The following is a 72,089-nucleotide window of genomic DNA, read 5'->3' as shown; positions in this document are numbered from 1 at the left end:
TTTTCCACTATTACTTTGCTGATAAGATGGGTGTATTTTTTAAAGTCTTGGTTTTTAAAACAATATAAATGCCTCCAAATTGACGATATAAGTGAGCAAAAGTATTACAGTTACTAGAGGAACCAGTTCAAGCGTTTTATATAGTATGATAATAACGCAACTTAAGTTTAGAAATGGTGCTAGGCATGAGATGACACTCCTCACCTGCCCTGAGCGTCTTTGTTTGTATAGCCTCACGTTTCATATTTATAACAGGTGTATACTAAAAGTACAGAGATGTAAACTACATGAAAATAGATGAAAATTCTGGAATATGGAAATGTACATTTTACCTGGGTGCAAAGCAAAAACATATATGGCATTTTTCTTAATTTAATTATTTTCCTAATACAAACATTTAACATTTGGTCTTCTTGATGATCTGATAATATTATCAAAGCCTCCATGTGCAGTAGCAAGATCTCTGTATGGCTTTTGTGAGATTATCTTAATGAGGTGGTGTCAGGATGCCTGGGTCTTTTTTCCACGTTCAAAAACAATGCATTTCTGACCATCAAGCTTGTATATGAAAGAACACCTGCTTTTAATGTAGGAAGGCTGCCTTCCAATAGCAATGCCGGGTTCTGCATGAAGTGTCTATTAAAAAGACATTTTTACAAAGGGATCACAGATTTTAGTTTAGTTATCAAGAGGTACTACTTGTAAGGCTTGGAAGTAGAGTCCTTTTTAGGAAAGGTGGCCACTAAATCATTTAAATCCTTCAGAAGAGTTAATTGGGGCAACAAAGGGACCTTATATTATCCCATTTTCCAAGTCCATCCTTGTCGTGGTTGTCACTATCATGGTGATCTTTGTTGTCAACACCATTATTACTTTCAGCAATGTCACCATCCTGAGACCTTATATATCCTGATTAAAAATGATCCCCATGTGCACAGCCAAATCTATTAGGACCAAAATATCCAGACTGGCTGTTTCTTGTGAGGTTATTTTGGCCTCACATACAGATGCTTGGTCCAATGTTTTGAGTATCCACCATGTGGCTTGGTTCTGAAGATGAATCCCAGCCAATGTGAAGCACTGAATGTTCTGGCCGCACCATATTTACATAGACTCAGCCATTGTCTTAATTTTACAGCTTTACTCGCTGGCTCATAGTTATTGAAGATGATAAATAAAAATGAGAAGTGACCAAAAATTTGTCCATTTCTATTCAAGTGTGTCATCAATATGGCCATACAAATGACAAGGTCCGGTGAACACAAGCCACACTGGTGACTGGGCTGCCTTAGTGAATCAGTTGGAATGACTACATCCAATTCAAATGGGGGCACAGGGCTGAGGGCTAGACTCTTGCCAAATCATGCTACTCCCAGCTCTCTAATTTTGTTGCATTTTTATTTGAACTTCCTTTTCAACATTCAACTCTAATTACTCAGTGCAGTCCTCCTGGAAATGCTTTCTCTCTGTCCCTTTATGAGTAAAACAATGAAACCCTTTGATCTTTCCTTCCTTTCCTGCTTTTTACTCAACACTTCAGGACTCCTGTATCAACAGTCAAGTTTAGGAGAAGATTCTCCTCTTATTTGAATAAAGGATTCATGAGAAATGGATGATGGACCTGGTAACAAAAGAGAGAAAATGCAATTGGGTGCCTGAAGGAAGAAGTGAATCTCTGCCCTCATCTATCACTACTGATTAGCTGCAGTGTGAGAGAGGGAGAGACAGAGACAGAGAGAGATTGGAAATAACAAATGGATTCAGGAGAGAGGCTGGGCTTTGCTGCCTGGTTTTTCTAGCTCATCATTTATCTCAGTTGTGGCTGATAGGTGGCTCTGTCTCTCCCTCCTCCGTCCCGCCCACCAGAGAATCTGTAACCATGGCAGGTGGTCCCTTGTCTATAGTGCTTTCAGTGGCAATGGTATATTCAGCCCTTGCACAGAATGTCTGAGAGTAGGTGTCTTACTGTCTGATGTGTCTATTCCAGTTTACCTTAAGAATGTGTGTTTACATGATTCCTGTGCATGTTTTCAGGCTGTGGCCTTGCCATTCCCTCCTTGGGGCAAGTGTTGACAATATGCCCATCATGTTCATAGTGCCAACACAACTGATAGGCAGGCATTACATAAACCATTTACAGGAGGTGGGTAGGGCTTGGGAGGGTCCATAAAAATGTTGAAACCATCCGAGTGTGAAATGGAAAGATGAAGAAAGTGTTTTCCCAAAGCCATTTATATCTGTCATCTGTTCTGGGTCTCACTCTTATGTCTCCTGTTCAGTCCCTTCCTCCCATCTTCACCGCTGAGGTTAGATATTTCTCTGAGAAAACATACCTGTAGAGTGTACACTTGTTATGAGAGAAGCATCTTTGTATAAAACAAAAGCTTCTGTAGCCAAGTGTTCTATTGACATTGTCCGTTCTCCAGTGAACAAACATTTTAATAGCACAGCATTCAGGCACATACATGTGAGTGGTTACCAAATCCTATTGGTTTAGCTTTGGAAATGTATGAGAGGGAGAGCATGCTACCATTTGAATTGGGTTATATCTGCTATGAAGGAACTTCCTGTCACTTTGTAACACTTAAAATGATGCAGAAATTATCATTTAAACTTAAAGGGATGAAGTCAATCTGTAAAGACACTATCCCTTGTCCTCACCCTGATCCTTGGTCCATTTCCATTTTTTCTCTAACTTAAAGACTGTAAATACTTTAATCTTGTGGATGGATAAGAATTCTCAGCCTGGGGATGCTGTTTGTATGTTTTGCATTTGTCTTTGCTCCCAGGCAATTTTTCCATCGGTGAGGTTCAGTTATTTTTCCATAGGTGAGTGGAAGTAAGGGGTAGTACTTAAGCTGTATGGTTGCTATTAGACAATGACTAAGAGGATTTATACATATTTTTCTGTTGAGCCTTACAATGTTTATAAATTGGACATTATTAGATTTGTCTTACACATGTGGAAAGTGACCCTGGACATGGACTGAAGAAATAGGAAATGGCTCTTTACCATCCTAGCTCTCCGAAGGATTCTATTGTTATACAGCAAAGCCTTTGTTGGCTGCCATCCCCTTTAGTTCATCAAGCATTGTGTCATTAATGCTTTAGTTACCCCTTTGAAAGATACTCAAGGGCTGATGGCTTTTGGATTCAATGTCTTTGGATTCAGAAACTTTAGATTTAACTCTCAGCCTCTCCCCAGATCAGATAGTTAAAAGATAAGGCTATAAAATAATGAGATTAAGGCTTACACAAGTAAACTAGAACATATACATAGAAATGACTCTTAAAGATTTCCAGGTCATTATTCTAATAATGCTATTATTGCTCATTGTATGGAAGTCTTTTGAGGAGAAGGGAAGGAATTTTATTAAAACTACATAGGGAATTGATTCTGATCATTTTACAATCACCATTTATTCTTGACTCAAATGGCGTCACCCTGATTGGGCACTCATGGCTTATTTGAGGCTTAATTTAAGATTATATTTTTCTTAACATAAGAACATTCTGGGTATGGAAGTCAGAGAATTCTGGGATTTATATCCTGGCTTGACTAGTTATCAGTTGGGTATTCTTGGATCAGTTGGTTAATATTTCTGATTCTCAATTTTCTTAGCTATAAAATGGAAATAGTGATATCTGTCTTACAGGATGCTTTGCAAACTAAAATGATATAATGAATATTTGTTATATACTTATCATAATGCCTGACATGTAATAGAGGTTAAACAAAAATGCCAATTTCTTCACTTAAAAAAGACATTTATAATCACTAAATTAAAAAAAAAAGTATACTACGTTCTTAAATCAATATCAAAAGAGAAATGTGAAATTGTCAAGTGATTTTTGAAGTAGGATATAACACATGCATAGTATCAATGGGGCTGATTTGATTAAAGACGTATCTACTTAGCCAAGAATTCAGTTCTATTATTTATTGCTATTTAGACTCAAAGTATATGTTGGTTGGGCAATAAAGAAGAGTGGTTCACTAGTTTAATGGTATGTAGGTATATCTGTAGTAGGATTGCCTGGAAAATTTGAAAACATGTATGCAAAGAACAGGAGGATGAAAAGAAAATCATATTTATTATTTTGTATATGTTAATGATTTTATAGACAATGTGTCTATTTTTGTAATTTAAAAAAATTTTATTTTAATTACAGTGTAGTTAAAAATATAGTGTTATGGGGCGCCTGGGTGGCTTGGTCGGTTAAGCGTCCAACTTCGGCTCAGGTCATGATTTCACAGTCCGTGAGTTCGAGCCCCACGTCGGGCTCTGTGCTGACAGCTCAGAGCCTGGAGCCTGTTTCAGATTCTGTCTCTCCCTCTCTCTCTGCTCCTCCCCTGTTCATGCTCTCTCTCTGTCTCAAAAATAAAAAATGAACATTAAAAAAAAATTAAAAAAAAATAGATAGTGTTACAATGTGTCTATTTTTAGATAGAAAACACTTGAAGACGAGGACCATCTCTTTCTCTGGGTACTGCCCAGTGTGGAACTCACTACCGGGTGTTTGAATTCAACTTCGATTCTGGCCATTTAGCTGAAACCATGTTTGCCTGTGGTTTGATGCCTAGCTATTTTAGTCCTGTCGACAACCTTCCTGGATTAATGGACAAGTAATTAATTACTCTATATTCTGCTTATGTATGGTCAATTGAAGTGATTGGGATAAATCCATCCTGTACCTACATATTCCTTAGAGGAGTGACCTCAGTTTAAGAAAACCCAATATATGACATTTTAAATTTACAAGTAAATCAGGGGCCAATATTTATATTCTAAAAAGACACATCATCATGTATATGTCCATATGATAGTGAGAAATGTTTATATTATTAAGCTGTATTATCATCATAACAACCATTCTTGCACATATTTGTGGCTCTAACTTCTAATCCTCACACTATATTAATATATATGTGTGTGTGTGTGTTTACACACATATGTACACATACATACTCACTTCCTATGTTTCTCATAGGAACTTTGTTTCTGTGATTGGAGGGTTCAAAATAAATTACAATAAGCTGGCAGAGAGATGCTTTTCACATGTGTAGTCTAGTAAAGAGGAGGTCTGTCCCTCTGGGTGTAGTTGTTCTGCCTGAGACCGTGCCAGACATGGGTTTTTTTGTGTGCATGCAGACCTGGGCCTTGAGGACTCCTTACTCTACTGGGCCTACTTACTTGGGGCCATCATGGAGTTTTCCTGAGGTATCCTAACTAGAGACATAGGCAAATTAAATCCTTAAATCTGGGTCAATCCAGGAACCAAGAGAAGGCAATAACTAACTAAGATTGTGATGGCTGTGTGTATATCAGGACCTGTTTCTTCTTACTTTTTCAAAATGTGGCCACTAGATAGTTTTAAATTACTTATGTGGCTCACACCTTGGCCTGTATTATATTTCCTTTGGTCACTGCTCTTCCAGAGGAAGACAGAATCAAATACTGCATCTGCTGTTTCTTGGTGAGTTTGGTCAAAACTTTTTAACAATTCTGAGCTTTCGTTTTCCACACATACCAAAAAAAAAATCATAAAATCATGTTTTACAAGACATTGTGAGAATAGATTGAAATAGAAAAGATGAACCCAATATTTTTCTGAAGAAAAGCCAGCATTCAATAATGTTCGTTCTTCTCACATCCACACTGTGTGTGTGTGTGTGTGTGTGTGTGTGTGTGTGTGTGTTGTAGTTTTCAAGGATAATCAGAATGCTATTTGTTTGTTTAAAAAACAAAAGCAAACTGTTTCTGTAAAGCCCTCCTTTTAAACTCAGCTCTGTCAGTTAAAAGTTACATAATTTTGAGTAATTTATATACTATTTAAGGGTTAATAACACCTACCTCCCATGTTTGTTTTATGAATTAGAAATGATCTTTGTAAAACACCAAGCACATTGCCTAATGCAACATTAGCACTTAAAAAACTGCATATACTGTCATCATTTATGTTATCATAATCATCATCATCACCAGTATCATCATCACTGAACAGAACAGCTGGAAATCTCTGTTATTCTATATATAGCCTACTGGTTGTTGTTTTGTTTTTTGTTTTTTGTTTTTTTCTTTTTTGCAGCCTCGCCTACAGGGAAGCAAGTTTATTTCACCACAACCCTAATTAGGCTATGTGTTAACTAGATGATACCTTTGAGAGGTAAAAAAGACGAGAGTGTGGGCTAACAATCACATGGTGGGCATTTAAGTCCAAGTTGCTTCATGGGACTGTGTATTTTTTTTCTCCAAAACTTTTAGCAAAACTAATGTGCAATCCTTCTATGTTGGTGTGATATTACTCTAAATTACTCTTGTTTCTTTCTTCCTCTCTCTTCTTAGATTTCCATGGCCGTATCTCCACACTTCTTTTTTCTCAACCTGTTACCTTCCCCCTCTCTTTCAAGTTTTGTACTCAGCAAATGGAGCAAGTACATTTGCCTCTAGTCCTCTAGTTAATTGAGATATCGTGTTTTAAGGCCATGCGTGTGTGTGTTGTGTGTGTGTTTCCTTTATGACTTGCTATTATTTTTCCCTGACTCTGACTTGGCAACTATATTTATTTGGAAAGAAAAAAAAAGAAAGTGGTATAATTTGCTTTTCTAATTTTCAGAGAGAGCTCTCCTGGTTACATGGGGTCGGAGTTGCACTGTCTTGTGCCAGAAAGCTGAGGCTGCACACAGAGCTCTGTGCTAGGCAAGGAAATACTTCATTAGAGTTGTATTCCACGAAGGCACTTTTGCTTCTTAACGCCTGTGATTTTAATTAAAACCTGGAAAGTAAAGAATTCTCTGGTCGTATTAATGCTTTCATTTCCATTAGGACGGTGGAGTTTATAAACACTATCCGGGTTTATAAATTAGTTCTCATGTGAATAATAAGTGCACAGTGTCGCATAGAAAGCAAAACTCTGCCGATCCATCTGTTCCTCTCCCACTTTTTTCTTCCATTTTTGTTTTCTTTTTCAGCAACTCTGGTAAGAGTTGATCCTTGATTTCTTTCATCTCTAAATCTTGATTACCTCTGTCTTTTAACTATGTTTCATTTAGCATTTAAGTATGCTAAAACCAGATTTTATTCTGGGTTGGTAGAGGGGACATTAGTAGTTCGTTTGGGTGTAAATCTAAAATAAAAATTAGTAAAAGTCTTCTTAAATTGATATGGGAAACAAGATTCTCTACTTCTTTAAGTTCAGATTTTGTAGAACATTTAATATTTCCATAATAAAAAAAATGAGCATACACAGTCATACACCTAGGGATATGCACATATCTGTCTTTCTGAAGCAACAAGGTCATCACACACATGGACTCGTTTATATACAGTGTTTTATTAATGTATTCTCATTTTTCTTCATGTATATCAAAAGGCGTAACCAGATACACACAGACTCATAGCCAAGATTGTGACACGGTACATAGTATTATAAGAAATGTCTGTGGGCAGAAGCAAATAATAAACTATTGATCTCAGCGAAAACTTTCAATTAGACAAAATGATCTATGGTACCAAATCAGTCAGGAACTGGACTTAAGTGTCTCTCCAATCAGTTTTGGATGCAGGGCAATATAAATGATAAATAAAGGTAGATGTGTTTAAGGAAGCAAGTGTTCTATGTGGAGGAATGACCCCCCAGAACTACCTTCTGTTGATTACAGACTTAGATGGCTTCCAGTCCATAAACACTTCAGGAATATTGCTCCTTCCAGAGCTTGTAAGAGTTGATTTTAAGGTTGTAGATACTTTCAGTAGGCACTTTTTGAGAATTCAGCCTCAGGTGGGCTATGCAACTTTCTGTTTTAGAGAATTTTCAACCACTGTCTGTGTCTATCTCCCTTTGAAGTAACGGGATAACACCAAGAAGTGACCGTTTTGTAGGTGTCAGGACATCTGAGTGTCCATAGGGAGTGTCTGTGTCACCTGTGGGGGCAGAGCTCTCATCTCTGGATAGGCTATTGTGTGTCCAGCCCATTTCTTTTCTTTTTTTTTTTTTTTTTTTTGCAGGGAGGTAAAGTCCAGGCTCATTTTGTCTGTGTCTCACCAATGTGGGAGTATCTGATGTGGGAGGGCTGTTGGCAGTCCCTGCCTATGCCTGGCACAAACAGACAGACAGAATGGAATACTGCTAATAGGCACATCTTTGGTGAAATGTGCCAAAAATGAACATGTTTCCTCATAACAAAATATGCATAGCACAACAAACATATGTATGGCAGTGTGATTGTAATACTCTATAAATTATCATAATTAAAAAGTACCAAATTATAATTGTGTATGTGTGTATGTATATATGTATGTGTATATATGTATATGTATGTATATGTATGTATATATGTGTATATACATATATACATATATACATTGATGTATATATGCATCAATGTATATATGATGTATATATGTATCATATATGTATATATGTGTATGTATGTATATATGTATGTATACACATACATACACATACATATACACATATATATATACATATATACATATACATACATATGTATATATACACATACACACATATGTATATATATATACACATACATATATACATATACATACATATATGTGTGTGTGTGTGTGTGTGTGTATACACACACCTTTTATCACCAGAAGAATTATGGGGACCATTTACTCACCAAGAATAAACATTTTAGAGGAACTTAAAAGAACCTTTATGGGGGCGCCTGGGTGGCGCAGTCGGTTAAGCGTCCGACTTCAGCCAGGTCACGATCTCGCGGTCCGTGAGTTCGAGCCCCGCGTCGGGCTCTGGGCTGAGGGCTCAGAGCCTGGAGCCTGTTTCCGATTCTGTGTCTCCCTCTCTCTCTGCCCCTCCCCCGTTCATGCTCTGTCTCTCTCTGTCCCAAAAATAAATAAACGTTGAAAAAAAAAATTAAAAAAAAAAAAAAGAACCTTTATGATCTTGCTTCAACATTTTGCCATATTTTGCATTCAGTTTGCTTCCACCAATTCTTCAGTCTCTTCTGAATGTGAGCATTTAAAAAAAACCAAAATAATACCTTCCGTAATAGTATTTGATAGCACTGTACTGTTTTCAGAGTTTTTCCTTTCACATACATTATCTGTTCATCAGCAATGTTTCTTGGCTAGTGAGCAAATGAACATGTGTATGTGTATACATATATGTGAACTAGAATTTGGTCACTGGGTCTAATACCAAGTTCATGTAGAGTCCCTAAGAGTCCATGAGAGTGTTGTGTGGTTTATATGTCTCACTATTCAGTTTGCTTGTTTGAAAAGCAGTACTTTATGTTTCCTTATGTTCAGTTTTTGGACACATCGATCCAGGGATGGTTTTCATACTGTACCTCACCTAACTGCTTATTCTCATGTTTGTAAGTTACAACTTTCCCCAGGATAGTACAGAATCTATCCCCAAAGGATGCAAAACCTTTTTATTCACATGATAACCAAGACTGCTGGTACTGTAATTATCTGTCTCCAAGGAGCTTCTGGTCTGTAGAATCTCTCTTCTCAGCCTGGGTTCAGAACAAGATAAAAAGAAAATAAAGGGAAAATGGATGCCAAAATTCATCTTAGTACTGGAATGGCTCAGTTAGCAGTTATAGCCTTGGACCTATTTGCCACACAGGTTTACTGATACTGAGTCTCTGATTTAGAGGATGAAAGTCTGCACAGCATGGCAGGACTTGGGCTCTGGGGGCCTAGCCCATGCTGGGAGACTTCTCTGTAACTTCCAGCAAGGAGAAGCTGAGGAGGCTTTGGTCTGGGTTGGATAGGCCCTTCCCTAAAGGAGAAGAGTGAAACTGAGCCAAATTTAACCATCAAGTAAGCTAGGCACCTATTCAGGGGCAAGAAGAAGTAAGAGAAGTCAGAAGTATGCTGAGGGAAAATTTCTGCCTGTGGAAATGAGCGGAGAAAGGCATTCCTTTCTAGCAATATATTTACCTAACTGATCATATAATCACAAAATAATCTGCAAAATTGGGGCCGAGGAAATGACATGGCCTCATTTAAAAGAAATCTTGGTAAATATTAGATCTGTTTCACAAGGGGTATGTAGTATTTGGATTTTCAGAAGATTGGTTTGGATTGGAATGGAGATAGGCCAGAGGTTTATTTTTTTGGAGCGTGAGTATAATTTTTGGTCTATATTGCACCCTCCCTGTGATAAATGGATGTTCACTTGTTGAAGTGCATAATTACCAATGTTGCTCAGGCAGTGGCCAGCAGAGCTCTGTGTCCTATTTGTTAACCTGGTAACAGCCTGAAGACCAGGTCTTCTGTTCTGAAGGCCCTCAGTCCTTGTCACTTTCTTGTGATCAACCACGATAGAAGGCAGGGTGCAGAGAACAGGGCAGATGGATTCTCACCCAATCCTCCCAGCTCAGCAAAGAGATGTTATTGAGATATCCTTCCAAGTATTTTAAATAGGAGTGTCTGATGGCAAAATGAAAACAAATGGAGAAGCCAGTGAGACCCACACAGGGGACTTGTTTCCTGCTGCCTCCAACCCCTGTAGGAGAGGCAAGCTGGAGCTTCCATCCAGAGGAATGCATCTCAGCCAGGGGTGGGAGCTGTCAGAATTAGCAGGGAGGAGGAGGTATTGTTCCCTGATCATTTTCTAAGCTCCCTGAGATTCTCTGACATTGCCGAATCTGTTAGAGGCCGATACTCAGGCTGCTTGAGGAGATGGGCTTTTTGACCCTCCGGAGGATTCCAAACTCATCAATCAGTGTAATCGGAATATCTCCCTAGAAACACTATTGGGACCTCCACAAAGGCACCAGCTTCATCCTTGTTGCCTTCTCTGACCGTTCACATTCAAGGAGAAGCGGAAGAGAACACACAGCCTGCTGGTTCCCTTCAGAGCCTGTTTGGTGGCATTTTCTTATATCCTTGTAGTTCTCAGTGCGGTGCTCTGCTTAGCCCCACCATGGTTGCCCTCTTTCCCCTTGTTCTTTTCTGCTTCTTCCTCCACATCTCTCAGGAAAAGCAATACTAGAGATTGTCTTCACATCTTAGAATTTGAGAAGAACACCAGGCTCATAACTCCCCTTCTATGTTGACCCTCTGCTTACTGGTCACTGGAAATAGGTTATAACTTCATCACTGAGGGAGAAAGAGATCAAGGAAGCCTGTGTTGTATCAAGGGTGCAAAGTGGGAAGCAGTGGGAGGAATTATTCTGGTGAGAATGTGGGTGTGTGTGAGAAAATTAATGATAGCCTCTGTCTCACCAAAGGAACAGAAAATTAACCTTTTATCAGGTTAACCTCAATGATTGGGGCCGGGGGCGGGTGGGGGTTGAATATTTTGACTGTGCACAACAAACACTACACCCCTGGATGCCAGGCTTATTGTTAAGATGCCTAAAAGCTTAGGACTGACATTAATAAAGGCGGAAAGGCCCTTATTTCCCCGTAGTTTTACCTTTCTCAGTGACTAGTAAATTGCTTGCTATTAAATTGATTAGAGAGGTTAGGAGAATAGAACTCTGGTTTTAAAGATCAGACAGCCATGTCAGGAATGTCATAGTGCCCTGACTCACACATCCAAATCTCAGCCTTCCCTGTCCTCAAATGGTAAAAGTAGAAAAGGGTTTGTGGGACAAAGGCTGTGATAAAGTGTTACTTTTCCAGGGTACTTTTAGAAGCCAAGCACAATTTTCTACCATAAGCAGATGAAACTGGTGGAAAACCAAAAAATAAAAATAAAAAAATAAAAAGACTTATCTAAAACTGTGCTTGGATATTCTGTTTGTGTTTTCCTCCTCTGCGCTGGAAAAAAAAGAAAAAACTAGTTATAAAGCTGTTCCACATATACTATCTCATTAAATTTTCATAACAACCATGTGAAATAAGAACTAGTTTATTTTTAACTTAATCCCTTTGTGCCCTGGTTTCCATATTTGAACAATGAGGATAATAATACTAATTTCAGAGGCTCATTAGGAAGATGAGATGAGATCAGGTCAACTGCTTGGTACGGGTTTTAGTTTGGGTCATTGAGAAGCAGACCCCAAGACCAGATGAGATGTGCAAGCGATTTATTGGGGAACACATGTGAAGGATAGAAGAGCAGGTGAAAATAAGCCTCAGAATGTTTTTCAGTTCTGACACCTGTGAGTGGGTGGGAGGGTTGAGTCAAAAGAGCTTAGACTGCACTGTAATTCTGAGACTCAGTCCAAGCAAAAAGTTGCCATCTTAAAGGACTGTTACACTGGGTAGAAAGAGCTTGACCCCAGTACCCCTCTTGAGTCATTGTTTGCCAACAGCCTGGTGAAGCATGACCTCAGTGTAAGTACCAATGGATCCAAAAATGTGGCACCTGCAACCTCCCAGTCAACGTGACCTCCCTGCAACATAGCCTTTTGGAGGGAGATGTTTGTGGCATATCGTCTGTCCCTGTCCTGCACAGCACAGATGCCTAGAATAGTGAGCACTTGAAATGTCTTAGCTGTTTCTTGCTCCCATTTTATAGGTAAAGAGGCTGTATTCCCAATGATGGTGTGTGGTTTGGCTAGGATCACTTGCAACAGAGTCAAGACTTAAACCTCCATTTCTGCCTCTGGATCTTCTGGTCTGTCAAGCACATCACATAGCTGCTTTTTTAACAGCGTGTATTTAATGCATTTCCTTTTATGATAGTATGATAGAGTAGATACTAATTCCATTGGGAACAACAAAACCCTACCCTAAGCCCTTTGGGTTGTGTTGTCTTACGGCCTGTGAGAAAGCCTTGGTTTATTTATGTGGCTTTTCAGGCACAGCATCATGCCCTTAGCTTCTAAAGTGCTCAATTGCCAGGATTTGAGCCAAGGCAAACTCAGGCCACATCCCACCCAGCTCCCAGGAAGGCCATGCTCCTCCTGGCTTCAGCTTTAGAGGGACAACACACAGACATGCGTTTTGTCTGCATGGAGAAGGGTGTGAGTCTCTCTGGATGCCATGATATTTTGGGGTATCAGTCATAGAATTTTCATTTAAATCTCCTATTGATGCATTCAATTCTTGTAAGCAACTAAATAGAATCACCTTCTATGGCCTTTAATCTTTTTCAGTGAACACTTGTTAATCTTCCATTTTTATCTAAAATAAAAAAAAAATTAAGATGTGTGTTAACAAGTCTTTATCTAAAAAGAGGTTCACTGAGTGCATTTTTTTTTCATTTTGAGAGAGAATAGTGCAGTCTAGCCACTCTCCTGTCAGCATTTGCTTAGATTACACCAGGCTAACTTCTAACTGTCTTAGGACACATCCAGCTACAGGACTGGATCTTGGGCCAAAATCACAAAAAGAGTAGAATTTCTGTGTGTTGTCATGTTTAAATAATTACATAATCTCTTAATTTTAAAAATAGAATTGAAGGGGCGCCTGGGTGGCTCAGTTGGCTAACGTCTGACTCTTGATTTCAGCTCAGGTCATGATCTCACAGTTTGTGAGTTGGAGCCCTGAGTTGGGCTCTGTGCTCACAGTGTGCAGCCTGCTTGGGATTCTTTCTCCCTCTGTCTCTGCCCCTCCCCTGCTCACACACTACGAAAATAAACAAACTTAAAAAAAAAACAGAATTCAATATCCCTGAATTGGGCTTTGAGAAATGTGTTGTGTATACATGTGGAGACATATACATGCATGCTAACGTTTTTTATGAGGAGGTGTAAATGGCAGGACAATCTTGAGAGAAATGTAATACATGTGTAATTAGGCCTTCTGGTGGAGAACTGGGCCTTCCCTTCTGTTGGAATGGAACTTTCTAGGATTAAATTAGTGAAGACCAAAGGGTATGTCCTCTTCATGATTGCAGATAGTCCTACTACTACAATGTTCTCAACGGCCCCCAGAGCTGTTTAGAAACTTGCAGTAATTCTGAGATCACTGGCAAACAGGCAAGAGATTTTCCATTGAGCCTATTAAATCTACCATTGGAGCAGGCTTTATGAGAGGCGAAGATTGGTTTATTTGTTCCCTATCCCTACCTGTTCAAGAAAGGATTTGCAAGGGCTAGGAGGAAGAGGTCACGCTACTAACCTGGCAAGATATGCCCACCCAACAAATCACAAAACTGTGGTTTAGGTGGTACTGTATGGCCCCAGGAGAAATCCTGGAAAGCAAACAATGCCACCTGGGAATTACTTTATTACCTGATGGCCAATAAATATGTTTCTGTTCTTTTTTTTCATCCTCATTCAAGACAGGCCTTGCAACTGAGTCTTTGTGGTACTGGCTGTTTTTAGACACTCTTGGCCAAAGGAAGTATAAGCATTTTTGGCTGAGTTCTTTTTTTAAAAATTATTCTTATTATTTTTAAATTTTTTAAGCTTGTTTATTTATTTTGAGAGAGAGAGCATGAGCAGGGTAGGGGTAGAGAGAGAGTGGAGGGAGGATCCCAAGCAGGCTCTGCACTGTCAGCACAGAGTCCAACGTGGGGCTCAAACTCACTAACTGTGGGATCTTGACCTGAGCTGAAGTCAAGAGTTGGACACTTAACCAACTGAGCCAGGCACCCCTGGCCAAGTTCTAACAGTCAGTCTACAAAGAGTACTGGAAAAACAACCAACACAGAACTGGCAGCCACGGTTGCTGTTGGGAGTGGTGTCACCTCAGTTGACTTAAGGACAGTGAATATTTAATTCCAACTAAGACTGCTGTACCCGTGGCATCTTACCTGCACCAGCTGTGGCACATCTGTATTCAATGTGCTTTGCATACAGTCTGTGCCATCTATGCAGCTCAGCTTTGAGGCTCCTGTTTGCTCCAGGAGAGTAACAGAACAGGCTGAGGGATTTCTCCTGAACCCCTTGCTTTTTCCCCTGGTGTAGCTGTCTTCCTACCTCCCATACAAAAAAGGCAACATTGAAAAAATTTGAACTGAGACCACAGAATTACAGTGGCAACAAATCCCAGGAACAATACAACAAAAATACATCTGCACTTTAGCCATGTGCCTAACTTTAAAAAGCAATATTTAGTGATAATTAAATAGGTAGGGTAGTTCCTTGGAGTTCACTTATAAGTATTTAACCTATATAATTTATTCATGTGATTTGTGCTTACTAATGGATTTTTTAATCACTCTGAATTCTAATGTCCTATTCTCTTTCCTCTACCATGTCCCTACATTTATTCATCAGTGTTGAAAATCACCAGCACTTTATTTATTTTCATTTGGAAGTATGAGAGCTGAATGCAAAATAGTTGAACTACAGGCCATGTGACCAAGTTTAAATTACCCATGATTACCTGGAAGGTCTTTAGAGGCACCATTAAATCTTCTCTTTTAGCATCTTACTTTATACGATAAAGAATATATATTGAGTCATTTGAGATTTTCAACATATATAACAAATTAGCAAACAAGACATCTGCAAAGGTGGGCTTTGCAAAGCATAGAAATAATACTTCCTGTTTCACACAGGAGGAAAACAAAACTCAGGGAGGTTAGTTCACTCTTTCATGTTTACCAGATAAAGCCAGGTCTTACTCTAACATCTATCTGATGTTTGTGTTCCCTGTAACACTGGAGTATGTTGTCTTTATAATTCTGCCTTTGTCTCCACTCGACTACATCCTTCTCTGCAGTAGCTAGAAAGATATTTTTAAAAAAGTAAACCAGATAAGGTCAGTCCCCCTCTCAAAAACCTTCCAAAGGTGTCCCTCTGTGTGCAGAATAAAATCCTTGCTGTGACCTCACCTTAACTATTAACGTGACCTCATCTTCTACCCCCTTCCTCCACTCAACAAACTCCAGCCACAGTGGTCTTCTTTCTATTCCTTAAACACACAGAGTTTATTCTCCCTTTTATAGACTCTCATATCTACTCTTCTGTCTGCTCATACCTATCTGCTATGAGATTTTTGCATTGCTTCCTCCTTGTCATTCAGGTCTCTGTTCACATGTCATACATTTTCAGAGGTGCTTTCGTCAAATCAAGTTTCTTTATGGTATACGTTATCAGAAATGATCTTTTATTTTACTTGCTTGTGTGTCTACTTTATGCCCCCTCTGAAGAAACACAAATGTAAACTGCAGAAGAGTTGAGATACATTCTCTTGTTCTTTGTGGAGTCCCCAACATCTAGGACAGTGCCTAAGAATCTGATACACTGGAGATGCTTCTTTTTGAAAGCAAACTCGGGGAACTCACTCACTCATTTCTGCACGTGCTCATAAAATGTTCATACTCAAGTGAGAAGCTAAATATAAGTTTAGACAATAAAGTTTTTGTGATATGATGCTAAATAATTGTTGTATATGTTTATACACAATACAATTGAAACTAGATATGCAAAAACTGCAATGAAACAGACCAAAACAATAGTAACACTCTCTTTTGTACCTTTTTCTATATTTTCTTTTTAAAAATTTTTTTTTAACGTTTATTTATTTTTGAGACAGAGAGAGACAGAGCATGAACGGGGGAGGGGCAGAGAGAGAGGGAGACACAGAATCGGAAGCAGGCTCCAGGCTCTGAGCCATCAGCCCAGAGCCCGATGCGGGGCTCGAACTCACAGACCGCGAGATCGTGACCTGAGCTTAAGTCGGACGCTTAACCGACTGCGCCACCCAGGCGCCCCATATATTTTCTGAATTGTCTACAGAAAGATAATCACTTTTAAAACACACAAAAAAAACTTTAAAGGAGAAAAACTACTTCCCAGTACTGAAAGGATTGTTTTCTAATGTTACTCAGCTTTTCAGCAGGTGCAAATACTAATATTGCCTTCTTCTCTGGGTCATGTGGCCTCATGTTTCCTCTGTGTCTCATGTGATGGTTCTGAGTTCCTTCAGAATGTGTTTCAGCCTATTTATATCTCTGTGTCACTCAGTATTACGCTGAATTCTCTACGAATGCTGTAAATCGTATGGGGTAAAGTGCAATTATCTTCGTCCACTTTTCTAGATAATTCCTAGATATTTATTGCTGTGTTAAGTTTGCATCAGGTATTTTTGGTAATTCATATCATGGAATAAGAAACCTAGGCTGTTTCCCCCATAGCATAGCTATTATTCCTGCCTTTCCTCACCTCATGCTTATATATGAAATTGTTTGTATTCACAAATGAGACCTAACATCATATCTAAAATATATTTCATTGATTTAGATTTGTCTCAACCTTTCAGGGTACTAAGTTATTTTAAATCTCTGATTCTATCACCCAGATTATTTATTATTCCTCCTCCTATGTTCATCTTATTTACAAACATCATTTTCACTTAATGGGTTAGTTTTCTTAATGTGGAACAGGTTAGAGTCAAGAACAGGGCCTAATTTCAAGCTTCTAGATACTTCTAAGTTAATATTGATCCATTCATTACATATACCCTATGGCTGTCATTGATCAGTTACAAATGCAGCTAATACTACAATCCAGGCCTCATATCTTGATCCTTAATGGTAGGGTGCTCATGAGGATGTTGACAAGCACCTAACTAAAATGCAGATAAACCACACCTGTGACATTTCTCATGTATATAAAATTTTAACAATTTTGTCAGGGGAAAAGGAGTTATGGAAACTCTGAGTTGGTCTGCTTTAGTGAGCTCATGATATCTCCTAATAAGCACTGCATTATTTTCTAAGAATCAACATCAGTATTCTTCAGCTTACATAACGCACCTTTTCTTTTCTGAAAATCAAGTACTTGGCCTAAATTTCGTCTTCATCACCCTTGCACTTCTCCATTATTTCTTTTAAAACACTCTGAGTAATTAATTTACTTCAATTCTGAGGGTTAGCAGTACCCCAAGGTTGTAATTTGCACAGGACGACTCAACATCATTTAAAGCAACTGAATGTTGTTTTCCAATTTCTTCACCCGTCCTGAGCTAGCTATACTTCCTTCTGACTGATGTTTGTTTTACTCTTTTATTCTCAATAACATCATTCTCGTTAACAGAAAAGCCATTAAAAATCAAATTTAAATACTTCTTTTTCTTTTCATCATTTTTTAGCATTATAATTTCTGTGCTTTGGTGAGTAGTCTGTTTCCCTATCCTACTTCTCCTAATAGAGACCTTAACACTTTTTTGCTCTGATGTCATTTTATACACTTCAGCTTTCTCTCCCTCTCTCGCCTTGCCTCGTTTAATCCGTACTTTAGTGTATCTGTTTATTGCTACATTTAATTCTGTCTTTAACCAAATAAATTCATTTTATGAGGATTTTGCTCCAACATAAATATTTTTCTGGGTATTGTGGGGGCATGTCAAGATTAATGGAACATGTCCCTGACTTTTAAAGAACTAACAGGATTTTCAAACTGGTGAAGGGTAAGTTTTGTTTCATAGCCTGGATGGTTTTACTGAAGAGTCTGTTAATTACTCTTCACGAATGATTCAGCATGAGAGATGATGTCATTGTAATGTTTGTAACCACTGTGCATGTTATAACATGTATTTGTATGCATTATCTTGTTCTCTTTATCATAGAGTCACAAGGAGACACCCCGTTTATAGTTAGTCTGCTAGATTTATTAACCTATTAGTTATATGTCTTGGTGCTAATTTGGGGCAAATTTTTCAAATGTTTTTTTGTTCTTTTCATGCATTCATTGTTTTGGTAACAGCTGAATAGAGATAAGGAGGAAGAGGAACAGCAAGCTTTTTATTTAAAAATTTTTAAACTTATATTTTTAAGTTTCCCTTAAAAAATTTCACCCTGAACCCACTCTATGTCATACCTTCTGGTAACAACTTCAACCAACATCTCTCGTTCAAGTAAACAGCAGAGTGAAGTCCATGCCTAACACCATGTCCTGTGAAAGAGAGTTGACAGTTGATAAGTGCTTACAATCCTTTTTTCCCCCCATGGGTTTATAAAGTATCTTCATCTAAAAGCAACAAGGTTTGTGGACAATCTTCAGTATAAAGCAATGAAATCTACGCTTTCTCTGTCTTCCATCTAAAGAAAGTATGTTAGAAACAGGTGAGTGAAGGTAGCACTGTGACAGGGATGACCCTGACTGAAGCAATGGAAATTTCTGCACTTAATTTTATTAATAAGTTAATTTCACACTTAGCAGTAATAGTTCAGTGGTCCACTGTTTTAGGAAGTAAACCCAAGTCTAACCAAATAGAAATCTTGGATAGTTTAGGCTGTGGTTCCAGGACGGGAAACAGGAGTATTTTGTCTCCGCCACGGTTCCACAAGATCAGTTAAGCTGGATAGCAAGTGGAGAGGGAGGAGTCAAGAAGTGTCAAGACCCAGTGGTTACAAAGTAGGGATTTTTGGGGCACCTGGGTGGCTCAGTCTGTTAAGCGTCTGACGTCATCTCAGGTCATGATCTCGCAGTTCATGCGTTCAAGCCCCACATCCGGTTCTGTGCTGACAGCTTAGAGCCTGGAGCCTGTTTTACATTCTGTGTCTCCCTCTCTCTCTGCCCCTCCCCCATTCACGCTCTGTCTCTCTCTGTCTCAAAAATAAATAAACATTAAAAAAATGGATTTTTGCAGAAACAGAAAGTGTAGTTATAGGGGAAAAAAGAGTGACAACTTGTGCATAGATGTCTACATTTTTAATTTGGCCTATTGTCAATCATGTGCCTTAATTTTTAGCTTTGAAATTTTGATTACCATGGCTAAATGATTATCAGGAAATTAATCCATTCAACTTATTGAACGATGTTGATTTAGGGGGCACTTGAATGGCTCAGTAGGTTGAGCATCTGACTCTTGATTTCGGTTCAGGTCATTGTCTTACTGTTCTTGGGTTCAAGCCCTGTGTTGGTGTCTGTGCTGACAATGTGGAGCCTTCTTGGGATGTTCTCTGTCTCTCGCTCTCTCTCTCTGCTCCTCCCCTCCTTGCTCTCTCTCTCTCTCTCTCTCTCAAACAAAACAAAACAAAACAAGACAAAAGTTTAAAGATACTGATTTCATGAAGCATATATATAAATCCCTGCAATTCTAGAAATCTACCAGGGTTGAAGGAACTTGAGAAGTTCTTTTCTCCCAGCCCTATAAACCTTCCAGGACCCCCATTTTTGGTCCCAGGCATGCATCTGCAAATTTCCAGAACATGATGTCAAATCTAAGTATACTCAACATACCCCATCTCAGTAATTTTTATTCCAACTTACAATATCCAGCAAAACAACTATAAACTTGTAGAAAGAAAATTGATTGAAGTTTTGGGGAGCATAATATTCTCATATTCTCTTGGTGGCTCTGGGTAAAAAACTTCTCAACCCTTTGGCAATATCTGACACACTGGTGGCTCAATGGTTGAGAGCATGAAGCTGACCCACTGCTAATGACCTGGGATGCATCACACTAGGTTCCAAATAAAGTGCTGAAAAATTAATAGTAAACTAAGTTTTATGGATGCTGATAAAATTGGAGTATGCTCTCTGGTTTCTAAGATGGCTGAGATTTTCTTATCTTCCGAATTTTCCTGCAGAGTTAAATTTGTCTGCTACCAGAATATAATTTCACCAAGTATATATAGGCATTGGCATGGAAGAAATTAAGACAGGCGGTTTGAGTCTCTGGATGCCTAGAGACATCTACTCCAGGCAACATAGCATTACACGGTCATGAGACATATTAGAAAAATAACCATTGAGAGGAAGACAGCATATTTTTCAAACTCTAGGCAAGCCCAGATGCTTCCTTGAGAGAGAATTCTAAAGCTCAGACACTGCAAATACTTCCTTTTTCAGACTATCATCTTCTTGACACTTAAAAAAAATAAATACACATTAAAGGCTTACTCAAAATGCAGCTGGCTGGTATAAATCAGATCTTTGGTGATGGGCAGTACGTTATGTGGAATATTTTCTCCCATTAGGAATAACCCGTTTTCTACTTTCCAGCGTTCTGTTTCTTCCACTTAAGAAAATATTTATTACCCTCCTCCATGTAATTTATTTTTTATGCATGCATATACTATATCTGCAAAGGTTTTATTTATATTGATTTATTCACCTTATTCTGTATTCACTACACACTTATTCCAGTCTCTAAAGAACTTATTATAATAATCAATGCAGTAAACATTAAGTAGCTAATACTCAGCATTTTCCCCTAAGGTGCCATTATTCCAATTTCACAGATGATGAAACTGAGGTAGAGAAAATAAGGAATTTATAACTTCAGAAAAAATAAGATTATAGCAAAGGAAAATCTGAATGTTGTTTAATATCACAGCACTTTTCTTCCAGTTGTGTGTTTCCAGTCTATTCAAACTCAAATTTAATCCTTTTCTCTTTGGATTTCTCCCTCCCTCCATCCCTCCCATCCATGCATCCATCCATCCATCTATCTATCCCAGGCTGTGTTTACATGTGATCAGTTAATTGATTGCTTTTAAGATACACACTTCTGGGGCGCCTGGGTGGCTCAGTCGATTAAGCATCTGACTTCGGCTCAGGTCATGATCTTACAGTTTGTGGTTCGACCCCCGCGTCAGGCTCTGTGCTGACAGCTCGGAGCCTGGAGCCTGCTTCTGATTTTGTGTCTCCCTCTCTCTCTGTACCTTCCCTACTCATGCTATCTCTCTCTGTCTCTCAAAAATAAATAAATGTAAATTTTTTTTTAAGATGCACATTTCTTTTTACCTTTCCTAATCCATTTCTTCACCATTGTTGAATGGGGCATACATTTAAGGTATTCTGTTTTTTAGATCAGATCATTGGGTCTATAATTCTTTGAGCTCGTATGTTTATTCCTAGATTAATGTATAAACAGACATTAGACATCATAAAATGACACCATGAGTATTTTAAATATTATTTACATATGAAATTGAATATTGAGTCCATCTAGCCATTGATATGTTTGCTGTTCTCTTCATTGGTATCTTTATCAACACACATATCTAATGCTCCAATGGCAAATAATTTTCACAGCAGAATTGAAATCCATATGTGGTATGGTGTTCCTTAGGGACTCCTGTCAGCTTAGGCCAGAGCCCAGAGGGACCATACAGCCTGCTAACAGGTACCTGAGATTTTTTTCACCAGGCAGTTCCAACCATACAATTTTAATGGGGAAAGCCAGATGCAGATCTGTCTCTGGGAGTTTTTTGGTGGAAATTGTAAAATGTCTTCATACCGTTATTTCTATACAACATTTTCTCAGAGTTTTTTCCAGAATTCCTATCAAGCCCCGTAAGACAGTGTTTCTCATAAAACTTACCAAGCCAACAACAAAAACAACAACAAAAAAAATTGGGACATCATATCCTCAGTGGGCTTATTTTAAGTACCAGTCTAAATGGAGCTAGGCTGAGTATCATGGGGGATGTGCCATTGAGTAGGATAGTAATATGTCCCCTATCTAGTTTTTCAGCAGTGAACAAAACGGATGTGGAATAGTGCATATAAGCTGAGTTTAATTTCCAAGATTAAGATAGCCTGATATGTAGGACTGTTGAAGAGGAACACTGTTTTTGTCCAGCGAGTTCAAAGACCTGATCGGTTGTGAGACTGCGCTAAGGGATTTATTTCATTCTGGACCAGCATCATAATTGGATAATTCAGGTAGGCTTTTAAAGCTTAAAAGCCTATCTGAATCACCAAATCAACTTTGAGAGAGAGAGTGCGCACGAGCGCACACACACACGCTTACATGCATGCTCTAGTGGGGGAGAGGAGGGGCAGAGGCAGAGAGAGAGAGAATCCTAAGCAAGCTGCATGCTTAGTGCAGAGCCCAATTTGAGGCTTGATCTCAAAACTGAGAGATCACGACCTGAGCCGAAATCAAGAGTTGGATGCTTAACAGACTGAGCCACCAAGGTGCCTCCCCGAATCAACTTTGGAGCAGTCTTCACCAGAGATGACGAGATGGGTTTGTTATAGCCATAAGGTGCTCATTGGAGGGAGGAAGCCTCCATACTTGTACTATTGGAGGAAACCCAGCATCCCATGTTAAGGACTGTAATATATGTAACCATGAGATCTTCATGAGGCAGGAAGAAAATACAATTGTTTGAAGCAACAAGGTGTGAACTTACAGTGTCTAATAACATGGTGCGTAACTACAATTTATATGCCCTGTCTAAAGGTCTTCAAAGTAACCAGTGTTAAAAAAAAAAAAAAAAAAAAAAGGCTAGTGGTAGCAAAATAAACCACACAGACCAGCTAGATTTTGCCTTCAAGCACCTTGCTAAACACCGTTTCACTCTGTCTATTGTATGGCCTGAAAATGATGACTCACTGGATTTTTTTCAGCTTCTACCAGTTATAGAGGCCCCTTTCTGTGATCTCAGGGATTGCATTAATAATTGTGTCACAAATGGGGCGCCTGGGTGGCGCAGTCGGTTAAGCGTCCGACTTCAGCCAGGTCACGATCTCGCGGTCCGTGAGTTCGAGCCCCGCGTCGGGCTCTGGGCTGATGGCTCAGAGCCTGGAGCCTGTTTCCCATTCTGTGTCTCCCTCTCTCTCTCTGCCCCTCCCCCGTTCATGCTCTGTCTCTCTCTGTCCCGAAAATAAATAAACGTTGAAAAAAATTAAAAAAAAAAATTGTGTCACAACTAATTCATAATAGCTGATAATTAAGTTGTTTTCTATGTGCCAGGCCCAGATTAAATACTATCCATATATACTTTTTATTTCATGACTTTATAGGTGAAGAAATTTGTTTTAAGGAAGCCAAATGAGTTACTGAAAGCCATATTACTTTCCAAATTTTATATATACCCACATACATACACGTGACATATGTACATATAGGTACACATACGCTATATAGTTATATCTTAAATGAAATAATACATTAAAGTTAAATGTTTTGTTATCATCCGAGCATACTCTCTGTTCTTCAAACTTGAAATGTTCAGGAGGACCAAGAGAGAGAGTTATAAGAAACTTTAGGAAAGGATGAGATGTGAAGTTCAACAACCAAATGCCAAGTTTACAACCGTCTTACACTCCCCTCCCCACCTCCCGAATCTTACACATCTCTTATCACATCTACTTAAAACCGTTTAATGCCTTTCCAGTGTACTTAGAATAAAAGCCACGTTCCTTAGGTTGGTCTACAGAGTTACTGTAAGATTACCCGCCCTGTTCCAACCTCAGCTTACGCCTCTCTCCCACTGCACCAGGAGGAAACCACTGGGCTTTCTTTCGGTTTTTCAAACTGAAAACTCTTTCCCACCTTGAAGTCATTGCACATGCTGTTAAGCTCCATATCATGCCCTTCTTCTCACTCCTCACCTTGTTCTTACATGTCCCTCGAGTCTGATCTTAAATGGCGTTACTGCAAGACTCTACCGTGAGCCATTTATCCAATTCTCTCCAACTCTAGGCCTCTGATTATCCTTTATTGTGTGTACTCATTGTATGTTTGAAATTAGTATCTTCTTCCCTCACTGAGGACAGGCACACCTGTCTTGTCTACTGTTGTTACCTGGCTCACAGTGGTCACTTTATTGCTGAGTCGAACAATGAAGGCTTGTTCTGATCACTACCAGGTGGTTGAGATTGTCAACACTGAGAAAGGTTACCTAACTTCTGAAAGTCACACCCACAGCAGGTCGCCTGAGATTTGAATTTAGGGCCATTCAATTCCAGGGTCTATATTCTCCTTGATGCTTTAGAAGGCCTGAGAGACAAAAGGTCTGTCATTCCTAAGACAGTCAAAGCATTTGTTTGTTGCCATGTGTATTATATAGCTGGCTGATGGGCTAATTTGGGCCATCAACATTCTGCAGAGGCAGAGCTGGTCTAATTTCACAGGAGAGTAGAAAGTGGATCGCTGGTAATCATGTCGAGGCTAGTTATTTTAAATTGATGTTTTATAATAGCTTGTTCTGAGGGTTTTAAAAATTCAGAAAGTGGCCTTTTTTTCATAAACCACATTATGTACAGATTTTCACTTTTATTTATTAAAAGTCATAAGTAAAGAAAAATTAGGTAAAAGTGGAAAATTAGAGAAAAAATATAAGATCCCTTACTGCCTAAATGTCTAGGACTACTTAAATATGAAAACTTTGCATCTAACTGGAGATTGATGTCTAGCTACCTGAGCATGTGGGAGGGCTGTTAACTGCTGAGGAAGGAACACAGATTTTACACCAACAGATCTGGCCTTGAATTTTGTTGCTGCTTTTAAGTTGCATGTAGGTGGGAAATTTACTGAGTTTTTCTATGCCTCAGTTTTATTATCTGAAAACGGGAATAAAATGAGTATTGAGTACACAGTCTTACTGTAAGGATTCATTCAATCATATCTTTCAAATTCTTCGAGGGGAAAAAAAAAAGACAACAATTGCTTCTTTTCTCTTCTAGAAAATAGATTATGCCATAGCTGGTATTTAAAATGGGCAAGAGCTTCCTGGTGCCTCTCTTAATTTTACCTATGTGCTATTTTTATTTGTAGTTTTTCTTTAAAAATAGCCAAATATAAGTGTTTTCTATATCCTAAATGCTTTATACTTGTTATCCTGTTTAATCTTAAAAACTAAACAGGAATCTAAGGTTCTGAGACAGTTAAAAACAAAAACAAAAAATAAAGAAAAAAGCCTTCTCTAGGATGCCTAGCCAGTAAGTGGCCATAAAGACTTGAATTAAAATAAACACTTTTTCTGTTTTTTGATGAAATACTGGTAAAGACTTGAAAGACCATTGCTTCCTTGGTAATTAGCTGTCATGACAGACCCTGTTATTCCTACGTTATAAACAGGAAGCTGAGGCTTAGAAAAATTGTTCCTCAGGGCTTTGATAGGCTAGCTCAGTGATGCTGCCGATATGCCTTGTGGAACCTCAGTCCTGGGCGTTTCCATGCGCTGTGCTCCACCCCCCCCCCCCCCCCCCCGCCCCACAGCGTGGGAGGGGAAAATGCTCTTCTTGGTTTGTCTTCCTGAAAATCAAGTCCCATCTCAGGTACTACCTCCTCCGTGGGCCTCCACTTAACAGTGTTCTCCTTTTTTTCTGATTATCTATTTTTCATATCTGACACCGAATTATGAGCCGTTTTCCTTAATAACAAGCCTCCCCAATCATGCTGGGGATTCTGCTGGGTCAGTGAACGTAAACTGATAGACAAATCAAGAAGTATTTATTGAGTGCCTCTTATGTGAAAACGTCTGTGCTTGATGTTGCCTTAGTATATAAAGTTGGGTAAGACACTGTCCTAGCTGTCAAGAAGCTTATATCATCACCTACTGACCACTATGGATTTTTTAAGATCTTAAGTACTTGGGATGAATAAATAGATGGATGAATAAATGCTGTTAGGAAGGTAGTTTTTCTAGGCACCAAGGAGACTTCAAAATAATAGAATATATATTCTCTTCCTTCTTATGATTTACAGTCAGGTTGAAGAGAGAATTCAAACACTATACAGTGGATAGACCCGATTACTTTTCACTGCCTTAATGGGAAAATGGTGACCTTTTGGGTTCAGTGCAATCCTCTGAGTGAAACCACAACATGACCTTGAATGGAAATGAATTGGCATATTTGCTTCTGACTAAAAAACAACCAGCTCTGGTATTTGTGGGAAGCTGATGTGTAGGAACCACTAAACAGCTTCCACCTTGCATTATCACCCATTTTACATAGCAGGAAGACTCTTAATGTTAATTCTTTAATTGGAGCATTAATATTGTGGTTTCACATCCTGTAAATTAAAGCTGTTTGATGACCAAAGATCTGGCACATGGAGCATCTGACAGCTTGCATCAGGATGCATACAGCTAGAGACATAGGCCAAGGACAAGTGGCCCGGCCATTCCAGGGATCAGCATTACTTCCTGGAATGAATAGCTACACCCTCCTTTCCTTGAGTTCCTTTGCCTGGATCCTCACTTTGGCACTTTTTTTTTTTTTTTTTTTTTTTTTTTTTGCTCTTTAGTCTGTACTTGATTAATTTACACCTGCCAATATGTTTGCATTGATTGCACAGAACCTAGCTGTTAATACAACTTCAGAGAACTAACATAGCCTCAAAATAGTACATGTATTGACTTTGTGTAGGAAAAGAAAAAACAGTTTTCTCAAAACCCAGCTAACATATTTGTTACAATGCTGCGGCCAACTTTGATACTTTGTTGGTCCCAACCACAGTAGCCATGGCTCAGAACATTTTGGAATTTTAGGGAGGGGTGCCTGGGTGGCTCAGTCGGTTGAGCATCTGGCTTTGGCTCAGGTCATGATCTGGCAGTTTGTGAGTTCAAGCCCTGCATCAGGTTCTGTGCTGACAGCTCAGAGCCTGGAGCCTGTTTCAAATTCTGGGTCTCCCTCTCTCTCTGCTCCTCCCTGCTCGTGCTCTGTCTCTGTCTCTCTCTCTCTCTCTCTCTCTCTCAAAAATAAACCTTAAAAAAAAATAGTGCATGTATTGACTTTGCTTAGGAAAAGAAAAAAACAGTTTTCTCAAAACCCAGCTAACATACTATTTGTTATAATGCTGCAGCCAACTTTGATACTTTGTTGGTCCCAACCACAGTAGGCATGGCTCAAAACATTTTGGAATTTTAGGGAAATGCTCTACTTGGCATGAGAGTAGTCAATTCTTTGAGGCAACCATTCAGAACCATGAGTTCAACTTTTCAGCCTTTTTCCAGGTTAATACATATTAAATTGCTTATGGATTAAATCAGGGGTCAGAAGATTTGACCTGACAATTTTAGGAATGATAAGTGCCATCAAAGTGGGGACAACTCTTTTGTTTTATTTCTGTGTTTTTATTCCCTAGTAGATAGTAAACATTTGCTAAATATTTATGAACTGAATGAAAAAGAAATACCTGAGGGTTCTAGGTAGATTACAAAGGTATTATTGGCAATTTATAACACAGAAGAGTGTGATGACACTTTCATGAGTCTCTCCTCAAGGAGAGATGGCGACATCTCTACAAGGCTGCTCTGTAAGGTAATGTGGAGGGTGGGGAAAGGAGACTGAGACCCACAGGTAGGATAAATAAGACTTGCTGAAATTTCTGTTGGTCTGGGTCCAGCTTTTTCTCTCTTATTTAGAAAACCAGTACATCTTAAGAGACTGAAGAGTAGTAAGTCATTGGTACAAATTGAAAAGACCTTCAAAATACATCTACTTCAGAGAATGACCAAGACTTTTATGACAGAGGTTTCACTTGTAATTCCATTTTGTGTAATTTATGTCTCACTCTTGGGATCTTCATTAGTCACAGGACTATGACCAATCTTCTGCCACCCCTGAAGATGTCAGAAAAGATGTCTACCTTTATTACTTCTTGATGCAGTTATGAAAGGAGCTGACTTCCTTCAGAGATTTTGCATTTAATTTTGAACAAGTCTTAAAGTTTCATGTCATGAATTTTTTCACATGTGAAGTTTCTCACTTTCTATTTCTCTGTGACAGATAGTTAAGGTTTCTCAAAGGCTTGTGACCTCAGTAGTAAAATTCATGTTCCCAAATGTTATGCAGCTACTAATGTGAGGGCAGCCATTTTTGCAGAGACTGTAAGCCTCAAAGAGGGGACATATGTTTAGAGAATGGGGGGTAGAGGGGTTTGAGGGAGAAGAGCACATGCTTTGGCTTGGACAAAGTGGTAGGCAAGAAAAGAATTAGAACCTGTCTAAAAACATGCCATTAGTACACAGCGTACTGGAAACAGAAGTGGGTTGTCTTAAGGAGGACTGTAAAGTAACAAACTTGACTTTTTAATTTCTATCTTTTTGGCAACCTCTTTGTGTTCCAAAGTCTACCAGAGTTGGTGCTCTAGTATACTGGAGCGTGCAATAGCTAACTGAATTGGACAAGTTTATGGGAATGTGCTGTATCTCCTAGGTTTGCAATTGGGAAACAGCTCAGCATTATGGATACCATAATTAATTCACTCATTTTCACTGCGTGAGGAACCCATTTGTAACATCCCCTTGACATTCCCTTTAGGCCCAGTAAGATCAGAAGGAAAGCCCTGGGAATATAACGTTCTGACTGGTTCTGCAGTTTACCTATTAACAGGCTCTTAAAGAGTGTGGGGTCAGCAACTTGATGAGAGCAGCAACTTGTGGGGATACTCTTTAGAGACAGGTGTCTATAAGTAACCTTTTCTCACAGGTCAGCTTGGGGAGACCCTGCACCCTGCTCTGTTTGAGACCAGCATGTCTTGGTAGATGACATAGGTGGCATTCAGTGTCACCACTCAGCACAAAGGTACTGATGGGAATATATTTTTAAAGACACAATATTATTTCATTTATTTATTTTTCATTTTTTAATATAATTTATTGGCAAATTGGCTAACATATAGTGTGTAAAGTGTGCTCTTGATTTTTGGGGTAGATTCCCATGGTTCATCACTTACAGACAACACCCAGTGCTCATCCCAAATGCCCTCCTCAGTGCCCATCACCTATTTTTCCCCTCTCCCCCACCCCCCTATCCACCTTCAGTTTGCTCTCTGTATTTAAGAGTCTCTTATGGTTTACCTCCCTCCCTCCCTCTCTGTTTGTTACTATTTTTTTCCCTTCTCTTCCCCATGGTCTTCTGTTAAGTTTCTCAAGATCCACATCTGAGTGAAAAGATACGATATCTGTCCTTCTCTGACTGACTTATTTCACTCAGCATAATACCCTCCAGTTCCATCCACATTGTTGCAAATGGCATGATTTCATTCTTTCTCATTGCCAAGTAGTATTCCATTATATATATATATATATATATATATATATATATATATATATATATATATATATATATCTCACATCTTCTTTATCCATTAATCAGTCAATGGACATTTGGGCTCTTCCCATAATCTGGCTATTGTTGAAAGTGCTGTTATAAACATTGGGGTACATGTTCCCCTATGAATCAACACTCCTGTATCCTTTGAATAAATTCCTAGCAGTGCTATTGTTGAGTCTAGGGTAGTTCTATCTTTAATTTTTCTCGAAACTCCACACTGTTTTCCAGAGCGGCTACACCAGTTTGCATTCCCACCAACAGTGCAAGAGGGTTCCCATTTCTCCACATCCTCACCAGCATCTGTTGTTTCCTGAGTTGTTAATTTTAGCCACTCTAACCAGTATGAGGTGATATCTCAATCTGTTTTTGATTTGTATTTCCCTAATGATGAGTGATGTTGAGCATCTTTTCATGTGTCTGTTGGCCATGTGGATGTCTTCTTTGGAAAAGTGTTCACGTAAAGACAGAATTTTATACCTAATAAAAATATATACGTCAGTATTTAAATTGTCCTAACAATTTTGGTATTTAAATTATTGCAATCAGTGTTTATATTTCAAGTACAAAGGCAGTTAAGCCATCATGTCGTTTGAAGTCACTCTTCTTGTTTTTGTTTTATATATGTTTATTTTTGAGAGCGTGAGCGAGTGGGGGAGGGGCAGAGAGAGGGGGAGACACAGAATCCAAAGCAGGATCCAGGCTCTGAGCTGTTAGCACAGAACCTGACCCAGGCTTGAACTCATGAACTGCAAGATCATGACCTGAGACGAAGTCGGATGCTTAACTGACTGAGCCACGCAGGCACCCCTGAAATCACTCTTCTTAAAAAAAGCAGCTTAGAAGACCTCATCCGTCTTTAGTGGTTAGTGGGGGAGAAGAAACTTGAAGATGATGGCTTCGAAGGTTGACTCAAAGCAGACAGAGAGGTTAATCATTTGCTACGATGAATTTGGAAAAGATGTGAAAATTTTGAATTATGTCCTTCAAAACTGGAAGCAGAATTCAGTGGTTTGTTTCTGAACATTTATCTCTGCATTTAGGAAAGATTAGTGAAAATGAATATTACTATTTTAAATATTAATCAGTCAGAATTTCTGAAGTGGCTACTCTGTGTGGAGCATTGTGAAGTTACAGGGGAAGTTTATGATTTATACCTCTGTCCTGACAGAACACACAGAACAGCTGTAGGAACAAGATGAGGATACTTGAGTCAATTAGAGAGAGATGAAAACAATCTATGATTTAATCTATGATTAAAGGATCCATGGTATATTACACTCCAAATTACAGAGATATTCAGCTGAGAGGGATTAAAGGAACATGAAATAGTCGGGAAAGCAACAGGAAGGGGTGATGGTAGAAACAGGAAAATGTTACTTAACGATTAAATCCTTGATTAATGTAATTGCCCTAGAGTAACAATTATAAAACCCTTTCCGCAACATATAAGGCTCTTCATTATCTGGTCCTTATCATCCCTACAGCTTTAACATCCCCATCCACCCTCTTTACCCTCTATACTCCAACCATATAAAATGATTTTTAGTTCCCTAAAGGCACCTGCACTTACCTGATTGTATCTGTGGCAGATTTGAGTCCTTTGACTAGAATGGCTGCTCCTTCTCTCTCTGATTCAGTTGAGAAGTTCCTTCTCCTCTTTCAAGGTCCAACTGAAATACTACTTTGGTAAAATTCTCTGAGGTCCCTTTGTCCTGGATATTTTCTGTTTCTTATGCTTCCACTGAACTTTGCTCAAAATTGTCTTATATCACATACAATGTCTTGACATTATTTGTTATAATGCCTGCCTCCCTGACTGCTTCTGTGACAGCCCAGAGTGCAGGAAATCTGTGGTTGTTCTCCCCATTCTGGGCATCTAGTTCCGAGAAATGTTGTTGAATAAATCAGTGTGTGAATGTAAAAGAGGATTTTGAAAGTCACATCACCTGGTTAATTAGGATTGCTAATTCACTGAGCATTAAGTAAAGTTTCATGTTCCTTTTAACCCTTGTTATAAAAATATTTGCGGTAAAGGATTTGTCTATTTTCCTGCATGACACACAATACAATGATTCATTTTGTTAAGCCTTCAAGATGTTGATTTGTTTCATTTTCAACATCAACTCTCTCACTTCGAATTTTCATGGAGGAAATGCCAAAGGATTGAGTTGAATTTCTACCAATATAAGCCATACCTGAAAGTTAATCTTTTGAGTAAATCCCTGACACCAGCTTCTTTTACTATGATTTATCTGTTTTTTTTTCCTAAAAGCTGAACATGAGGAAATTTTCTGTTTAATGAAAAATTCAAATCAAAATGTACCTGTCACAGGGATGAAAACACAGTGAATAACAATTACATGGAAAAGGATAAGGGATTCACTAAGTGCAGTTGATTTCTAATAGCAGGATTACCAGTCCTCTGTTGAAAGCACTATCAACCAGTTGCATTCGACCGTTCATTTCTTATTTCAGGGATTCCATAGAAAGTAAAGTCAAAGGTTAATCTTGTACTCATCATTAACTGGAGGAACAAAACAAGGAAGGACCCCTGCTACTTGTCACCAATTTGCCTTTCAGACCCCTGTGTGTATTCCTTAAACACGAACTCAGTTTTCTGTCCCAGTCTCAAGCATCCATTTCTAGTTTAGTTGAATGGAAAGATGCATGAAAATTCGGATTGTGTTTGGTTTTGTCTCACAGAGTCTATGTCACTATGATCAAAGAGCAAAATTAATATATGCACACATAAAGTACTATGCCCTGTTGATATGCAGATAGTTTTCAACATTCCCATGCCCCTGGACACATTTCAATCAGGTGATGGGTAACAAGCATAACACACACACACACACACACACACACACACACACACATACACACACACCACACCACACCACACGACTTTTTATTTCCTAAAAATATGTATTATGTACTACGTGTTAGGCCCTTTTGTGAGTATTAGGACTAGGTTCTCTTCATCCTTGGACTCATCCTCAGTATAAGGCACCCAAGTGATTCTCAGTAAAATTTGTTAAATATTTAATGCAATTTTGTCTACACCCTTGAGAAACTTGTGGTCCTGTGAAAAAGCTAACAGAGCAGGCAACTTCACACCAGGTGGCAATTGGATACAGTGGGAGCGTATCTGATGGAGTGTCCAACCCTTTTTGGAGGGAGCAAGTAGGTGTTAGGAGTTGATGCTTATGCTAGGTTACAGGACCTTAGTGGAGAAGCAGATCTGTGTCAGGCACACAAGCCAAGGAGCAGCATTCCAGGTAAGGGGGCGGCCATGGATTTATGAAAAATTCTAGACAACCTTCCAATAGAGTCCAGGGCTACTGGCAAGGGTAGCTGTGAAATTTGGACCTTACTGGAATGTGGGAGATTTCTTTCCACATCCAGAGGGAAAATCAGCTGATGGAGTAAACTGGCTGCCGGAACCCCCTCAACACACTGAGAGTATTTCTGATGTCTCCCTGCAGACCTGGACAGAGGCCGGGCCGGCCCAGCACTGCCCCCCGCCCCCTGTAACTCTCCTTCTTTCCAAATCACAAAATGAAATGGAGTTTTCTTCAAAGTGACAGCTAAATCTCAGCCCCTTGCCAGCTGCTGTACCAGCGCCGCTTAATTCTGTAATCCTTTTGCCCTCCATTCCTCGTTGTGGTTAGCAAATGCCAGGAAATGTTGGAGTGACAAGTGAGTTCTCTGTGCCTGACACCTCTGCTGGAAGACTTGATAAACTGAAAATCCCATCACAGTCATTTTTCAGGTGCAGGTTCGGAAACACGTCCAGGGAGGAACCAGCCCTGGGAGGTAAAATGCTTCCCCCTCCTTGTTGGCCTCCTTCCCCTGTCTTACATTTCTGTGAACTTGGCATGTTGCTGAGAGCTGTTTGCAAGGGAATCCTTCTGGGGACTGTTTTCCTTTACTTCTTTAAAATGGAGTGACATAGCATCATATGTTTCGTTGTCTTGGCATGGACGGTACCCTCCCCCTGCCTGAAGGGGGAGGCTGAGACTGGACTAATGCTAAACTCCCAGAATAGCTAACAGTGTCACAGGACATCCTATGGCTCTTCTGAGTGCAGACACACATTGCGAGTGGCTGCGATTTCCCCCACAGTCCACACCCTCCAATGTAGTATCCACATGAGTTTTCTGTGCTGGGGAAACTTGGAAACCCATCCTCACATAACCCACCGTCCTCCTGTTTTTCACTCAGTTGAAATGGACATCTGAGTTTCTCTCTCTCTCTCTCTCTCTCCTCACTTTCTCTTTTCCTCCCTCCCTTCCTCCCTCTGTGTCTCTTTCTCTGGGGAACAGTATTAGTATTCTGTGGTACTCCCTTAAGCAAAACCTGAGAAAGGAATTAATCTGTCACTAAGAATGAATGTACTGGACAGTGATTTATGCAGATTCTGTACTCCAAGTGATGGCGTTCATTTCATCTGTACTTCTTACAGGCCTTCTCAGAGGCAATACACAAAATTGCATTTAAAATAATGTTGCAGCTGGGTGACCGTCTGGTCACTTCCTGGAGCTGGGCTACCCAGCTTTAGCCACCAGACAAACCCAGCAGAAGGGCAGGCAGGTGGCTCGTGTGGGTGCGTAGGTTTTGAAATTTCCAAATCTATGATCCCTTCGTACTCTATGCCTGATGAAGAAGCTGATCCACAAGTTCTCTGTGAGCTCAATTCCATCCACCCTTCCTCCCCTCAAGCCTGGACTCAGGAACACCCCAGAGTCCCGTTGGCTGTTGCCCCTCTTTTCCACAGCCATCAGGGCTTTTCCACAGTCTCAGTGCTTTGAGATTCTGGTCATAACTGGGGAAAGATTCATTAGGGCTGGCGTTTCTTCTGGCTGGCTGGCTTCTGCACTGTTTTCTGGCAGCAAGGGTGGGAGCCTCCCTAGAGAGCTTATTTTCCTGAAACTCCTTCTGTAGTTTTACATACATAAGAGGGCTGGATGAGGTTGTGAGAAACAGCCTTGCTTTTGAACATTCATCTGAATCAAACTTCTAAATCTCTTGAAGTTCAAGCTATCAGCAGAAGAAACCCAAAGTAAACAAGCCAGTCATGGCCCTCCTCCCCTACAACCGGGCCTCCCCATCTCCTGGCTCAGGACTGGGGCTCTTCCCAGGAGCCCAGAGGCTCTTGTGATCAGCTCTCACACTTGCCAACAGCCAGTAAGACGGAGGGGCCTTGCTCTTTCAGGCAGGCAGGTTTCTGCAGACGTTTCTTTTGACTCTTGTGCTTGTGATTACTAGTATTTTCCCCCACTCGCTCTGCTGTCTGGAGATCCATCTGGGATTTATCTCCATAATGAGAAAAGGGAGATAGGGAAACGCTGGGGCATTTTTCTCTGACTTAGATTATTTGTCATTTTGATATTCATTTTAAAAGATGCTTTTCAAATATTTAAATGTATGTGTGCTCACATCACAGTTCCTCAGGATGAATTGCAGATGACACAATCACTGCTTTATCTCTCTCATGCTCTAGGCCTCTCTCCTGAACTAGCGACAACAGTAACTTGGCCAGAATAAAGGGTAGGTGAGGAAGAATGTGAACTCTGGTCTCTCTGAATAGTGGTTTTTCTCTTACTCCTTCAAAGTTCCCAACTTCAGCGTATCAGCTGCTTTACTTGCCATCTCTCAGAGGCCCTGAACATTCTGGAACCGAGTGGCAAAGGGATGCAACTTAAACGTTATTATTCTAAGTATCCTCTGTGTCCCTCTCCCCCATGTAGATGCACACTTCAGAAAATAGGAGGAGCTAAATAAGGTTCTCTCTCCGCATGTCCAAATTCTGGTTAAAGATGGAACAGATATAAAAGAGAATAAGCCCCATTTATAAGCAGAGTCCCACTTTATTGATAGTGGATCAGTGAGAGCATGTATAGGTTTAGCTGTGCAGACAATGGACAGAGTTTGAAATGCAGGATGTTAAAAGGTCCAAGACCAATTATTCTAAGATTGGCACTTCTCTGTAGAAGAGCAGAAGAGAAGATAAAGACTCCACATGACTAAAAGCACATAGGCTGATTCGGGAGTAAATGAGCACTGGAATCTTAAGTGGTTTCATAGAAAGGGATGTCACTTTTTTCCCTAATGATATTTGTCGAGTGCCTATGATGTGCCTGCACCTGTGCTGGCTACTGTGGTTACACTGGAGAATAAAAACGAGACTGCAGTGTAAACAGATTTTAACTCAAGTGGAAGTGAGGAGATGAGCAATAGCAAAAATACGTGGATCAGGAATGAAGGGAGTCACATCCTGGTGGCCACTGGCAATGGGACCAAAGAGAGCAGAGTGGACAATGTCAGCTACTTTAAAAACTCTAACAAAAGATGCACTCTTTCTCACCAATCCATGGTGGCTCCAGAAAGGACAACCCTGCTTAATCCTTTGTCACAGCACTAAAAGGGGTCAATTTAGGGCGAGATAATGGAGGTCTCGTGACCTCAAACTCTGAGCAGAAAATTACAGATGTCTCCCATACAAATGTCATATTTCCCAGGAGAAGTCTAGCTTTCTGGAAATCAAAGAAATACCAAGATCATAGAAATTCCATAGAAATATCACTTCTCCTGTCAATCAAATTCAGTAACTATTCACTTAACGTTTACTTTGTGCAAGGTGCTATGTTCAGTGCTAAGGCATTATGGTGGCTGCAATGACTTTGAAATATCAACTTCATTAGCAGTCTTTGGTGGCAACTCATCAGTCTCTATCTTCATTCTGATTTCCCATATTTACTCTATTCAAACAATGGGCAATATGTGTCTAATCAGCTGCATGCTCAACTCTGTGTATGTATGTAGGCCACAAAAAATATAGACAGTGTGGTTTCTGCACTCATGGTGACTACCATACATCTCAGGAGATAGGAGAGTGTTACAGATTAAAACTACAGAACTATCAGGACAGCATGTAACCGAATTCTGAACTGTGTAGTACAGCCTAGAGTTGACTGGACATTCAAAACTTTAAAGATGTATAGAAACAGCATTATGAACAGAGGCACAGAGGATGGGTGATGTGAAAGAGGGCATATGCAAAGTATGCCCCTGACTCAGTTTTGCTTCTCTGCCATTCTAAATCTTGCTTGTTGGATTTTTCAAAAACTAGCCCAAGACTTTATAAGCCTTTCCTAAAAACGTTAACCATCATGTATCTATTAGAGTCTGAATTTTTGAAGACATTTTGTCTCTGAGCCTTTATTTTTACATCCCTTACTGTCTATTGCATAGGACTTGGTACGTGGCAGGCATTCAATAATACTTGATGGATGAGTGATTTATGTTGCTGTATATGCCACAAAGCCGCTCAAGAATGATTGCCTAATAATTGCTTTCTTGAGTAGAATCGAAAAATCACTGGATTACTTCCCTGTATCATGAGTTTGGTAATAGTGAAAGGATGAGTCTTGTGTGCAGGGTTTGGGAATAGAGCATGGTGTTCACAGATCTAAGAGGGACTAGCAAAAGTTTGAAGAGATTTGAAGAGGCACTGCATGCTTCCCCTGGTAAAGCAGTGGAGGTCAAGAAGGCAGCTTGTATTTTAGGAGTATGTCTTAGGTGAAGGTGGTGCTGCTCTGAGTCCTTTGCTCAGATATGGTGGTGTTTTCATTTTCAGGTAGCCGCCCCCATTGGTAATTCTGGGAGTTGTCCTACATCATATTTTGTGTATCCTGGTTCCTATGCCATACATCGTATATCATATATATCATGTATTTTGGTTATACTGTCTGACTTTGCCCTAGAGATGGCACCCTTATTTCCATACCTTCTCTAAAGATTTTGACTCATTAGAATTTCCAGGTTAATAATAGGGAAATCTGTGTGCTTTCAATAGTCCTTTGACTGTTAATGAGTTAAGTTGTCTAGACTTCCTTTCTTCAACCACTTATAACACTCTTGGGTGCACCAAAAAGAACAGCATGCCTACAATTTTGTATTTTGCATCTTCCAAAAACTCTTAATCTCCACTCACATGGAAGGCATGTCCTGGGAGCACTGTCATCCTTGAAGCTTGACACAGCTTTTCAGTTTTCCTTTGTCAGAGCTGCTAGAGTGCATAGGAAGTCAGAAAACTCCTAGTGATTCTCAAGATCGGGGATGCTTTTGGCATTTATGGCATGCCAATTCTTTGTGCAAAACTTCCCCCCCCCCCACATTGCAGGACATCTGGCACTTCTCATCACTAAAAACCAATAGAAACCTTAGTTACTGTGATAATGAGAAATGTCCCACACATTTCCAAACATTCCCAGCAAGTGGTACTAATTCTTGCTTAAAACACTGCAATGACTGAGACTCTTATTGGAAGGACTGAACAATGCTTCCATTCTTTCTAGTGGCTAATATTGGTGATAGAATTCCATCCCCTAGGATGCACCATATAGTTGCTTTGCATCTACAGGTACAAAGAGTAATAGAACATTTTCAAGCTCACTGTAGTCCTTCTCAGACAATTCAGAGAGGCAATGTGGGGAGCCATGCCAACAGACACAGATGGGGAGGAACGCCAGCCTTGTCATACTGATTTACCAATTACACATTGTCTTCAATCTACCCTTTACTGTATTCAATCTGGTTTCCTAACCCCCTAAGCACAGTGTTTGTTTTTCTGCCACATCTTTATTATCCTGGATTTATTCTATTCCTGGAAATGTTAAAACCTCTAAACTCCTGTGGGAAGATGCAGAACCAGAGAGATTTGTACAATTAACTGACACAGTTTAGAATGTTTCAAAAGGCTTGGAAATATTAGTGTTATTGTTACTAATAACATTTATTTTATTGCACGTAGGGATGTGCATTAAAATATTTGTAACACCTTGATATTGTGGAAAGACAGGGGCTCAGGAATCCTAAGTCTCTTGCTCCTGAGTTCTGGGTCCTGCCACCAACTAGTTGGGTAACCTTGGACAAGTCATTTCTCTGGGCTTCAGTTTTCTCATGGGAAAAAATAGGGGACTGGACTTTGGGAAATTCAAGTATGTAAATTCTATTACTGTTGAAAAAATATGTATATATATACATGTACATATACATATGACATTCTGATGAATTAAAACAAGTTAAAAGCATAATTTTATAGCACTAACATTGTCAAGCCTTTTGAATGGATCCTATGCCATTAACATAAAAATTGCCCATCATTTTATTTCTCCATTCTTTACCTCCCTGATACCCCAGAATAAGTAAAATGGACTGTGTTGCCTGAGTCTAGGACCAAGTTTTATGTGAATGCATGTCCAGAGATTGAAATTGTGGTTGTGTGTTGCACACACAACATGGTGTGGTCTCCTGATTAAGTCACATTGTTAGCAATAGGGCCTGAGAAAAATCCTATTTTATACATTTGTTTGGCATTCTTTTAATCTATTGCATATTAAGCACTATGGATTAAAAAAAAAAAAAAGATGAAGACAGAGGGATTAAGATTCAGGGAGCTCCCAGTCTGCGAAGGGAGCATGTACACATTGATGCATGTAAAGAGATAAGTCAGATCTGGTATGTGCAGTGCTAGAGCTGGGATTTGAGTGTCATGGCGGCACTGAGGAATGTGAGCCATCATAACTATGGGTGGGGAAGTCTGGGACTGCTACCTAGAGAGGTGATGTGGATAAATGATAGTAGGGCTTTAACTGACTTCTGATTGAACTCACACCTCCTTTTTGGAGTTCTCTTTTTTATTTCCTTGCTCTTCACCTGATACTCTCCCTTTTTGGTGACAGAATGTTCAAGAAAATTGATGCTGGTAGCTTCTTTTGTTTCATCTTCATTAATGAAGACCCCTTCATTAGCTTCTGTACAAAGATGACACCACCAGCAGCATACATTGTGGATATAGCCAATGAATTCATTGTCATAATTTGCATCGATATGTTTAATAATCTCTTGTTATTCAGAAACCCGTGGTTCAGATTTTACTGCTGCTTGTTCTTGAATCAAAACCACTGGTTCTTTAGGTATGTCCTATGTATGTGATTCTGTAAGTGTAATAATTCAAACAATTCAGAATGTTTCAAAATACTTTGTATTATATAGTGATGTATATGGATATGCCATACTTTAAGATAGGAGGACGGAGGGCAAGACTCTGAAGAGATGTGATTTAGGTCTTTCTCTCTCTCTGTCTCTGTCTCTCTCTTATGTAACATAAATACACACACACACACACACACACGCACACCTATTTTGTATTCAATTTTAGCTTCCCAAACTTCCTGAAGCTTACCATGAATCTTAGCTTACCTGATTAAATACTTTAAGGAAAGAAGTTCATGGAAGACATCTTTCCCAAGCTCATTAGAGAATGAAGTCCCCGTGGCCACCACATTTTCTCTTCCCCCACACACCCTTGTCTCTGCCCTCAGGCAATCTGCTGCCCCTCAGCCCAGCCATCTGTTCTTAGCAATGAGAGAGCAGTGTGGTAGCCATAAATCCTGGCAGACGTTGTAGTCTGGCGGTGTGAATGACAGCGTGCAGTATGGAGCCTTTGGCAAAGGTTGAAGCTGTGGCTACAAATCCAAAGACTGTAAACCAGAAGATGGAGTAGAATGAAGTGCCTGGATTTTTCTTTAACCACCAGGTGATATTTCCAGAAGCAACAATGCATCTTTGTCAGTGACTGCTGTGTAGTTATCTTCTTAGAAAAATAAGTGCAGTAGATCCTGATTCTTTCAATTTGTTTCAATATTTCTTATACCTCCTTCAAATTAGTTTATTGTTTAACTTAAAATGTGTTGATATAGCCTTGCAAAAATAGCTGTTTCTTTTTTTTTTCTTTTGGCAGGAGAGGGAGACCCTTTTATGATTAACTGGCCCCCAAATCATTTCAGTCAACACGTTCAATTCAATGATTTTGAATCCCAACTAAATGCTCTTGAAGAATGAAAGCCAGTTATTTTTAAATCACTCTTTTACATACTTACTTATTTTTTTGGTCAACTTGGTAACTAAATAAAACTGAATAGCCAATAAACATGTAAAGCTGTTACTGTTAATAACATAGGTTTCTTTACTGCAATGAGTGTGCAGGCTGTGCAGGTCAGAGCGGATGCTCTAGGGAATGTTATTGGTCAGTGACAGAAGTTAAAGCTGAAGAGAAAGGATGGGACCAGATCATAGGTGATGTTAAATGACATATATTTAAAATATATTTTGAAGGCCAAAAAGAATTAAAAAAAGGTGTAGTGGAGACAGATTCATTCTTAGGATGATATATACCTTATAACAAGTTTAAGTTTCAATCAATATTTTAAAGGTCTTTTGTGGCTCTCTAAAGAAAGACTCCGTGTAAGTGCCAAATGATAACCAAAATTAGATGTTTACTGGCAAGCCCTAAAATGTGGAGGAGCCAGCATGACATACAGGCTATAGACACACAGCACATGATGTGCTTTTTATACTCCAAGAGGCCATGGCACTTTTTTGACATTTCACAAGGGGCTCTACCTTACCACCTTGGCCCAATGTATTAGCAATTTTTGTCTTAACCAAATGTAAATAAAGAAGCATGTGGGTGGGAGTTGTTTCCTGTATTTTCTATGTATGTGTATATACTAGAGGCTGGATATACTAGGGTTGGAAGTGTATATGCAATTTGAAATATTGAGATGAAAATCTGAGTATACAGTAAACCAGGTGAATCATTACGGATATTTATGTAGTTTGCACTGTATAGTTGAGATATTTTCTGAATTTTTCACTTTATATTAGGTATTTTGCTGATATTATTAAGATAGCATTTTTCCTACTTTCAGCCCCCTCCCATCTAAATCTAGAGTATTTCATCACCATGTTTAAATTTTAATTTTAAGTATATATTAGAGAATGTGGCATGTTTTAGATAAATTTAGTTATTTTTCCTCCAACCTGTCTATTGAGATTTCTACACACTTTTCTAATGATAATAATCTCATAAAGTAGTGGTTTCTTCATTAGAGTACACTCATTAAAAGAATCAAATCTCAACTTGAATCACTCATAGTGTTTATTGAATATTTAAGGCATTTAAGATGGTGTTTTAAGAACTTTACAAGTATAGCTCTACTTCAGGAGCAGTGCCCTAATGGCAGCCACAGACAATGATAGCAGTGAATCAGTGAATGTGAATCCTGGGACTTGGATGGTGGAACTGTTTCCAAATTGTGTGCTCCCAAACCAAAGTTCATTTCCTAATCCATAAAATGGAAAGGATAATATCTGTTGCTTCTTGAGGAACCAATAAGGTCATACAATGAAAAAAGGATGAAAACTATTAAGGTCCTTTCTAAACTTTTTAAGTAACATTTATATAATGTGTGTGTGTGTGTGTGTGTATGCACATGCACATATATATTATTTATAACATGCATGTGCATCATAGTTATGCATAGTTTAATAATACCTATATAAAAAATCAAGTGAATGAGTTCATACCTTCCCATTTCCCTTTGATCTGCATGCTTAACCAAGTACTTTGAGTCTTAGTCAGTATTTTAAAAGCAGTTCCCTAAAGGGGAGTTCATGTGAGTGCCAAATAGTAATTATAATTAGATGCTCACACCAAGTGACTAGAATACCAGCATGTTAAAATACAGAATGGCCCCAGACATTAAAGTTACTACACTGTTTATTTTTATTATTAATTGCAAGTGCTGAATTATATTCAATAAGAGAGCCAAGAGGCGAACAAGTTTTTCAGTGTTGAGGTACAAGTGATTTAACAAATTCCTAAGGGAAATTGACATCTTAATGATGTGTCATAGAGCCACAATAGTAATATTGCCTTCCATCACAATCTATATTCTATTTGTAGAGCACTTTGCACTTGTTTTTACACTGGCAGTGATTAAAATATTTCCTCAAGGTATGTTTATAGTTCCCTCTCACATGCCCATTGCATCATACATACTTTGAGAGCTGTGACATTTGTATAGTGGGTGGCACATGATGGGCACATAGTTGATTTATAGACATGTACTGAGGTAACATTTTTTCTAATTTTTTTTTAACGTTTAATTATTTTGAGAGAGAGAGAGACAGAGTGTGAGCTGGGGATAGGCAGAGAGAGAGAGAGGGAGACACAGAATCTGAAGCAGGCTCCAGGCTCTGAGCTATCGGCACAGAGCCCGATGTGGGGCTTGAACCCAGGAACCGTGAGATTATGACTGAGCCAAAGTCGGATGCTCAACCCTCTGAGCCACCCAGGTGTCCCCATTTAGGTAACATTCTTTATCCTTTGCAGCATGCATTTATGTATATAATCTCATTTCTATTTTCCCAACGGCTTTGTAGGTGGCCATTTTCTCCTCAGGTGACTTTGTCAAGGAATCTCCGCCGGCAGCTGGTAGAACCATAACTTCTGTTTCTTAGTCTAATGTATTCATTACTGGCAAATCTCACCTCTGTGACTCTGTGCTGTCTGAATTCTTGAGTTCTGACTAAAAGGTATTCCTGCTGGGCGAGGGCAGGCATCTTTTCTATTTTACCATTCCTCTGCAGTGTTGGCCCACCCTTTTCTGCTCATCATGTTAGGGCTAGAATTGCTGAGATGTGAAATGAAATCTATGGCAATTTATTACTGTTTATGAGAGACTCTGTGACATGGCTGAGTCGACTTGCCTTCTACTATCCTGTATAGGAGATCTGAGAGGATCGGCAGATAGATTAATTTAAGGCAGCTTTTGCTGACACTGGTTACCTCTAAATGGATAATCATTTATCAGTAAATTACTTTTTTCTGAGCCAAGTAATTTCTGATCAACATGTTCATTCTCATTCCTTTTCCCTCCCCTCTCATCCCCTCCACCCCTACCCGTCTTTCTCTTTCTCACCACGTGCACACACACAAACCCACACACGTGCACATGCATGCACCCACGCACACTCACCAATACTATGCCTTCCAAAGTCAGCTTTAGTTGAGACCTCAGCATGTTAATAATTTTTTTTATTTGCTAAACCAAAGTCAAAATTGATGGCAAATGATCAAAATAGGGAGCAGTTACAGTGCCGATTATAAGGAGGGGATGGGTACTACGTAAAGATAAATTAGTCTCTGATACTAGAGGAATCAAAATAGGTTTAGAACTTCACTAGCACTTTAGTATTCTAGCATACCGTGAAAAATGGGTAAAACTAGATCTTGGATGTCATTATCAAACAGGCTTTATGAGTGCCTTGACACCCACCCACATAATGATGAACAAGTCTGTTAAACTAACACCCCTCCTGTCTGAGAGCTTACCTCATAAATGTAGGGTATTGTACAGTTGGAACAGGTTTGGTTTATTTACAAAAAGTTCTGGGAAGGAAACGATAGCAAAGAATCCAAGGCTTTTACAAATCTGACATGAAATGCTAAGCTGTGGGCTTAGAGAGGCAGGAGAAAGAAAGAATAAAAAAAAAAACTTAGATAGAAAACTACGTTATAGAAAGATTTAAGTGAAACTATAACTTTGGAATTTTGTTAACTCAGGGTTGCCAGAAACCAATGCCAACTCATAGTTAAGATCCTCAAAACTGAGATCCCCAATGATAGAAATAGGTCTGACTTTTTTGACAGATTTGTTTTCCAGGACAAAACAATCTTATTCCTGTACTATGGCATCATAAGTACAGGGTATTCCATTTTCGTGAACTAAATTGCCATTAACTAGAGTATTCTCTCTTTTTCTTTATGTCAATGTGTCACGTAACAAGAATGTAAAACTTTCCCCTGAACTAAAACTGCAGGTCAAAACTGCTTTACCTGTTGATGAGTTTTTAGGAGGAAGGGGGCACTGGTTAATTGACCAGGACCAGGCAGTAGAGATCAGAAAGCTGTGTTGGGCTTTTGGTAGTTTGGCTACAGAATGGCTGAGATTGCCGAGTGCCGATTTGAGCAAAGAGAAGAAAAGGAGTTGATAGGAGATTTTATTTTACTGCCTTGAGCATTTGAAGTAACTTGTGTTTGGGATGTGAGCAGCTATCTATTAAATGTCTATCTTGTCTCCATTTGCTATTCATTTAGGTCATTGGTGACGGGGAATAAAAATACCAACAGATCATTTTTGTTCCTCCGTATGCATGGTCTGCTCTTTATTATTAATGAGTACAACATACCGTTACTGGGCTGCAGATTCCTTGTGGGGAAAGGTCTGTACACAGCCCTGATGCCTAATACAGTGTCTCACGCCCCCCATAAGTGTGTTCCCTGTGAATCCCTGAGTGACTGATTTCATGACTAAAGGCAGGTTGTATGCAAAGGAATTGCCATGCTCACATTTTAGTTGATGGCAACCCTGAAGAACAGAGTGATACACACACTTTAAGAGCCAGATTGTCATTGGAGATAAGACTATGGGGGTGGGGGGAAGCAAAGTGGGAATCAAATCATAAATGAAAGCACCACTGTGGAGACCTGGCTTTGGAAACAAAGGGAGCTTTTGTTGATGTTCCCCGTACAAGTGCATATGCTTCGAGGCAACCGGTAGTCATTCAGTGTGTTTAGTGTTCAATTTTACATCCTCAGCCATCCCCTCTTCCTCCACTGTAGGCATCTGTGCTGAGCATATTCCTTAACACCCTCCCCCCAGGCCTGCCTACTCTCTCTTTTTTCCCATCAATATCTTTTCTAATACCCGCTGTCAGAGCCACTAAAAACTGCGAGGTTTGTTTCTTGACAAATGTCCCATTTTCACAGGCAGTTGAACTGAACTGCAGCTTGTGCTCCGTTCAAACATGTCAATAAACATTATTGCAAAGACGTAGAAGCAATAATGGGAATGTATAAAACTCACCTTTATTGCTTCTTGCCATGAATTCACACGCTTCTCTAAGCAGCTTTCACTCCCTCAAGAAGAAGCTGCAGGAAATCTGTTTTGGGTTGTGGGGGCCAAAGATACTGATTTGGTTATAGTCTTCCCTGGAGACTGGAAGCACAAGGTAGCAGCACCCACCAACTCCAACGCATGCATGCTATTTCATTTCATTACGGTCTTTTATGAATAATGCCTCTTGTCACAGGTGGGACCAGGGTCTTGCAGGGTGCAACATGTGATATCACAGAACAGCAACACACATGAGTAAAGATCCCAAGCTTGGTGATACTCTAAACCCAGCTTTCAATGATTGTAAATCTGCAGTGACAGTACAATTGTTTGGGGGAATATAAACATGGAGGATTGTAAAACAAAGAGACTGGCCACAGTAGTTGCCAGAAGGACTTGACCCTGAGGTACCCTACCCTAAAACTGGGGAACTGGGGCCCGTAACTGCTTGGGTTGTTAAGATATGTTTGAGGCAGGTGCTAGTCTGAAAAGCGTGTCTTTGTGGATAGACTGTTGGGATGAGCATTGATATATCTCTTGGGGTGGGACATGCCTAGGATTAGTATGTCTTGTAGTAAAATGCCCCAGGAGGGTCTCGGAGTAAGTTTATCATCCTGTAGCAGTGGGTTCCACAAAAAAGAGATAGTCCCTGGAACCTGGAAACAGGCCTGCCTACATTTGTAGACATCTAAATCTGCAGATGATAGAGTTGAGGCAAAGAGACCTCTCTGAGAGTGTCCAGGTCACTTTCTTCCTTCCTAGTCGTGTGTGAGTTCCATTATGTGACGCTGCATTGTTAAGATGTCCTTCACTGCTTCACTGCAGGAACTTTGAGATCATTTAACACTAATGCCAACTGTAGCACTGCCACTTGTTTCTTCTTTCTCCTTTCTCCTTTTCAGAGCCAATAATAGCACTTGGAGTCATATTGATTTCACTTATCAGCTCCTAATACATCAAATAATTTTTGGAATTTTGTAGTAATAGTCAAGAGACATATGTTATATACCATTGTTGGCTAGGATTAGTTTTGAAGTGGAAAGTGATATATACCTTAAAAAGAAAACATTTTAAAAAGAAAAACATTCTCGAAATAATCTATGTTTCTTCTGGTAAGGTTACAATATTATTAAGGTAGACTGAATAATAGATACAGTATATATTAACTTCACTGGTAATTTTGATTCTATAAGGCATGCTTTCCATATGGTATACACTTGATTATTAGTTCAGACTACCAATATTTACTGAATACCTGTTAAGTGCAAAAAACATGTTAGGTACTAGGCTGTTTTAGAAAATTAGTTAGAATAGGGAATATTCTTTTCCCTTTTCTCAAATTCATTAATTATTTTTAATCACAGTGAACACATTCAGAAATGAGAAGCAGAATTCAGTCACAAGGGCATTTTCAATGAAGTGCCTTTTATTTTCTATTCAAGATAAGATTAAATAATAATCTGATTATTCCTGCAGTGGTGTCTTGGCACTTTTTGCACAATTTATTTTGTTTCATAAGTCCAAGCAATAGAGAACTTCAACCTGATCCTAGGAGAGATGGACTTCCAGAAGGAAATGCCCAGAGAAGAGGAAAGTGTCGTATATTTAAGGGACTGAATAAAGGTCAGCATGTCCACAGTATGCCTTTGTAGAGAGCCAGGAATGGGGGAGGTATGACAAAACCGTTAACTCTGGGAAGAAGACTCCATCATGGATCATACCATGGAAGTCTGATCAGAAATCAGTCTTCAAGCATGTCGATATAATTTCGGGATGATGATGTCAATGAATTTAAAGCATGCTTCTATATTAAAAACAAAATGTATACACATAAATATATTAGAAAAAAAATCATCACTTTCTGAGTTCTTATATTTTCTTTCCTCCACATCAGCTCTTTGTCTTTTTCCCAATATTCTCAACAGCCAAAGCTATAGCCACAGTTGATTCTTGTAAACCAGTGAAGATTAGAAGGCAAGCCCTGGGATTTCCTGGTACCAGGAAAGCTTGTGCTGGACAGGACCACCAGTCAAGCAACTGATGTCCTTTTCATCTGCTGTGATTCTATGTAGACTTTCTAATATAGATCTGGATGCATTTGGCATTTGAAATAAAGTCAGCTGTAGCTGAGCCCTGCCAGGTCTTATGATAAGAAGAGGACTAGTTGTGACTAGATTTGGGGAAATCAGATGGATAAGGTGGAAAACAATGGAATATCTATATTTATGCCATTAGTAGTATAAAATATTGATATGGCTCTTGAAAGAGATGTTTTTGAAACTCAGTCTCCTGGTTTGAGTTTATTGTAGCTGCTATTGTTACTCCTCCTCCTCCTCCTCCTCCTCCTCCTCCTCCTCCTGCTCCTGGACAGTGGTTTATGTTCTTACCTAAACTCTCAGAGATTTCAGAGAGGACCTTAAGAATGCAATCCTGGAGCCTTAAGTCTTAAGTAATAGTTTTGTCCACTCACAAGAGATAAGTATCATAGAGGATAAAAGAAACATGTAAAGAAAAAAGACTTCAGTGTCCTACATTATAATCTTTTCAATTTCTCAGGAATCCATTCCTATGGTCATGGTGGGACTTTTCTTACTGTTCTTTATCTCTGAAGTTTGTCCATAAGACTGTGGCCATATCAGATATTTAAGTTGTAGTTGGTCTGGGTCATGGTAGCTTATTTATGTAATCATGTCACATGAAGGGAATCTTGATATATTAGCCCCTTAATTTTTCATGGCATTAAGATGGCCCCCATTGGTTTGGGTCAACTGAATGTTAAGATTTTGCAATGTTCCCACATGAATATCTCTTTATAAACTTGGCCACTTTATCTTTCATTTTGACTGCAGAATTTTGCTAGGATGCTCAGAGAATTTCTCTGACAAAGACCTGTACAGCCTCTAGCTCCAATGCTCTGGCAACACAGAAGGATATAGCAGAAGGAATATAGTGCAGATACTGATACAAAAAGAAGACCTCCTTCTCCAGCTGTAATCCTAGATGAAACATCACTCATGAGATACATAAATAGAGTAGTTCTTATATGGTGCAAGTGTGTAAGTGAGAGAAGGAGAAGAGGAGAGGGAGAAGATAGGAGGGATGAAGAGAGCAAAAGAGGAAGGGAAGGGCAGTAGAGGGGAAGAGAAGGAAAGGGAGCCAGAGGGAAGAGGAGGGGAGGGAAGCAGAAGGGAATGAAAGAAGGGGAGGAAAGGAGAGGATGTTGCTGTTGGAGAATTAAAGGAGATGCTTTCCCTAGTGATTGTAGAAATGAATTTGTTATTGCTCTGGAAAATTCTTTCCTTTGGTTATCAAATATCACATTTACAAAGAGTAGTTTCATCTTTGTCATATGATATACTAGAGACATTAGATTTTCATGAGCAATATTTTACCATATGATTTTTTTAATTTAATGTTTTATTTATTTTTAACTTTACATCCAAATTAGCATATAGTGCAACAATGATTTCAGGAGTACATTCCTTAGTGCCCCTTACCCATTTAGCCCACCCACCCTCCCACAACCCCTCCAGTAAACCTCAGTTTGTTCTCCATATATTTTTTTTTTAAATTTTTTTTCAACGTTTATTTATTTTTGGGACAGAGAGAGACAGAGCATGAACGGGGGAGGGGCAGAGAGAGAGGGAGACACAGAATCGGAAGCAGGCTCCAGGCTCCGAGCCATCAGCCCAGAGCCCGACGCGGGGCTCGAACTCACGGACCGCGAGACCGTGACCTGGCTGAAGTCGGACGCCCAACCGACTGCGCCACCCAGGCGCCCCTGTTCTCCATATTTATGAGACTCTTCTGTTTTGTCTCCCTTCCTGTTATTATATTATTTTTCTTTCCCTTCCCTTATATTCATCTGTTTTGTCTCTTAAAGTCCTCATAAGAGTGAAGTCATATGATTTTTGTCTTTCTCTAATTTCACTTAGCATAATATCCTCCAGTTCCATCCATGTAGCTGCAAATGGCAAGATTTCATTCTTTTTGATTGCCAAGTAATACTCCATTATATATACATATACCACATTTTCTTTATCCATTCATCCATTGAGGACATTTGGGCTCTTTCCATACTTCGGCTATTGTTGATAGTGCTGCTATAAACATGGGGGTGCATGTGTCCCTTCGAAACAGCACACCTGTATCCCGTGGATAAATGCCTAGTAGTGCAATTGCTGGGTGATAGGGTAGTTCTATTTTTAGTTTTTTGAGGAACCTCCATACTGTTTTCCAGAGTGGCTGCACCAGCTTTCATTCCCACCAGCAGTGCAAAAGAGATCTCCATATCCTCGCCAACATCTGTTGTTGCCTGAGTTATTAATGTTAGCCATTCTGACACGTGTAAGTTGGTATCTTATTGTGGTTTTGATTTGTATTTCCCTGATAATGAGTGGTGTTGAGCATTTTTTGTGTGTCTGCCATCTGGATATCTTCTTTGGAGAAGTGTCTATTCATGTCTTTCGTCCATTTCTTCACTGGATTCTTTGTTTTTTGGGTGTTGAGTTTGATAAGTTCTTTATAGATTTGGATACTAACCCTTTATCTGATAGGTCATTTGTAAATATCTTCTCCCATTCTGTCAGTTGCCTTTTGGTTTTGCTGATTGTTTCCTTCACTGTGCAGAAGCTTTTTATTTTGATAAGGTCCCACTAGTTAATTTTTGCTTTTGTTTCCCTTGCCTCTGGAGACATGTTGAGTAAGAAGTTGCTGTGGCCAAGATCAAAGAGTTTTTTGCCTGCTTTCTCCTTGAGGATTTTGATGGCTTCCTGTCTTATATTCAGGTCCTGTATCCATTTTGAGTTTATTTTTGTGAATGGTGTAAGAAAGTGGTCCAGGTTTATTCTTCTGCATGTTGCTGTCCAGTTTTTCCAACACCACTTGCTGAAGTGACTGTCTTTATTCCATTGGATATTCTTTCCTGCTTTGTCAAAGATTAGTTGGCCATACGTTTGTGGGTCCATTTCTTGGTTCTCTATTCTGTTCCACTGATCTGAGTGACTGTTCTTGTGCCAGTATCATACTGTCTTGATGATTACAGGTTTGTAGTATAGCTTGAAGTCTGGGATTGTGATGCCTCCTGCTTTGGTTTTCTTTTTCAAGATTGCTTTCGCTATTCGAGGTCTTTTCTGGTTCCATACAAATTTTAGGATTATTTGTTCTAGCTCTGTGAAGAATGCAGGTGTTATTTTGATAGGGATTGCATTGAATATGTAGATTGCTTTGGGTAGTATCGACATTTTAACAATATTCGTTCTTCCTATCCAGGAGCATGGAATCTTTTTCCATTTTTTTTTTGTGTCTTCTTCAATTTATTTCATAAGCTTTCTATAGTTTTCAGTGTATCGATTTTTCACCTCTTTGGTTAGATTTATTCCTAGGTATTTTATGGTTTTTGGTGCAACTGTAAATGGGATCCATTCCTTGATTTCTCTTTCTGTTGCTTCATTGTTGCTGTATAGGAATGCAACTGATTTCTGTGCATTGACTTTATATCCTGCAACTTTGATGAATTCATGAATCAGTTCTAGCCGTGTTTTGGTGGAATCTTTTGGGTTTTCCACATAGAGTACCATGTCATCTGTGAAGAGTGAAAGTTTGACCTCCTCCTGGCCAATTTGGATGCCTTTTATTTCTTTGTGTTGTGTGATTGCAGAAGCTAAGACTTCCAATACTATGTTGAATAACAGTGGCGACAGTGGACATCCCTGTCTTGTTCCTGACCTTAGGGGGAAAGCTGTCAGGTTTTCCCCATTGAGGATGATATTAGCATTGGGTCATTCATATATGGCTTTTATGATGTCGAGGTATGCTCCTTCTATCCCTACTTTCTTGAGGGTTTTTATCAAGAAAGGATGCTGTATTTTGTCAAATGCTTTCTCTGCATCTATTGAGAGGATCATATGTCCTTTCTTTTATTGATGTGATGAATCACGTTAGTTGTTTTGCGGATATTCAACCGGCTCTGCATCCCAGGTATAAACCCCACTTGGTTGTGGTGAATAATTTTTTTAATATATTGTTGGATTCGGTTGGCTAATATCTTGTTGAGGATTTTTGCATCCATATTCATCAGGGAAATTGGTCTATAGTTCTCCTTTTTAGTGGCATCTTGTCTGGTTTTGGAATCAAGGTAATGCTGGATTTACAGAAAGCATTTGGAAGTTTTCCTTCCATTTCTATTTTTTGGAACAGCCTCAAGAGAATAGGTGTTAACTCTTCCTTAAATATTTGGGAGAATTCCCCTGGAAAGCCGTCTGGCCCTGGACTCTTGTTTTTTGGCAGATTTTTGATTACTAATTCGATTTCCTTACTGGTCATGGGTCTGTTCAAATATTGTATTTCTTCCAGTTTCAGTTTTGGTAGTGTATATGTTCCTAGGAATTTGTCCATTTCTTCCAGATTGCCCATTTTATTGGCATATAATTGCTCCTAATATTCTCTTATTATTGTTTTTATTTCTGCTGTGTTGGTTGTGATCTCTCCTCTTTCATTCTTGATTTTATTTATTTGGATTCTTTCCTTTTTCTTTTTGATCAAACTGGCTAGTGGTTTATCAATTTTGTTAATTCTTTCAAAGAACCAGCTTCTGGTTTCATTGACCTGTTCTACTATTTTTTTGGTTCCGATAGCATTAATTTCTGCTCTAATCTTTATTATTTCCTGTCTTCTACTGGTTTGGGGTTTTATTTGCTGTTCTTTTTCCAGCTCCTTAAGGCGTATGGTTACGTTGTGTATCTGAGAGCTTTCTTCCTTCTTTAGGAAGGCCTGGATTGCTATATACTTTCCTCTTATGACTACCTTTGCTGAGTCCCAGAGGTTTTGGGTTGTGGTGTTATCATTTTCATTGACTTCCATATACTTTTTAATTTCCTCTTTGAGTGCTTGGTTAGCCCATTCATTCTTTAGTAGGATGTTCTTCAGTCTCCAAGTATTTGTTACCTTTCCAAATTTTTTCTTGTGGTTGATTTTGAGTTTCATAGCATTGTGGTCTAAAAATATGCATGGTATGATCTCAATCTTTTTGTACTTTTTAGGGCCGATTTGTGTCCCAGTATATGATCTATTCTGGAGAACGTTCCATGTGAACTGAAGAATGTATATTCTGCTTTAGGATGAAATGTTCTGAATATATCTGTTAAGTCCATATGGTACAGTGTGTCATTCAAAGCCATGGTTTCCTTGTTGATTTTTTGATTAGATTATCTGTCCATTGCTGTTAGTGGGGTGTTGAAGTCCCCTACTCTTCTGGTATTACTATCGATGAGTTTCTTTATGTTTGTGATTGATTTATATATTTGGGTGCTCTCACATTTGGCGCATAAATGTTTATAATTATTAGGTCTTCTTGGTGGATAGACCCCTTGATTATGATATAATGCCCTTCTACACCACTTGATACAGTCTTTATTTTAAAGTGTAGATTGTCTGATATAAGGATGGCTACCCTGGCTTTCTTTTGTTGACCAATAGCATGATAGATGGTTCTCCATCCCCTTACTTTCAATCTGAAGTGGGTCTAAAGTGGGTCTCTTGTAAACAGCATATAAATGGATCTTGTTTTCTTATCCATTCTGTTATCCTATGTCTTTTGATTGGAACATTGAGTCCACTGATGTTTAGAGTGAGTACTGAAATATATGAATTTATTGCCATTATGATGCTTGTAGAGTTGGAGTTTCTGGTGGTGTTCTCTGGTCCTTTCTAATCTTTGTTGCTTTTGGTATTTATTTATATATTTTTTTTTCATCTTTTCTCCCCTTAGAGAGTCCCCCTTAAAATTTCTTGCAGGGCTGGTTTAGTGGTCACAAACTAATTTTTGTTTGGGATACTTTTTATCTCTCCTTCTATTTTGAATGACAGCCTTGCTGGATAGAGTTCTTGGCTGCATATTTTTCTGATTCAGCACATTGAATATAACCTGCCACTCCTTTCTGGCCTGCCAAGTTTCTGTGGATAGGTCTGCTGCAAACCTGATGTGTCTTCCTTTGTAGGTTAGGGACTTTTTTTCCCTTGCTGCTTTCATGATTCTCTCCTTGCCTGAGTATTTTGTGAATTTGACTATAATATGCTTTGTTGATGGTTGGTTTTTGTTAAATCTAATGGGGCTCCTCTGTGCTTCCTGGATTTTGATGCCTGTGTCTTTTCCCAGGTTAGGAAGGTTTTCCACTATTATTTGCTCACACAACCCTTCTACCCCTATTTCTCTCTCTTCCTCTTCTGGGACCCCTATGATTCTGATGTTGTTCCTTTTTAATGAGTCACTGATTTCTCTAATTCTTAAATCGTGCTCTTTTGCGTTCATCTCCCTCTTTTTTTCTGCTTCATTATTCTCCATAAGTTTGTCCTCTTTATGGCTGATTCTCTGTTCTGCCTCGTCCATCCTTGCCGCCGCAGCATCCATCCGTGATTGCAGCTCAGTTATAGCATTTTAAATTTAATTCTATTTTTTACTTCTTTTATCTCTGCAGAAAGTGATTCTAATCTATTTTAGATTCCAGCTAGTATTCTTATTATCGTGATTCTAAATTCTGGTTCAGACATCTTGCTTGTATCTGTGTTGGTTAAATCCCTGGCTGTCGTTTCTTCATGCTCTTTCTTTTGGGGTGAATTCCTTCATTTTGTCATTTTGAAGGGAGAAAAGGAATTAATGAGGTAGAAAAATTAAAATTAAAAAAATATTAAAATTAAAAAAATATACACACACACACACACAAATTGAATAGGTGATGCTAGATCCTAGGTGTGTTTTGGTCTGGGTGTTGAAAGTGGTTTGAGACATTAGAAGAAAAAAAAGGGGGGGAAGGGAACCATTTGAGAATTTGAAAAAATGAATACACTGAAGTAGACTAAAATGAGATGATGGCAGTAAAATAGAACTTGAAAAAATTTACACAAAAGTAAAGAATATAGTAGAAAAAATTAAAGAAAAATATTTTTAATAAAGGTTAAAATGAATTCTTTCTCTTTTTGTGTTCAAGAAAAAGAAAAGAAACGAAAGAGAGAAAAAAGAGGAAAAAAAAGGAAATCGTTTGAAAATTTGAAAAAGTGAATACACTGAAGTAGATAAAATAAAATGATTGAAGTAAAATAGATTTTGAAAAAATTTACCTAAAAGCAAAAAATATAGTAAAAAAATAAAGAAAAATATTTTTAATAGAAATTGAAAGTAAAAATGAAAATTTTCTCTTTGTGCACTCAAGAAAAAGAAAAGAAATAAAAAATAGAAAAAAGAAAAAAAGGAAATCATTTGAAAATTTGAAAAAGTGAATGCACTGAAGTAGATAAAATAAAATGATGGAAGTAAGAATTTGAAAATATTTACACAAAAGTAAAAAATATACTAAAAAAATTAAAGAAAATATTTTTAATAAAAATTGAAAATAGAAATGAATTTTTTCTCTTTCTGTATTCAAGAAAAAGAAAAGTGAAAAAAAGAAAATTGAATAGATGGACCTGCTAACAGATTGAAATAGGACTGAAATTACTTCGTTTTCCCCTAGAAGTCAGACTATGATGTGCTTTATAGTCCATAAACCAAGAAGGCAGTGAAACTTGTGTTCTTGAAGAGTGAGGATGGCCCAGTTGGGCAGGTCTCAGTGTAATGGCTCTGTTCTCCACTAGATGGCGCTGCTAGCCTACTGGGGTGGATTGTTGTGGTGCTTGTAGGTGCCTATGCACATGTGTGGGAGCGGTGTCACCCAACTACCCAGTCTCTAATATCAGAACTCTGTTCTCCCCGATCAGCAATCGGGCACCCATCCTCTGTCTTCAGCTTTCCTCCACTCCCTGCTTTTTCACTGTCCGTGACCAGACCCCAGGCAGTACCTCTCTCCCGAGTTTTGTCTCAGATGCAGCTGTTTTCCTCAGCCCCTTACTTCTGAAGGACTGTGACTTTGATCCGTTCCTTTTCTCTGCGGGAGGGTCTCACCAAGCAATGGCCAAATGAGCAATGGCCAAATGTTGGCTGCACCCAGGAATGCTTGCTGGACCCTGCTGCTGCCGGTGCCCCGAGATTGCAGCCGAGTGCCAGCCTGCCCCAGAAAAAGTTCGCGAGGCAGTGTAGCAGCAGCATTTCAGGGATTATGGAAAATCACACCACATATCTGGCACCAGGCTTCACCCTTAACAACCTTATTCTAGCACCAATGAATGTGGCTGTTTTCTGGGGTCTGCTGGGACCAGATGGCCTCAACACTCTACCAAATGTCCTTCCAGCAGTGGAACCACTTTTCCCTGTGTGGCCGAGAACCTCCCGGACCCCACTCTGTTCCTGGGGATTCGCCCTTCCCACCAGAGCACCGCCAGGTATCGAGCTGCAGAGTTGCAGACTTTGCGCTCCCTTTGTTTACAGTCTTAATGGAATTTAAACCCTCTCCTTTCTCTTTTCTCCCTTTTTAGTTTAGTCCCTGTGGCTGTTTCCAATTTTCCACTTTCTCTCCACCTGCTTTTGGGGAGGGGCGCTTTTCCAATATCATCCCCCCAACCTCTGTCCTCTCTGCACCTGCAAAAGCACCTCCCTGCTCACGGCGGCTTCTCACTCCCCAAATTCACCTCTCTGCGCCACATACCTGCTGAATTCTGTGGTTCAGGTTGTGCAGATTGTTATGTTAATCCTCCAATCAGTTTTCTAGGTGTGTAGGATGGTTTAGTGTTGGTCTGGCTGTATTTCATGGACACGAGACACTCACACACAACTTCCATGCTGTTCCGCCATCTTGGCTCCTCCCCTACAGTATGTCTTTAAAGGAAGAAGTAATCTGCCCTGACAGCATGTAGTCTTAAAAAGGCCAATGATCATTTAAACTATAATATGCCCAGATAATGAGAAATAATCTTACTTTTCTAACTGTGACTTTGCTTATATTTGATTTTAGTTTGGGGCTTCCTGGTAGAAGCTGGAGTAGAGAATTTCCAAACACTGTGTCTTGTCCCTGAAGCACAGATAGCTTTATTGTAGTAAGTAGGTCAAATTGGAATAACCACAACCTGGAGTTTGTGCTTATGGAGGTGATGTGGGTTCTGGAAAACAGTGTCCCAGCTATAGGTTATGGAGAGCAGTTCAGGCCATCAAATAAAACTATGCAAGAGCACAGACTGAAAATCAGAAGCAAGGATGCGCATCAAGGAGAAAGGCAAAACCAGCCTTTCCTTAGTTGGTAAAGTACCCAGTGATCTCACAGTGGGATAATGGCATTTGGGACACTCCAGTATCAATTCAGGGCTGGAATTCAGTTTGGGGAGGGAGACCTGAAGTTACTAGATGATAAGGAAGGGATGGGTAATTAAGACAAGGTAGAGTTACAGTCTCAAGTCATAGGGCTAATGGCAGAGATAAAGTTAAAAGTATGACTTTCTGATTCCTTGTCTAGTGCCTTTCCTGTCTTTTGGGCTGTGCTTGGCTGTTGGCAGCAGGATATGTGGGCCTTGTGGGCTTAGACTGTGGTAGCTTAGCTGTTCCCTCTGTGCATCCTGTGTGCCTGCTGTCATGATCCTTGCCCTACCATGCTTGGCAGTATGTATACTGTTCTCACACTGCCAGAGTCCTCCTGGTTGGTAGCAAGCTGATATATCCTCAGAGACCATTCTTCCCACTTGGCACAGCTCGACTCATGTCTCTTGGCTTTTGTGCACCACTCTCCTATTTTGCACAAATGTATTACCCTTGCCAGTTGGTGGGCTTTCATTAAACCCATACTGTGGATATCGCCCATCTCATGTTCCTCTGGATGTACTGATTCTGTCTTTGGCTCCGCTGTGACTGCCCCCATTGACTGGCTTGCCTTGCTGCCAGTGGGCTGGCCTAACCTGATTTAGACGTTTTCCACTGAGCCATACCCTGCTTGGCTGGCAATTTATTGCCTGTGCCAGTGGGCAGGTTCCTTCCAAGGGGGCTACTGCCACCTTGGGCTCCATCTTCTACTTCTGCTGGCTTTTTCATTACTTTTATCACTCTACTTGGCGAGATTTACCTCCAGCATTCAATTGTTTCCATATTGTGGCTGGCTTTCTCTTCCTCCACTGGCTCTCTCTTGGTAACTACTGACTTGTCTGACCCTGCTGCCCACATCTTTCAGGTGTAATGTGTTCTTCAGAGGTCATTAAATTCAATTTGACTGACTCATGGCTGTTGAGAACATTTTACAGTATTATATGGAATGTTCCTTATGTTTGATGGTAATTTTAAAAACTCAGATTCTCACTATTACTCAAATATTATTCTCCCCAACAATGTTATATTTATCTGTCTACTCTCAGCTAGGAAATTAGTTAACATCTGTCAAGCACCTGCTGATGTCCCAGATTCTAATCTCTCTTTACTGAATAACTTGTTAGTTATGAGAGTCTCTTGGAGACCCTTAGACTATTCAATTCAGGGGAAATATGAAAGGAAATCCCCCATCTTTTTTACTTCAGACATAACAACCCCACAATTATTCTAGATAAACATATCTAATATCTGGTAGCATGAGAAAGAAACTCTCTGGAACTTATTCTAGTATTTAACAAACTTCTCTGTTAGGAATATATCAAAACCAAGCTAATGTCTTATGTTCCTTTTTACTCCTTTATAAAGTCTGTTGCCTTTCAACCATCATAAGTAACAGTTATTAAACATTTTTTCTTTAAAATGACTCATTAAAGTAAAATAAACACTAAATGCTGACCTAGACATATTTTTTCTTATTTTATCGATACAACATTGTTCAAATTCCTTTCAGTTTCCTCTTTTAAGGATTTGGTTGATTAGTTCTCTAACTTGTAATTTAGAGACTGGCTTGGCTTATGAGTGAGGGAGAAGTCCTTAACAGACTTGGAGTGCTTAGGAAAAAAGCAAAGCAGAAACTAGCCAGCCAGCAAAGACTGTAGGGGCCATCTACTGGAAAGTCTAACATTGGAATATCTAAGGTTGCTTGCTGCAGTCACGGCATGTCTGTGCCTAAACCTGTGGTTTCCCAGTGGATATCCTCTGACATCGAAAGTTGTAGGCACAGCCATGGAACTCTTCAGGATTGGATCCCAGCCTCCATCACCAATCTTGCTCTTCTTTTCTTCAACCCTGCTCCCATCTGACAGGGCTTCTTTCAGGTCCTTGAATATCCTAAGTAATGGCTGCCCCAAGCCTTTCATTGCTGCTTCCTCTACCTGAAACTCTATCTCCCTTTGCAAAGCTGTTTCTGTCTCATCTTTCAGTTTTCAGTTTGAGTGCCATCTCCTCATTGGTGCATCATTGTTACCTCCTCATTGGTACATCACTGGGACTCCCTTTTATATTTTCTTTGTTGCACTGCTCCCCCTACCCCTTAATGGAATCTTAACTTGGTAATTGACTTTTGTCTACATATTTATGGTCTCTTGGCCCACTAGATCATGATCTCCTTTAGGGAAGTGACCTTTATTACTAAGCCTAGTGTCTGGTACATAATGGCCATTTAATAAACACTTATTGAATGGATATTAGATAGAATAATGAATCTCTTGGCTATGAAAGGAGGAGGCCCCATGAGTTCCTGGCATTTCTGTGGTATTGGAACAATACTTTCTAAGAATCAGCTCCTACATTTGCTGCCTATCTTTCTCAGCCATGCAGAAAAGTAGAGAAGCTAGAAGCCAAGCCTAGGCTGCCAAGATTTGAAACAGCAAGCTTGTTCTGGAGCTGATCATCACTTCACATGCTTAAAGCTGTAGTTAATTTAGTGCTAGTTAAGCTGACATCCTGTTTCCAGTACAAGTAAGAACATGATAAAAAGATGCAAACAGAGTAAAATGAAAGGGGATAAAGGGAAACTGATAAAGAAATCAATGAGATAGACTTCATCTTCAGTCACTTCCTCTCATATGTATGTATGTGTGTGTGTATACACATATATATGTGTATGCATATATATGTATGTGTGTATATATGTATGTATATATATACACGTGTGTGTGTGTGTGTGTGTGTGTGTGTGCGTGCGCGCATTTTTTCCTTTGGAGGGATTCATCCATTTGTAAATCCTCAAATACCTTATTTGTGATGCTATACAAAACATTACCTCCAGTTCCATTTCTTCTTATTAACTGCAGGTATAGATCTTTAAATTCTTACTGATCATTACCCTCTTGGCATCCTTCTGTTGATGTAAATGTAACAGGTCTGGAACTAAACTTAGTAACTTCATTCGATAACATACATTGAGTCTCTCTAATGTGCTAGACACTACTATGGGTGCTTGGGTTACAGTGATGAGCAAACACCCATTCTAGTAGGAAGGACTAATAATAAACAGGTCATCCTACAGTAAACATGTTGTTGTTAATTATCACAAATGCTACCAAAATGTAATGTGCTATGAGAAGGTGTGATGAGGATTCTTAAACTAGTTTGGGAAGTTGGGTAATTCTTCTCTGTGGGGAAGAGGGATCTGAAGGATGAATAAAATTAGACAAGAGGAGATAGAAGAGGAAAGATACATTGGGCAGGAGGAAAGTATGTGTGAAGACATAAAGGGGGAAAGGGTTGTTGTATTCAGAAAAATAATAGGAGTGCTGTGTGTCTGGATTGTGATCAGAGAGGAAGAATTGGTGAGATAGGTACTGTTCCTTGCATATTTTACTTTGCCATCCAAGACTCCTAATTTTCCTTACTTATGATTTATTCACCTACTTGGTCCCCCATAGCCAGCCACCAAAGCCAAACAGTTTTTGTTTCTGTCTGCATGTCTATTGCTTCTGCCAGTAAAAGGATAAATCCTGTGTATTTTATCTCTTTTTATTAGAAATTTAGGACATTTTCATTAACAAAATATTTATTTTGAAAAAATACTAACAATTGAAATTCACTCTAGGACAATGCAGAGAATAAAAATAAAATGAAAAATTACTTCTCCTCCCTCAATATAAATGTTCTTTTTGTATCTTCATTACCAGTCCTTTGTCAAATATATTCTGTGCAAATATTTTATTCCTGCCTGTGGATTTCCTATTAATATTTTTAATGAAATCTTTTGATGAACATAGTTCCTAATGTTGATGAAGTTTGCCATGTTATTTTCTTTATAAGTTATTCCTTTCTGCTTACTGTTTAAAAAAATCTTTGTCTATAGCTAGATACAGGACTTTATATTTACTCCTATTATATTTTGTCTGGTTGGTTTCAGCCCAGTATTCCAACTTGTCAAGATTATTTTGAGTCTAGTTCCTATCTTCTACTGTATTAGATACTGCTTTCATCTTTGTGTCTCCTGCAAATTTGGCGAGGTATTGAATGTTGCATAGGAAAGAACCTTTTTCAATGAAATTAGAATCAAGGGCACATTTCACCGTATTATTCTTCAAGATAACAAAGAAGACAAAGTCAAACTCCCTGTTGAAATTAGCATGGTAAACTGTGGTAGTATGCTAATTTACTACACAATATTCCTACTTCTAAGCTCTGACATTACTTTGAATTACTCATTGACACCTGTTCTTTACTGATTCCTTTTCTAAATTTTTTTTTTCCTAATTTGTCTGTCTCTAATACAATGTAAGCTCTATCAGAGTGGACATCTTGTCCCTTAGTTACCAACATGTACTTGGCAACGTATAGCTGTATTAGTTAATATTTGTTGAATTCATTAACCAGCACATGTCCAAAAATCATCATTGAATGCTTTTTCCTAGATTTTCTCTAGAAATTGTCTATTTATTTGGCCTGAACTTGGAAAATGCACCACTTTACCCTCTTGACAGCTGGGACATTTTCTTGGCTCTCGTGTTCTGTTAACTACCTTTCTTGCTCTCTATCACTTCCTCCAAGCTTTGTTGAGATACAACTGACAAATACAATTTTGAGAATCAAAGTATACAACTGGATGATTTAACATACATATGTGCTGTGAAAGGATTCTCCCTCATTGAGTTAATTAATACATCCATTGCCTTACATATTTGCCTTTTTTAAATATTGAGAACATGTAACTTTTACTCTTAACAAATTTCATTTATATAGTATGGTATTATCAACTATAATCACCATATTATAGATTAGATTCTCAGACCTTATTCATATTATAACTGAAAGTTTGTATCCTTTTACTGACTTCTACCTATTTTTTCCCTGACAACCTACTCTCTGTTTCCATGATTGCTTCTCCCCTCCCCCTCCCAGATTCTATATATAAGTTATACCATGTTATATTTGTCTGTCTCTGGTGTATTTCATTTAGCAGAACACTTTCTGTGTTTATCCATGTTGTTGAAAATGATAGGATTTCCTTATTTTTTTTAGTCTTTATTTTTGAGAGAGAGACAGAGAGAGCGCATGAGTAGGGGAGGGACAGAGATAGAGGAAGACACAGAATTGGAAGCAGGCTCTAGGCTCTGAGCTTTCAGACCAGAGCCCGATAGGGGGCTGGAACCCACCAAACTGTGAGATCATGGCCTGAGCCGAAGTTGGACACTTAACTGACTGAGCCACCCAGGTTCCCCGGATTTCCTTATTTTTTAAGGCTGAATAATAACCTATTCGTGTGCGTGTGCGCGCGTGCGCGCACACACACACACACTGCATTTTCTTTATCCGTTAATCTATTGATGGATGATTTGGTCATTTCCATATGTTGGCTGTTAAGAATAATGCTGCTATAAATATGGTAATATAGATATCTCTTAGAAATTATTTCTTTTGTATATATACCCAGAAGTGGGATCGTTGGATTGTATAGGTAGTTGCCCGTATAATCTATTATTCGTTATCAGAATATTGTGTAGTTAATCATCAGGTTGTACACTTTAAATCTTACAAATCTGTCAATTATACCTCAATAAAGCTGGGGAAAAAATGATGAAAGGCGAGAAACGAAGTTTAACAGAACACTAGAGCCGGAAAAATGTCCTAGTTGTCAAGAGGGTAAAGTGGTGAATTCACTAAATTCAGCATACTGATACTGAATGTTAGGTTAGATGTGCAAGAATCTTTAAAGCCTGGTATGCAATTTGCCTAGATATGAAAATTTTAATTTATTTGAGGGAGATAGTTTTATTGAGCCCAATCAAGATGGGTTTTTTGCTAGGTGTTGGAGATATAGAGCAGAGGGTGGGGGAGAGTAAAGTCTCTGTGCACAATTAGTTCATAGCTTAATAGTATATGCGTCTATGTCTAATGATTGGACAGTTTCCTTATGTCCTTCCATACTAAGGAATACTTCAACAACAACTGAGAGCTGTATTGAGACATCTTAGGTATGTTTTCACTGCCTATCTGGCCTGTTCTCCATTCTCACACCTCTATATACAAGATGAATTTAAATGGAAATAATCACTAAAAGTCCTAGTTTTTTGATAAAAATATTTTTATAGCTAGTAATCTATGAGTAAACTGAGGTTTTCTTATTTAGAAACCTAGCTCAAAATTAGGCACTATAGGTCATAAACAAGATGTGTGTCCTTTCTTGAATGGAAATTTGCTGTAAGAATAATAGCTATACAAGGAACAGAAAACTTACATTATTAGACCAGAGGTACCAATAAGAAAATTTGCTAAAAATTTTGAAAAGGAGAAGGCAGTCTAACTTGATAGAGACAAGGAAAATCCAGGACAGAGATTCATTTAATTTAGAAGAAAAAAAAATTAGGATGTATTAGGTGGGAGAAAGGCTTAAGCAAGGCCTTATGGCCAGCAATGAGCTTAGCAAATGAGCAGACTGACTGGAGAAGAATCTATCTTCTCTGGAAGCCTTGGGAAATATTACTGCAAGACTCCAATGGGGCCTAAAGTACCAGGACAAAGACTTAGTATTTGATTTAAAAACAAACAAACAACAACAAACGAAGTGCTTTAATTTCTTGTTCAGGAGAATGACTAAGTAAATTCAACATGTTTAAAGGATGTGAGTTTAATTAATGTAGGTAATATGGAGGTAATATGGAGAAGAGACAGCTATGAATGAATAGTTATGAGCTGGTGACAAAAATTTGAAGATAATGAGATCAGGTCATTGAAAGAAGATCAGGAACATTAAAAGAAAATTTAGAGAAACACTCTAGATATTGGGGAGAGATGGAAAAAGATAAAGGTGTTTCTTTTAAACTTTAATTCCAGTGAACTAGGAAAATTTCCCCATTGGCCAGAATGGGATCATCTTGGGAGCAAGTTGAAGTCGTTATAAATATGAATTGAAGTGATACTGTATTACCAAGGAAGAGCTATCCAGTAGGTTCGGGATCCTTGTGTGAAGCTGGTGCTAGACAGAAAGAATTAGAGGTCATTTGCTTACGGATACAATATGAACCAAAACAATATATGAGCACTTTCAGAGGAAACAGTAAAGGGGTGCAGAGAGTCAGTGATTACACCCCAGAGAAAGTTCACAGCTGAGGTCAAGAAGAAGAACTGGAGTTACTGAAGGGAGGAGAGAGTGATTCATGACTTAAGAGAACGAGGTTAGGGCAGGAGTACAAAAACCAGAGGAAGAGGCTCATGGAAAAATGTGGCAGCACATTTAAGGAGGATGAGAAAAAAGCCACGGATGTGGTATGAAGATAATCCTGTCCTTTTTATCAATAAGGAAACTGAAGCACCCCTACAAAGCGAACCTAACCCTTCTGAGATTGTGTAAAAGTAGCCAGTAGATGAGTTGTTTGCAAATACAAGTTCATGATAACATTTTCACTTGTCAATGGCAAAATAATAAATATGAGGACTGTGCAGTTATATATGGTGGTGTAAGATAAATTTTGTCCTGTATAACTTTCTAAATTACCACATACCCTCTATTATTATGAAATTATAGAAACCACAGATGATTACTGCCCTATATTTGGTTGGAAAAATAAATGATAGCCACATCATTTTTACTCTTTTGATTATTTTTGTGAACATGGGATATAGTGATAGTGATCTCCTAATGTACTTGCTTTCCCTAGGTTTGTTCTCTATGACATGGAGTGGGTATTTCTACACAGGGGCTTCCTTCTATGCTCACAAACCATTGGCAGTCAGAGGGCAGGATAAATAATAATTTATTCTGCTTGAGTTGTTGAAAGATGCTCAATACAAAAACACCAGATTCTGACAGTTTTAAAGCCTCACTGCAGGTTCAGAGCCCTGTCTGTCACTTATCTTAAGCTTCTATGGAAAATAAAGATCAAATATCTCTGAAGCAGTGTTTAGTGTCATAGCTATTTCTGCAAAAGACAGGGTTTTTTTTCCCCACTCCCTAAATCCCTTGCACTTTATTATCATCTGAGTCTCTGTCGTGTGATTTTCTTGAGGTTCTTGGGTATATAAGTGCAGGCAGATTGGCTGTAGTGAAGAATAAATCTTTTTGTCTAGAACCTCAAGAAATAGCTTCTAGTACTAGATTCCTTTACCTCTTTTGAGGAGTGACACTTTGCAACTCATCTCTTGTGTCTGGGAAATAATACCTTTAGTAGAATAACACGTGACATAGATAACAGTCCTATCTTTTTGTCTTATGCAAGATTCTTAATGTTTTACATAGATAAATAATTTTCTCTTTTGATAACCTTATAAGTTAGCTTCTATCTGATCTTTATTTAAAGATAAATTTATTTAAACCCAGGTAGGTTAAATAACTTACTTGTCAGGATGACTAACAAATACCTATGGAAAGGTTTAAACCAAGAGTCCAGCTCCAAATGTGGTTTTTCACCCTCGTGATGCACTGCCTCAAGAGGAGAGAACTATGAGAAAACATCAGCTTACCTTAGGAGGGTGTATCCTTATTCCAGCTCTGCTATAACATTCAAAGCGTCTCCAGAATTCTCCTTTTTAGAATCTCCTCTAGGCACGTTCGTTTAAATACATTCAGTGATGGCAAAACTCTGTTTTGGGGGTTGATCATTGGAAATGATCAGTGTCAAAGTCAAAGACACTATAAACTGAAAAAAGAGTTAGTGTTAGCAGGGTGCTCTAAAAACATGTTTGACCTTGGAAGATATTATTTGAAATAAAGGTGTAATCTCATAAACTGTCATGGAAGGGGAAATAGTCACTGGATATTGTATCTGTCATTAGAAAATCAGTCACACTAGCTAATGGTCATGTGACACTGCATCCTTCCCAACTTGTTCTTAACGAAGATCCTTCTGTCATGAACAGAGCCCCACGTGACCTCCAAATGTGTTGGCCTTTCCTTAATAGCAGTGCTTCAATGCAAACAGGGTTAAAATTTCTGGCTGCACTTTCACATGGCTTCACTAAGTTGCTGGGAAATCTAAGTGGGTGCAAAAGTAATTCCTATAAAGGAAGAGTACATAGTAAGCACAATTTTCTCTACTCTATTTGCTAATGATGCATAAAGGTGGCCTGATAGAGCCACTCATTTTGATTGCAGTAACTGGAGGTCTAGAGCAAGTGTATCATTTAACATCTCAGTTCTTTTTCCCTCAAACATTGGATGAGAAATAAGCTTTACATGGTATTTCGGAGGAAATCATAATAGTTGGTGTGAATTGTCTCTTGTTGGTGACAAAACACAAACTCCTCAATGTTCCTATAAAGCAGATAAATAGCCAGTTCTTTCCATTCTGGCTCTTGAGGCTCAGAGAGGTGAACTGACAGTTTCAAAGACACACAGTGGATGAATGCCAGAGCAGGTAAGAAAGCCAGCACTTAAATTGTTATTCAGGCAGTGGATACAATTGAGCTTCTTTCAAATCGAAGGATGTAGGGTCACCACATTACTAGCATCTTCAGTAGACACTGTGTGAATCACCACATGCAAATATGGCCCCATCAGAAAATGTACATCACTTGTTGCTTGGTGGTAGAAGATGAGAATCAATCATGTGTTTTCAGAAAAGGGGACTCTGGAAATAAGGTCCCAACTAGTTATTTTCAGGCTGATTTGAAATTACTGATGGGAAGTCGAAAGGACAGATAAATCTTCAATTCAGAGAGAGCAGGACCAACTTGTTTCTTGACCCAGATGACGAATCATTTTTCACCCTCACCTGTGACACAAACTACTCATTTACTAGCTGTTCATTTCCCCTCTGTATTCTGTCTGCATAGTAGCACCAGCTGACACATAGAAAAGAAAGGAAGAGAAAGAGAACAAGTTGGCAGTGAGTCGATATATTTCAGTGTTTTATTACTACAGACGCTGGTAGCATTTAGTTGGTGAGTCTGAGGAAAGAATGTGTATTTCTGAAGTGACTCACTTATCAGTGGAAATGATTAAAGGCACACACAAAACAATCTATGGATTAATTAGCAGGTCATTGGTGGTTGAGTAGCTATTACTAAATTACATGGCTTGCATGCAAGAGAACGGATTAATATTTGATGTTTTCCAGCTTGGGTGACTTGTGTTTTAGAATTCTATGTCAATGAGAAGAGATTCCCATTGATTGGTTGATAGGTAATGAGATCAGAAAAGATAGTCCCACGATTTCCTTCAGTTCTACACATTCAAGACTTAATCTTGTTTTCTGTCAGTGGTACATCCTTCTTGCTATAGTTACCGACAGTGAGATTTAAAGACTTGATTAATAATAAAAAAAGCAGAGCTACCAATGTTATGGGAGAGGATAAAGATCAGGATCAGCGAAAGACCAGTATTTGGGTGCCAAAAGCAACAAACATGTTCTGGGAGAGGGAAAGGCCAGTAATAATCTGTTCTTTGGAATGGCTGGAAGTCTGATTGATTTGTTTGAAGTTTGAAGATGGAGGGAAGCAACATAATCACCAAGAGACCCACTATTTCATTAATTCATTTAACAAATATTAATGGAGATGTACATGTGCCCCCATATATATGTACCTTTTATATATTTTTATAATTTATATATACATTCACCGTGTGTGTGTATGTGTGTATAGTCGGTGTATTTATGTAGATAAATTCTAGTGGGAGGGCAAATACATACATATATATATATATATATATATATATATATATATATATATGGAAGGACATACATATATATATGTATATATATATGGAAGGAAGGAAAGGAAGGGTGGAACTAGCTAAGAGACTGGGAGTTCAAAGTGGTGACTGGGGCCAGGTGTTATTGTGAAAGAGAGGTGGTAAGGGTAAGTCTCTCTGAAAAGTTAACATTTCAGCAAAGGCTTGAAGGGAATGAGAGAGTCTAGTCATATAAATATCCAGGGGAAGCTGGTCCAACTAAAGGTAACAGCCAGTACAAATATCCTAAAGTGATATGTGGTTGGAGAGATAGTGGCACAGTAAGGAAGCCAGTGTGGCTGGGATAGAATGGGTAAAGGTGGGGATGGGTGTTGTGGAGATACTAGAAAATAGGATCAGAAAAGAAGCAAATTAGGTGGTACAGATCCTGAGTGGTTTTTATAAGGACTCAGTTCGGAGGACCAAGCCACAGTCCTGGGACACTCTTCCCAATCCAAGGAACGAAGAAGGAACAAGGCATTTATGATGGGTCCAATGAGAGATCATGTTGCAGTAACATAATGTGTGGGATTAATCAGAAGGAAAGAATTATCCTTGGGGCTTTTGACATAAATGCAATGAAAAGCAAACAACCAAGAGAGACATTTATACAAACAGGGGAACTCTACTCTAGGACTTGGGGGCCAACTAGATTGCACTAATGTGCATAATAATCATAAACTGTCCTAGTGCTTTTGCTTTGGGTCTTCATCTAGGCAGGCGATGCCTAGATCATTTTATCTCATTTACAAATGACTTTTATACCCATTAAAATGTTGTTTTCATTTCAATTAATAATTCAGCAAATAATACATTTATGAAACAGAACTTTTGCTGATAGCTCCTTCTAGAAGACAGTTGAAAGGATGTAGGGAAAGAAAATGTAGGGAGGTTTTCCTGGCTAGAATTCAATATAGTATAAGCAGATGTTTGAAGGTATCAGTAATCAACCATGTCACATAATCTCCTTCATTTCCATTTTGAATGAAAGGAAATAAGATTAGAGCATGAGAGGTTTACATTAGAGCTGTCATTTAGGCCCCTTTTTGAAGTCTGAAGCTATAGCAGTTGGTTGAAGAAACTATGTTTGTGGCTCTTTGGCTCAAATTCATCCTCTTCTGGGGCGTGTGGCTGGCTCATTCGGAAAAGCATGTGACTTGGGAATTTGGGGTCATGAGCTTGAGCACCACATTGGATGTATAGATTAGTAAAAATAAATAAATATTTTAAAACATTGAAAATCCTCTTCCACAAAACTTCCCTTCCCAGCAGGAGTTGGAGCAAGCAACCAAAGCCTCTTCTTACTTTGAGGGTCACGTGTGTGTGCTAGCAATTTTATTTCATTTAAGGTAAATGTTATTCTAGTGAATGTTTCTGGGCTTTATATGTCAATTACAAAGATATATATGCTGTTTGGTTATACTCAATTTTTCCAAGAATGATTTGTCATCTTGGATACAGTTCCAGAAATAACTTGGAACCTCTACCACAGCTATGGTTTTGGATTGGTGTTCCATATTTCATACCTTTGATAATAATGTTGGTTTCTTTGTATGAGTATTTCATGTTTACCACCTTGCTAGTTCTTTTTGAACTCAGACAGGATCTATAATGTATCAATTTGGACAAGAGAAAGGGTAATATTTCTCACTCAGCCTCTTCAGATGACTAATCAGCAATAATCATATGACCCTAAAAGCCACTTCTTTAGGCCAACTACACTTTTGCTGCTGCAACAAATAAGTATTCATACACATGATCTGTCTAGTGAGATAGTGCATTATAAAAAAGTAAAAGCCAGGTGTGGGCACTTGCTTTTTTCTTCCCATCTTTGCAATGACTGGGTTCTCCTTCCTGTAGGATGTGAGGCCACTTAATAAGAGCTCCAGACAAAATTGAGGAAACGGATTCTTTTCCTTGCTACCAGAAAACTATACTACCTAATGACAAAGAGATTATTAAACTACAGCCATCTCCTCACCACCCCAATGTTGAAAACTACCTCTCTCAGCCTTGAAATCTTAGTCTTGCCTTTGATTGCTAAACTGAAAAGTATTAAAGGTGTCAAATAAAATGGATACGACAGAAGTGGCTCCTTTTAGTCTACTAAGTCATGGATGCTTCTCGGCAGTCATTCTGAATAATGTAGGCATTAGTTGTTCCTAGAATTGGGGCACTACCCTTATCCCCAAGAGTTCTACCCCCTCTAAAGCCACCAGAGTAATTGAGTGAGGCAATTGGCTCATAAAATTGTAAGATTTGCTTATAAAATTTGGGAAGAGTGTGCTGACCCTGTACTGCCTAGCAGCACAAGTAACAATCCCAGCTCAGTGAGGTGTTAGGTTTGTTTTTTTTGTTTGTTGTTGTTTTTTTCCAAAAGTTTATGTAAGTTTGACCTCCTTTCTCATGGCAACATCCTGGCAATTTCCCACAGTTCTTCCCTTCCTATTGCCATAACAGCCCGTATATAACGTTGAACAGTGGGAGCGGGGCCTTTCTCAGAAGACGTGGGGGAGGTTAACCTGCATCAATTACAGTTTCCTCACTTTAATTGTGTTTGTTTCCACGTTCTTATATAGACAGTAATGTGGATTTTTTAATAAGCCGCACTGAGATGCACTTCCAGTCCACATTTGAAAGACCTTTTCTGGGTCAGGACCTCCTAAATCCCTGGTGTGAAGAATATTGGTGAACATCTCAGGTGTTGTCTCCCACCCCCACCAAAAAAAAAAAAAATAAATAAGAATTTTAGTGCTGAACATCTAACTATACTCCATTCATAAAAACAGATTGTAATTTGTTCAAAGATCAGAGGAATTGTAGGATGTCATCAGAATGTAAAACACATTTTACAATATAATGTGAAATGCAGACTGGGTGGATTTACCAGGAATTCTGTCCATCCCACTTTTGCTGCTATTCTCTTTCCAAGCTTCTGCAGCACCAACAGGTCCACAACATTTCTGCATCAATGGTGGGGCAGAGATCCTCTGCCCTGCATCTCCAGCCCTAAGGTTTTGGTTATGCTACCACGAAAAAGCAGTGAGCTGTAAGGTGGAGGATTGAGCAAGCTAAGGAATTTTATGAACTTCTCAGTTGTTTGAAATACATTAGGTCAGAGAGAGGGCAAAACTCGATCTCATAATCATTTAAAATCACACTGAGCTAAGATGGATGGAACGTGAACACCATCTACGTCAAGTGAGGAGTAGAATGGTTCCCCGCCAATAATAATTAAATGATAATAACATTAATAGCGATGATGGGGATGATGTGGTTTTGCTGTCTCTGGTTTCCTCTGCACACTCCTCCCCCAAATCTGTCTCATTCAGGATTTGCTATGAGTTAAAAAGGGGCTTGGCAGTAGATGCTGGAGAGAAACTTCCAAAAATAACACAATTGTGTGAATGTCTTCACGATTTTGTTAGACATATTTTATGAATTAGTAACACTAATAAGCCTGTTATTTCAAAGAAATTCATTTCTTAGAATTCATTCAAAGCAACTTCTTTTTCTCCTTGCTCCCCTCTGATAAATTACCTTTGCCGACTTAAGAGAAATGATGTTTTCCTGAGAAGTTGACAAAGTACCTTACCAACACTAACACTCTTTTAAAGTGATCACTACCAATACTGTTAGGTTGAAAATAAATCACTTGTATAACTGAGTGCATTTCATTTCTAATGAAATTCCTAAAATTCAACAATATTCTTGAGTGCCTGTTATATGCAAGGCATTCTGCTATGATTTCAAATTCTGCTATGCCCTGTTGGGAATTCATAGATAAGCAAGGTATGCCCCTAAGTCTCAAGCAACACGTAATCAAGTACGTGAAATTAGTACACAAATAACAAGTCATTTTAATGAGGGGAAAAAAATAGTCTAATTGAGCTCTGGTACCTAGAGACTGATGACATCACTGATTTCATTTAAGTCACCAAATACTGGCAGAGTGTAGGGCCTTTGATTGATATTTATTTAAATGATATGCTGAGAAGTAATAAACATGATGGTCTATTTAATTACCAATTTCCTAAGTAAGTTTTTTTTTTTTTAATTTTGGTTTCATTTCTATTCTTGAATGTAAAATACCTCTCTACTACAGTTTTCCTGAATGGATTCTTGGGGTGCCTCAGCAAGTTTAATTCTGTCCTAGGTTGGCTGTTGTGTGTGAACGTGTATATATGAGTTTGTGCATTTATTAGAGCATGTTCTAATGGAAACATCTGCTTGTTCTTGATTCCCTTAATGTATTGTCTTGGCACTGCTTAAATGGTGCCACAAACCAATTATGATACCCTACTAGGATCCATGTACTGACACTACATTCTAAAGGTAGGCCACTTATTTTTCTAACACTTTTTGAGAATTGTATATGCATATACTGTGCATACTCTATATATAGGAAAATACTTTTATTTTAGTAGCACTTTACAGCTTACAAAGTGCTTTGGCTATCATAGCTCCTCCAAAGCTGCCCCTCCATTTGAATTGTACCACCTTGTATTGATGAAGCTAGAAACATTGTTGTCTGCTTTATTAGTACCTCCCTTTTACACCTTTCTGTAGCTTATCTCCAGATTAAGTCAATTCTATCATAGAAACAATCTTCCCACTCTTCTCCATTTTCTCCTTCACTGTCTAGACTAACCTTGCTGTAATGTCTTGCGTGGCTTAATGCTGAAACCTCTAATTGATCTCCCTGCCTCCACCCTGCATTTACCCCATCATGTCCATTTCTCCGTAAAGCATACAGTATATGCTAATTTGATTATG

This window comes from Leopardus geoffroyi, chromosome C2 (assembly GCF_018350155.1).
Source record: "Leopardus geoffroyi isolate Oge1 chromosome C2, O.geoffroyi_Oge1_pat1.0, whole genome shotgun sequence".
Lineage (NCBI taxonomy): Eukaryota > Metazoa > Chordata > Mammalia > Carnivora > Felidae > Leopardus > Leopardus geoffroyi.
Note: the sequence above shows the minus strand (reverse complement) of the source record.